Genomic DNA, 72,089 nt, shown 5'->3' with positions numbered 1-72,089 from the left:
AAATCTATTATTTTGTAATAAGCAATGGAACTTGCAGGCAAATGAGAACACGTGGCTCTACTGATCCTCACATTCTCTTCCCTGTGGGAGAGGCTTCCTAGGAAGCCAAAATATAGTCACAGGCTTCTGGGGAGTGAATGATGAATGCCCTCAAAGCAAAGGAAATGGGGCCAACTTTGGAGGGGTAGGGTCAGCAAGGAACAGTCCTTGGGGTCCTCTGTCAGCCTGCAGGAGCTGAGTTCCTAATTTTGATTCTGCAGTGTCCTTTAAGTTTCTCCTTTTAAAATGTAAATATATTTGGAAGAGATCATACATTAATTATGTAAGTAAACAAACTTGATAAATTAATTTACTTCGTCAACTTTTCCCCCAAATTTCAGTCATTTGTATACTGTCCTCACAATTTTTCCATATTCCCCTTCTACCTATTCTTTTAAAGTTCTTTTTTATACCTCAATGCCTCTAATACCTTTGTTCTAAATAATATAAATGTGGAAGCTTGCTGTGCTACATATTTTTTAATACTCATGGAAATAAATCCATAGTATTAAAATGATTATATATCATCATCTTGCATTCCAGGGCAAGTTTAAGTGAGCTGTGATTTTGTTCTTATTTAAAACATTGTGCATAAATTTTTGGAGTCTTTACTAGTTAAAAAAAAAAAAAGATGTGTACATCCTATTTTAAGCTTTGAATTAGGGTTTTGCTAGAGTTTTGTTGTTGTGCCGGATTCTAAAGCTTCCATCGACGTTTTGTGTCTTTTGAGCACTGATTCCACTTTTTGATATTTTTTCCCTTCAAATTCCTATGCTATGTCTGAAACACCTTAGTTAAATATAACACTTGCAAGACTGGATCTCAGTGTTTGGAACCTGTGTCAGTCAGAGCCAGTCAGTAAGACAAAAGCCTTTCCATGTTTCCCAGCACTGAAGGTCTGGAAGAGTGCAGTTTCTTGAACTGTTACTGCCTGGCTCAGTCCGCCAACCCTAATGTGCATGATTCTCTAGATGCTCAACTTGAAGCTGCTTGAAACCTCACCTCTGATCTTTGCCCATGCATCTGCCTATATTTCCCTCTGGAGAACAGTGGCCTCTTTTCCTCTTCTTTCCTAGTCACTGATCCTTGCTCCAGGCTGTAATCTGGAACTATATGGAGATGGCTGGAAATCAAGTTCCTGCTTCTCAGCAATGTGGAGCCTTAGAAGGGTTTGGAGATGCCAAGTGACAGAGACAAACCAGTACAGAGCCATATAGACTTTGTGCACCAATCTTTCCCATACTAGGCTTGTGACTTTCTTAATTTCTTAATGCCTCAATTTCTCTAGCTGTAAAGAGGGAATAGTATTGTTAGCTACCTTGCTAGCTACCTTGCTAGCTACCTTGCTTGCTACCTTGTTACCTTATCTTCCTAGCTGGGAAGGTTGCTGGGAAGACTGAGTGAAACAGTGCACGCTGGGCTTGTAAATCAGTGTTTGGCGCATATGTAAGTGCTTTTAGTATATATTGGCTATTCTAATTTTATTATTACTACTAAATTATCTTTTTTCATGTTTTCACCCATGTTATTTTTCTTTAAATTTTGAAAAACTTATTGAACATTCTTTCCTAGTCTGCCTATTGATTTTTTTATAACATAATTTTAATTATTTAAATAATTTTAAGATTCTTCTTTTTATTTAGTGGTTTCATTGTTTTACAAATGCAATTCTTCTTGCTCAGTGTTTTTTTTAACTTTCCAGCAACTTGTTGATATCTGCTTTCCTCTTTCTTTTCTATTATAAGCATATTCTTTTTTTACCTTAAAACTTTAATTTCAATAAGATCTTGGGAGGATCACACGGTGAAGCCATAAGGTTAGTTTGCTACCCTGTGAAGAAGCCAACGGAGCTATTTTTATCCTAATTTCCTTCATTTAGCAGTACTGAATTAATAAACTCCTACTAACAATAGTTCACAGTTTCTCTACCTTATTGTGTGTCAGGTAGCATGCTAAGGGCTTTATAAATTCATCTCAGTCCAAGGAAATAAGTACCAGTATTATCACCAATTCTTTAAAATGAGATTCCTGAGGCTTTCAGAGGTCAGGGGACTTACCGAATTTCACACAGTTGATAAATGGCAGAGCTGAAATGTAAGCCCAGATCTGTTCACTCCACAGTTCAAGCTCTGAACTATCACTGCTGCATGGATCTTATCATTTTATGTGGCTGCATAGTATCTGTATGTGTGTTCATATCCACTCCCTCTCTGATGAATTCTTAGATTTGTCAAAAATTTTTTTTAGTATAAATAAACCTCACTTAAATATCTGTGTATTATGGAAAACACTTTATGCACTGCACTCTTAATATTTTCTAAAAATATGTTCTAGGTGTGAGTTTACTAAATCAAGAGTTACCTACAGTAAAACATTTTTATATATTTTGATAAACTGCCCATAATAACAAAGCCTTGGCAAGTGGCACTCCACCAGTGGCAATGTGTCAAAATGCCTGTTGCCCACATCTTACCAATGGCCTCTAGTCCCCGATTTTTGCCAGTCTCATAAAAAGAAAATATTGCCTTATTGTTTAAATCTGCCTTTATCTCACTGTTAATATGGCTGAACATCTGTTTGTATGTTGTAGGTCACATCCTTTCTTCTTTGTGAACTGTCATTTCATTTTCTGCCCAACTTTCTACTGGGATTTTTGCTCTAGCTGGCATAGATTCATAAATACTTTAGGGAGAGTAACCTTTTACCAGTTATTTATGTTGCAAATGTAGTTTTCCAGTTCACTTTCTATTTTTATCTGTTTATAGAATTTGTAAAAGGAGTTTTAAAGATTTATGCAGTCAAATCTACCCTAATAATTTGCATATATTCTTTCTTTCAGTGGATAGAAGAAAGAAACACATAAAAGTTGATCCACTAGGAGTCTGATTTATGATCTGAGTCTCTAAAGGAATCATACAATTCAACAATCTGTTTGGACCCTACCTTAGGAAACATCAAAATTGTTAAAGATGATGAAAATTCCACTTACATTCTAAATGTTTACCTAAGTCAACCTAAGAAGGATTTCTAGGCAGGATAGGTTGAAAGCTACAAGCTTACCCTTCTGATTTATATTCTGCTTTAAATGTGCAGCATTAAAGTCCAGGTTGGGTTTGGATGTTAAATGCTGACGCTTTGGGTGCTGGGTGTGTTGTCCCTGTTATTTAATCTACAATTTCCCACCTGGTCAGCTACTGACATCCAAAGACTTGGCTGTCACTTCTCCAGTTTTGTACTTTGTTCATCTTTTGTGTTTAAAGTTGCTCAAAAATCAATTTAATTTAAGTCATAACTGATTAGAGATCAGATTTGTAATAGGACTGTTCACCAGACAAAGGTCCCTATGGTATGGGGATAGTAGAGGTAGCATGTGAGGCCTGGGCCACAGAACATGTTTCTAAATCAAGTCTCCAGGTTCAAGGGATGGGAATTAGGAATGGACTAATTCAGGGCAAAGTTCATCTTTTGCCTACATATTAATTAGAAAGAACTTTTTGTATTCTCCTCTTTTCTTTCTCCTTCCAAGGATCAAAATTTTCTTACCCATGACTACTACAACTCTTGTAATTTCTCTTCCTTAGGATATTTGGTAAATCCCTAAAAGAAAGCAGCTTTTTCTTCAAAGTCTGAATTATTAAAAAGGAAGAATGCAAATCCTAATCTCTTTCTTCTTTAGAATACTACTTGGACTTCAGTTCTCCTGGTAGTCTTCCTGAGCTTCTATTTGGAACTTCACCATGTTGTGTTCAATTATTGCTGCTCCTATGGCTTCCCATGATGCTGTGCTGCCTCTTCATTGGTTCATCTGCTTGGTGAGATAGTTATCTCCCTTTTGGGCAGAACTGTAAACTACTCATCTCTAAATCTAGAGCACTTCATATTGAATCTGTGTTAGAACAAAGGAAAATATTTGATTCCAACATGCTGTTATGACCTTGGCTTAGGGGAAGTGGGAGTTAATAGCTTTTGATATAAATGCATGTGAAGAATAGTATCACAGCTGGAGGTTTATCAGATAGTGCTTACAAGAGGAAATATGGTGACCCTCCGATAATCTCTTTAGGGGAACAGCCAAAGAGTAAGAAAAACCAGACATGGTTAGTATGTGTGTCTGCAGAACAAAAGAAAAAATATGTTTGGAGGGTAGGCTATGCACACAATTCTAACAAGTGATGCTCAGGTCACTGTATTCATTGGCCAGTTTACCTGAATTCCATTAGTTAATCTTTCTTATAATATCACCTAAAACAAGATGGATAGTAATGGGATATACAACCCAACATGCCAAGAGTTACTTGGAGACATCTGAAGTTCATATAATTAACCAATCCCGAGATTTATTTGGACATTACAAAAGAATTTTTTACATGCCGAAGGTTCTTGTATTGTGCCTTTTCTAAAAATGATCAAAATATGTTGTAGGGTAGGCTATCAATAGAAATCTTTAAGGCCAGTCTTTTAAACAAACACTTGCTAATTAATTCCAGAAATTATAGAAGTATTTAGAGTTTATGTAACCCACATCCAGGAATAGTCCAGACAAGATTTTTCTTATTGCAAAATTCATCTAATGCCCTTGTCACACTAGGATTCTTTCCATGGAGTACACACACACTACTTGTAAATTATTTTAGTTCCACCTCAATCACAGCCAGACACTTGGAGTCCCCATGTACTTGAAGATTTAGAACATGAAACCCTCCTCTGGTTAAAATGCTGCCTTCCTCCACTTTGGCCCAGTGGGCTGTGAAAAACTGGACTATTGGGGAATAGTCCTGCATCTTCTGGAAAGCCTCTCCTGGATAAGCTGCCTTTTCCTTAACTGTCAGGCAGACAAGGGCTCAGATGGGAGATCCATGGAGTCTGACTTCCTTGACCATCAAGGGGCTGAGGGAAGGTTATAAATAACCATAGGAGCAGTCAGATAGTATTTTTAAAAGTAGGAAAATAGAGTTCAACTTTACTTCATGTGCTTGCCTAGCACATGTGAGGCACTGGGTTCAACCTCCAGCACCACATAAAAAAACAAATAAGTAAATAAACAAAATAAAGGTATTAATAATAATAAAAAAAAAGAAGCAATGTGCTCGCTGATACTGCACAAGAAGTTACAAGAAGACCAACTGATAGTTACCAGCCAAGAGAATGAATGGAATTGTCCCATATTTCAGCGCCTTGCTTATTTTTGTTGTTGTTTTTATGGGTGTATGTTTTGAATGCATGGTGTACTCTCCCCTAAAGTTCTTGTGTTAATGCAGGAGTGTTTGGAGGTGAAATACTGGATTATGAGAGCTGTAATCTATTCAGTCCACCCAAGTTTGAATGGACTAATGGGTGCTAGCTGGGGGCTAGTGGGGCTTGCCTGGAGGAAGTGGGTCCCTGGGTCTATGTCCTGGAAGAGCTCATCTTCCCTGCGGCCCCTTCCATCCTTCCCCTTTCTCTCTCTGCTTCCTGGCTGCCATGAGCAGCTTCCCTCTGCTGAGTTTTCCCATGTTGTGCTGCTTCACCTTGGGCCAGAGGAATGGAGTCAGCCCATCACGGACTGAATCTCTGAAGCTGTGTGCCAAAATAAACTTTCCATCCTCTAAGTTGTTCTTGTCCAGGTATTTGGGGCACAGTGATGCAGACCTGGTTAACACAATGGTAATACATGGAAGCGCAGTAGTCTGCATTTGAGCTCATTTGACATCGATGATGATTGTTGGAATTATGAGCCATTCTGATTCTCTGGCCTCATTAAGAGATAGTACATGGTTAAATCTCAAGCCTATCCTCCTCCTATCCAGCTTTAATTGGCTGTATATGGGTAACTTTTGATGATCACTTGTCGATTTTGTGGTTCTAAAATGTGACTATAATCAACATGGTTATGGACTGTGTCAACTGAGCATTCCCTCCCCCAAAAGAGACCTAAGAAGAAGCCAATTAGATATGAGGAGTAGAATGAAAGCTGAAGAGTGGGAAGATTTGGTAAGATTGTTGGTGAGCACCACAGAAACTCACTTGAGGAAACCAGTCAATTCTTACTGAATTCACATTATGTCCCTTCCGCAGAAAATTATCAGATATCTCCCAATGCCAACAATTAATGTTCTTCTTGTTTTCTTCTTCAAAAAGGGACCAAAATAAACTGTGAGGTAAATAACCTGGAAATGAGACAAAAGACCACTCATGCCTGGTTTCTTTCAGTGCTTTCTTGAATGGAGGTCCTTTGCCATCACTTGGGAGTGTGGATCTTCAGCATCTTACAGCTCCCTGGTCACAGGTTTGAGGTGAAAAAGTGAACCAGTGTGGGCCTGGATGCTAATTCATTGTCTTCATCAAAGTTTCTAGCCTGCTTTGGTGTTCAGTGCAATTAACAGTTTTCTTTGAACAGTACTGCCCTGGGCTGCCTTCTTCTACACAACGTCACAGTGAGCCAGCATAATTCTTTCTTTTTTATGTGGGGAAGTAGAGCAGAGAGGAGTGAACTAGCCCTAGAGGTAAAAATAAAAATAAAAATAAAAAAAGTATCAGTGCTTGGAATGGAATGTTATAATTCTGCCCATCATTCTGATGACCATTAATTTCTGCAGATTGTAAAAGAGAATGCAGTCTTTCCAAAGAAAACTGCCCTTTCAGTTCAGGGCCTCAGGGAAGATCTTTGATGCTGTCTCACTTCCTTGATGTGTCTTTGTGTCATTATAAATAGTCTTTCAAGGAGCTTACAAGAAAAGGCAAGAGCGCAGGCACCCAGTTAACAACAGCCCAGTGAGTAACCCTGGGCAGGGCAGCTGGCTCAGGGAGGGGCAGGTGGGCAGGGATGGCCTCAGGATCCAGAGCTGACTTAAAGCTCCTCCACAGTGCTTGTCCACTGTTTTGTACTTAGAGAAAGCATGGATCTGTCTCTCATTCATCCGCCTTCTGCTTATAATGTCATCTGTTCTCCCTTCCCCAAACACACACAGTTCCATCTGACTCACTGCCATGTTTCTATAACCTTGAGCAAGCCACATCACCTCTAAGAGCTTCTGTTTATTTATAAAAGCAGGATAACACTCATGACTGCCTGCTTGCTGCAGCTCTTGTTAGTGGCACACACGTGTGGCAAAGCTGAGTACTGATGCCAGGTTGCAGCTGGACAAAGGAAGCCAGATGTGGTCCTGCATTTTCCTGGCTCAGTGGCTCCTTCTCTACAAAGATAGATGTTTCCTAGCCTCTCCAACGTAGGACATCTCAAGGTTAAATACCTGGGATTTCTTGAGTTATTTTTCATTTCCCTCTGCCCTTAACTAGAAGATAGGGTTAATTGTCTAAGCATATTAAAAAGCACTTTCTGACCTCCGTTTCCCTAGTTTTTCATGGAGTACCAAATATCAAAACTGGAGGAGACCTTATAGATGGCAAACTCCCAACTTCCTGCCTCAGTATTGAAAATGAGAAAAATAGAGGTTGATAGAACAGAATTGACTTGCTGGGTGTTGTGTGATTAACCTGCATAGTGGCAGAATCAAACAAAAACAAAAACAAAAAAACAAACAAAAAAATCCAGGGTCTCCTACCTATGGAGCTATTCTGTTCCAGGACAGCAGAAGAGCAGGCAGACTCTTAATGTTCCCTCCACATCTCTGGCTAATACATCCAGTCCAAAGTCTTTTATAAAAATCCTTTTTTTTTTTTTTGCTAAATTCACATTACTACCTATAAATATTTACCGGGACTCCATAATATCCAGGGTACTGTATTCATGGTTATAAGCTCACACACATACCCTCTTGCACACACACAAGACTTAAGATTGGGGTTTGACCTGCTTTGTAAGTGAAAAATGTTATTTCTGATGAATGGATATATTATTTAGTACTGTTTTCACAGTGTCTCTCACACATCTGTAGGATCTATATAGGAGATTGTTGCCAAATTGAGAATGACCCTTCCATAAAGTGTGATTATTCACTTTGAGGATGCAGACGAGTACACAACTGAAATTCAGCCGATGGCATAAAGCCTAAACATTGGCACAAACCCACAGAGAAAGACAATTGTAGAGTTGGCATGAAGATGCCTCTGTTGAGCTGCTTTATATTCTTTTGGTTGGACAGCAAGTTACCAACACAAGCATATTTTATAACAATAGACTCTCATGGAGAAGGAAGATAAGATGAATTTTGGTAGAGAAAGGTTAGATTCTGGAAAGCGTGGGGACTGGTCTGCCTATGTTCAGAATTCCTAGCTAGGAAGTAGAGTTAAATTTTGTTAAATACATATTTGAAATTGAGGATACTTCTCCTTGGAATTGGTATTATCAGAGTGGGGTGCTGGTTGTCCTTGGGCCATAAAGAAACCTGCCATGTACTTATTTATTGCAAAATTTTCTCGTTGGCCTCTGAGTTTTCTCTCCTACAGCCTGCTTATGTACTGATCACAAGTTTTCAGCAGCTTACCTTGGGAATCCTAATGAGATCACCATAGAAATGGGCTGTCACCCACAGAAGTACACATGAGCCCTGGCCAAATGCACACTACAAGGTTTATCTTAGAGAAATGCATCCTTGAAAACATCAGCCTGGTGATGACAAAAAAGAATTCTGCCTCGTTAGAGTTCTCTGCAGGAAATATATTTGATAATGTTTTGGCTTTGCAAGGGGAAAAAAATGGACTATGTGGGGGTTACCTCAGTGCACAGTGAAACTGTAATTCAAAAGATTTGAGTCCTATTCTCCAAATACAGAGGTCTAATGTGAAAACAATCTCATTTTCATTTTCCTTTCTGGGAACCCCTCCAAAGCATGGTGAATTGCCAGCTTTCTGTGACCTCCAGTCCCCTTTACTGCTCCCATAGGAAAATTGACCTTGGGACTGTGGAGAGGAGGAAACCCTGTTCTTGTGGATGTAGGGCAGAAGTTTCATTCTCTGTTTGTTCATTCCCCCCAAATCTGGGTTCTCCTGTACCACAATCTATAGAACCACCAAGTCCCAGAAATGAGGGCAAAATATATAATAAAGATACACATTAATCCCAAGCAAGGGCATGGACAAGAAAACACAGGATGGAGACTCAGGCAGACAGTCAGGAACAATTCCTCATGAAGTTTTAGGAATAAGGAAACACTTGATCTCCAGATGCACAGGGGACATAGGACTCCCAAGAGCTTCAGAACATCTGGACCTAAATAGGGCACAGGAATCCCTCCTTAACTATAGCTGGTTCTCCACCTCATAACAGATTCTTACTTGGTGCAAGACTTTCTTAGGTTCCCAACCGTTTGACCCATGAGACATTCATCTGATTATTGTGTTAACCAAACGGAGCATGTATGTGCATGGGGAGGCTCTGACCCTTTCCCATGAATACTGTCCTATATGCACACAACAGACCAGAGGACAGTGGCTTCTTACCTTTCTCTTAACATGAACTCCTTTGATATTTTTGCCCATGGGCACATGGGCTTCAAGGATTTTGGCCTTTAAGGCAGATTTTATTAAGTAACAATTAACGTCTTCATTTTTATTACTCTGAGAAAATCTAATTGAGAGTAACAGCATTACCATCCTGACCTGATAGAATTCTAGCCAAAAGCAAAGAAATTGCTGTTTGAGTAGTCTCTAAAGCCTGAGAACAGGCTGTGTAGTCATTTGGTATTTTTAATTTCTGAAAATAGCTTCAGGGCTCCGTTCTTGCCATTTGTAGGCCTTAAGAATCCAGAGAACTTCTTATGTATTAGAAAAAAAAGAGCAAAGAATTACAAGTGCCCTAGACCTACAGAATTTGTAAGCTGAGTGAAACGGAGAGGCTTTCAGAGCTGTTGTCTCAGGTTTCTTATCTGAAAGGATATCACTTAGAAATGTACTCATCCCACAGCGCTGTCAAGAAGATTAAATAAAGCAATGAATGTACTAGAAAGTTTCGAAAGATTTGGCTTTCTCCCAGGCAAATTTCGCTACTGGAATCAACTTTTAAAAATATTGTGAAATAAATGAAAAAAATTGTTTCCTTTATATTACAATCAATCAAACAATGTTTGTGAAACAGGAGATAAGAACAATTATCTCTAGAGCTTCAGAAAGGGATGAAAACGTGGCAATTGTTATGGGGTGCAGGGGTGTGCACATGTGTGGGTGTTTTGTGGTTACTTTCCTAGAGGAGAGGAAAACACCATGGTACTAAGTTTTATAACTGTACAGGGTCAGGAACATCTGATGGAGATGGAAAGGAGAAGGAAATGTCTAAATGTCTGAGTGTCTAAGCAAATACTTTAGGAAGGACTCTTTATGTTTTATACTCAGAATGCAGACAGTGTAAACACTGGATTGAGCAAATTTCCCAGAGCAGAGCCCTAAAGAACATGGGCTGTCTCATCAGCCAGATACCAACTCAGATTTCACCTTACCTTACTAACTCTGTGACCTGGATAAATAATATAGTTTTTATAAAATGGGAATCAAATAAAAATGTGTAGATACACAGGCAGCAGATCAGTTCCGTGTTATAATAAGCCCACGATCAAGGCAGAATGTTGATATGGGTCCTTAAGTTCCAGCTTCAGCACTTTCTCTTCTCCTGGGGGTTTAGTGATAGAATGATGGCACATGAGTACAGTTCATGTGGGGTCAGTTGATTAGGAAGGGTACTGGTGAATGTGGTGATGCAATTCCCATTTGGAAGGCCTTTGCTATCACATTGCTGAGGTATGTATGAAGCAGGTCAGTAAAAAGAAAAAACTCTGTTCAAAGATGTTCAGCCGACCATATCTCACTGTGGCATTTCTTTATCTTGCTCTTGTAAATGCCTAGGGATTGTAGCTACTTTGGAATTTCTACCAGGTGGCTATTGAAATTTTTAGGCTAAATCTGAACACAAGGGAGCCTGAGAATGGGGGTGGGGAGGGCCTGTTGCTGCAGATTACCCATTTACAGCTTAAATGATACCGACACACTGAACTCCCAAACAATGTGGGTCTGTTTGTGTTGCAGATACCTAGAGCCTTGATATGATGGACTATTGATGGCTCCTCTTGCTTTTAAGTCAAATCTGTTGTATTTAGATTAGTGGATCTTAGTTGAGGTGCATGAGATAGTAAATTCTTGAGTTACCAGAGAAGGACTGGGATGGGTTCATTTATTTCTCTGAAAATGTTTCTGGTGTTGTACTTCAGTTGGGGAGTATGGGTTTGAGTCCATGCAATAGAAAGGAACAGAGGTCTAGCCTGAATATTCGCTGGCTTTATTTAGGAAATATCCAGGATCGGGAAGACTATAGTGACTGCAGCTGTTAGAAACACTTCCTTTTTCTCTCTACCTATACCTCCTGGTACCTCCCCTCATGGAAGGTCCAGTCTAGTTTAACCCTGGCCTTTTGGTTATAGTGGCAGCAAACTGGCCTCAGGCATGGTATCCTCAGGCAAGGCCCAGTGCAGAACCTGTTAATCAGCTTTGTTTACCTTAGTGACCCTCCCATTTTTGCTCCTCCATGTGTTAAATTCTATGACCCTATGGGACAGGCAATCTGTTGGAAACAAGGCAGAGCTGAGTAGAGTTCTGGTTAAGCCTCTAACTGCACAATGTTTGTTTATTTATTTATTTATTTATTTATTTATTTATTTATTTATTTATTTATTGTTGTACCAGTGATTGAACCTAAGGGCGCTTAACCACTGAACCACCTCCCCAGATTTTTTTATTTTTTATTTTGAGACCGGGTCTCAATGGGTTGCTTTACAGCCTGGCTAAGTAGCTGAGGCTGATGTCAAACATTTGATCCATCTGCCTCAGCCTCCCAAGCTGCTTGGATTACAAGTGTGCACCACTGTGCCCAGCTAATTGCACGATCTTGAGCAAATTAATTGACTTCTGTGTTCTAACTTCCCAACATATAAAAGGAATAACAATGTCTATCAGATCCAGTCAGTCTCAAGAATAATTTCCCTCTTTCTAATATCCAACACATATTAAATGGAAAGAAAAGTTGGATATACTCTCAGGGTCTTCCAAGGTATTTTTGGCTATGAGCCAGATGCTGCATAGAAAGGAGAGGTCAGTACTGTGTGTCTGTCCCTGAGGCAACCTACAGCACCAGGAGAAAATCTGCCCAAAGCATTCAAATGTTCTGAGACCCTTCACCTTCTTTAAATCTGCCTCCATCAATTCTGTTATCGTGGAGCACGTGCTAGGTAACACCCACCCACACATTTAACATTTTACAGGGCTTAATATTTTCATGGAATTCACAGTTTTCCAAAATTCTCTACAACATTCCTGGGAGATAGTCTGGATGTACCCCAAATCGCATGTGAGGTTTGTGTCTCCAATGGCTTCAATTCCTGAATCTAATGTAACTGCTACAGCCACTAAAATTTCCAGCCAGGAACATCTCCCAAGTGGATTCACTTCAGTTCCATAAATGATTGACCAAACTGCTGTCAAAGGATACCTTGTCTCATTCATGGCCCACCCCATTCCCTAAAAGGAGTTTAGAAAAATAGGGCCTCCTATCACTGGGCTCCTAAGTAATAAGAACCAGAAAACCATTCCATGGACCTGACAAGTCAATGTGGTGACAATATGACCACATTTCTGCAATTAGAGGAGTTATATTCAGACTTGAAGAATATTATTTTTGTGTTTATTAAAAACAGTATTTCGAGAATGTATAGGGTTGAAAGGGAAATTTCCATTTTTTTTATGATTACTTCATAACCTTCTCCCTCAAGAACCACTTACTACTTTGTTCCATGTAGTACAGACCTCCAGTAATGGGGGGATGCTCTCTCCAAAGCCACAAGCTCTTGTGCTTGAGGTGATATCAGGTATCAGATTTGTGCATGAACCTTGCTCATGTTTATTAATCATTGAGTTGGGAGGGTCCTTACAGTGCTTACTACTCTAGGTAGGATAAAAACTTACCTGGTTAGAAGAGAATATGGATCACATGTTTGAAGAAAGCTGTCTTCTGCTACATATGTCTAGTCGGTTTAGGGACCTCAGTGGTCCTCCACTAAAGGTAGGAAATAGCTTTGTGTCAGTAAATCATTGACGTGGCTGCCTGCATGTGATAAGCTTAGGTAAACAGGCTTGATTCTGCTCCAGTAATTTCAGGACTTTTAACTCCCTAGGTTCCAAAGCAGAAAAATGCACATGGCTTTCCTGGAGATTCTATCTCTTGAGCTCAACAGACTTCTGAACAGATAGTATGTTCCTCAGAAATACATGCACACTGTCCTCACTGGTATATCTTGAAAGTAGAAAGAATTCATGCAATCAGAATTCTGGAAGAGAGCCATTTCTCTGGACCCACCATCCATGGAAAAATTTCAATATATCCCAAATATGATTTCGTGTATCGAAAGATAAAAAGAAACCTCCCAACTTTTTGAAATTTGTAGAACACCAACCACATTCAGGGGAGAGAGAAGATGGAAAGAAACATAGCCTAATTTCCAGAATCTGCTGACAGACAAATGATTGAATTCTCCTGATACACAAGCTCAGCCAGCCTATCTCCTTCAGTAGATCATTGCCAGAGACCCTCCAGTTAGTTACAAGGCTAAACAAGGTACTTCTTTTGTAAATGAGCAGACAAATCACCTACCTTGGTTGCTGCTTTTCAATCCAGATTCTCCTCTAGCTTTCCTCTTGACTCAGCAGTGGTGATCCACAGCTATTTCAACCTGGAGAGTATGGGACTCTTCCCCAAGCAAGGCGCTCACCACACTTACTTCTCGCTCTGTCTGGCTCCTGCAGGCAGTGGCCACAGGCAGCAGCTTGCTTGCAGTCAGGTATGTTGACAGATGTGAAGGAGGGAGTCTGCGCTGGTTTCAGCTGCAGGCCCAGCCAATCATTACACACCAGCCAAGTTCCTAGTCCTGCTCAAATCTGACCAGAAAGCTGAGAGTCACAATCAGAGAGCAGGACTAATCAGGGCAGGAAGCAGAGACTGATAGCTACTGACTGACTATCCAGCAAAGTAGTTGCCTTGAAACTGGATCTGTCAACTGGACAAGAAGCCCTAACACTAATTTACATAAGAGATGAAAATTTTATTCCCTCATATTTTAGCAGTCTCAGAAGGGAATTTGGAGGTCACTGTATCAAGTCTCCGATTTAATAATAAAGTTTCTTTGGTTTAATTCATGTCTGATGAGAACCACCTAGCAGTTCTTTGACTAAATACGGTTGCATTTATTACATATTTCATATATAGGACCACAAATCCTCAGGTTAACCTTGGGGTTTTATTCTTATTTTTTGATTGAGGGAACAGGGACTCAAAGGGGTGATGGTCATACAACTACTATATACTGACACTGGGCTAAAACTCAGGGCTGCTTTAACACCAGTGCCTGCAACAGTGAACTTTCGAGCATGTTCAGTGGTAGGTTGAATAATAGCTACCCAAAGATGAGCATGATCAAGATGACTTCCAGAACCTGTGAATATGTTACTTTACATGGTAGAAGTGACTTTGTAGATGTAATTAAGTTAAGGATCTTGAGATGGGAAATTATCCTGCATTATTCAGTTTTGTCCTTATAAGAGGGTAAGAATCAGAGACAATGTGGTGACAAACGCTGAGTCAGAGATTGAAAATGCTTCAGTGCTAGCTTGGGAGATGGAAGAAGGGACCACAAGACCACAAGACAAAGAATGCCAATAGACTCTAGACGCTGAAAAATCAAGGAAATGGATTGTCTAGGACTTTCAGAAGGAGCAAGCTCTAATGACTCATTTTAGATTTCTGACTCCAGACTGCAAGGTAATGGATTTGTGCTGTTGTGAGTTATCAAGTTTGCAGTGGTTTGTTTCAGCAACAATAGGTAACTAATACACACTCCCTCAGAAATAGTTTTCATGGTGGTGAACACACTATCTCACTTAGCATTCATTCCACATAAAGCCAAGCTCCACATTACTGAAATGGCAACTTGTTACCCTACTTCTTCACTGCACATAATGCACGTAGGGAGGCAGTTGGAAATGGTGGGGAATGACACTGAAAAGGAACTCAGAGTCTAGATTTTAGATTCTAGTCTCAGCTCTGCCTTAGTGTAGGATGGCCTTATGCCTTAGCCTAAGCAACTCCATTTTAAAACTCTAGTTTGAGACCTGAAGTCTCACCAGGCACACCTACAGAGCCCTCTAGTATGGCCCTCAGGCACAAACAAGTCACTTCTCCCCATCCTGACGAGCTCACAGTAAAGTCTCTGTCATGTTGACCTTGCCCAATAAGGGGGAAAGGCAAGGAAATCAGGTTAGGGACCATCAGACCAGATGTTTTAACCCTAGGGCAAATGACGTCACTGAGAAATCCAGTGGCAGCTGATAGTGATTGAAAAGGTGGTCAGAAGCCCCCAAATTTAGTATAAATGTTGGAGTAAATGAACAGATATTCAGCCAGCCAACACTGATGCACACAAGCCTGAGAGCCTGATGAGGATCCAGAATGACATCCCAACTCTTCTCATCTGCCCAATCCTCTGTGTTGTTCTCAGGGCTCTCAAACTCTACAGCAGCCTCTTGACTCTGGTGAGAAAAGGACTTCTCCCTATGACCCTGTCTTCAGTCAGCTGTCAGCTCCACCCCAGGAGAAGCCTGCCTTGGTTCCTGACCTGATCCCCATGGTCTGAGTGAGTGTCCATCTGCTACATTTAGAGCCTAAGGCTTGAGAATTTTGATCTGACCTTTGAGCTTATCATGCAGAGGAAATGTCTGTCACGAACCTGTCGTGATTAAGTGTGTTTACAGTGTTCAGAATTGTTTGCTGTGAATTGATTATGTCTATTGCAGTGCCTAGCATTAAAGATTGTCATTTTCTTGATTAAGAACCTATAGAGTGAACTTGTATTGAGTGATCTGAGTGAATAAAGCATTGAAAAGGGCAGAAGCGTGTGGACATTTTTATTTCTCCCCCCTCAACTGCATAAGTGGCACCTTTTGCCCATCGAGACACTTAGCCAGTCAGTTCTTCATGAGCTTTCAGATTTTTCTCCTGTAATGGTAGTGCCTAGCACAAATGTTCTTTGATCCTTTCTACATCTAAAGTCATAAAACTTTAAAATCATAGTCATGTAACATTTGAATATATTCAAAGATATTCTTGTCACTTTTCTCCCACATTTTCCTGTTCCAACACCCCCCATTTCTCATGTAACATGACCTCTGGGCCCTTCCCTCCCTCAGTTGCCTTCCTCTGGGAAAGCTCCATTTCACTTCAAAATTTGGTGCTCAGATCTGCTTTTGATATTATTCCTGAGCCATTCTTTCTTCCCTTGCTCTTTGAACACACTCTCTTATAAGATTCCACCTAACTATTCCTTGGAAGCGTTTGGATTTGGCTTAGTCTTTTCTTCTTATCTTGTCTTGCCTGGCCTTGCCTCTTAAAAGAGAGCACCTATAGTGAACAAATCCATATGTCTTAATTTTTTTTAAGTCAGAAGGACCAAGTCTATCCAGCATACCTTAAATTAACCATTGTTTCTTTCTTAAATGATAATTCATAGACACGTGAAAGAGAGTGGTTTATAACAATTTAGGATCACAAATTTCTCTAAGAAATTCAATGAAAGCTATAGAAAGCTATACACACATTTTTTTGAGTGTACACTATATAAGATTTTCTGCGTCATTTCAAGGCATGCTAGCTGACCTGAAGCACCACCTTGTGCATTCTACACCCACAAGGTCCTTGTTTAGTGGAAGCTTTTCAAAAATCAGTCTAACACTTTCTTCTTACACTTCATGGAGGTCTTAAAAAGGAGACCCACTGGGCCTGGATTGAGTGAACTTCCAGTAAGAATCAGGGCAGGAACGTCTTTAGGCTAAAAAGCAGCTAAGTTCTTAGGTTAAACAAAGAACAGCTTTCAGTGGCCTCCTTCTACACTAAGAGCTTTGCTTCTTAGGACCTTTCTCTGCAGGATAAATCCTGTTCTTTAGATGCTTGGCCCCTTAGATTAAAGCCATCTGACTGCCTAAGACTTCTCTCAATCACATGATGCTACTGGACAGAGGCTGACACTTCTGTGTCCTCCCAACCACCCCATGCTATCCCCAAACACTGCCCAGCTGTGAAAACACCCTGGTCTGACTTGTGCTTTTGTTTTTTGACACTTGTCCAAGCCTTCCTGGGTGAGGCACATGAGCTTTGTCCACTGTCCCTCCCTTGCAACCTCCCACCCTCTCTGAAAATGAAAGGCTTCATGTCTTAAAAATAATAACACTCCTTTGGTCATAGTGAGCAGATTTGCAGAGGGGTAAACAAAAACATACTGCTGATCAGGAAGAATTCCTTTGGAGGAAAAACAAAAAACCACAACAAGATCTAGGACATTCAGGCATCCTAACATCAGGGATTCACAGAAAAGGAATCACTTTCTAAGCTGAAGAACTGGAGTTTGCTCTCTGGTATTCCATGTTTACCCAGAACAGCCGTCTGTGGATAGTCTCCAAGAACTTGATTTCTCTAGTTTAAATTCCTCCATAGGACATGGAGATTATCTGAGCATAGACTTCTGCCAAAAACATGAAGAAAGTTCCCTTATGAAAGAGAGAGATGACTTTCTATCTCAAGTAGTACCTATTTATATATTTAGTGAGCACAGATGTTTACAAAGACAACAACCAAACCCAGTTGTAGGCAAAAATGTGTGGCTGAACCAAGGGTACCCTTCCCCGAAAAATGAGAAGGATCACAAATTTAGGCCATTCCTATAGCTTCTTCATAGTGCACTCATTAAAAATCTTAAATTCATTTTGAAAGGGAATTTTATATCACTACTGAAAACCCAGGACCACTTGCTACAAAGAGAAGATAACCACAAAATAAATACAATATAAACAAATAATACTAAATGATAGATATTATTACCTTTCTCTGTGGAATGATAAATAGGATAGACAAGTTTCATCACTAAATTAAGACTTCCTTCCTAACTAATCAGGATTGATTAAGTGATTAGTGGTCTTGATGCCTAATGTTAAAGATGTGGCCATTTCCACCTCATAAATATCATAAATATCACCAGTGGCATGAATTCCACTTTCTGAGCAATGCATATTTAGTCCGGAAATGTCCTGCCTAACTGAAAACCAAAGTATATTTTTTCATTGACTCCTCCTGAGATAATATCCTAAGAAATTAGAACTCCAGGGATTGGGTCTAGACTTGTCTATTATGAGCATTTCAGATTAGGAAGCTTCCAGAAGTGGTAACCCCCAATAGATACATCATAAGACATTGTCTCCAGAGACTTCCTTATATAAGGTCCAGCTCTTTGCCCCTGACTACCACCCTTTCTCACCTATTGAGAGATAAAGAGAGAGAGAGAGAGAGAGAGAGAGAGAGAGAGAGAGAGAGAGAGAGAGAAAGATAATATGACCCAGTCTAAGCATTCAGTATCTTCTAGTTGCTTTGACCTTCTGCTACACAGCCCCTGTAAATATGCCACACAAAGAATTTTCAATACATTTCTCTTCCACCATCCAAATCTAGCTACTTTATCTCTCATTGATTAGTTCCTGCTAAATCATTCAATGAACACAAATGTTAGCAGCCAATCATGTTTAAAAGATTTTGTTTAGTACTATTTGGAGAAGGTAAGTATAAAATTCCTTCCCTTAATACTAATAGCTACTCTTGAAAATTTACTATGTACCATGATTTGTGCTAAAATGCTTTCCACACATTTCCTTATTTAGTTTTGTAGCTCTCTTATTTGGCTTAACACCTTCATAGCAGACATTTAATAACCCTATGTTCTATAAACATAGAGATACAGAGATAATTTGCTTTAAGGTCACATGGCCAGAATATGATGCAGTTGGAATAGAAATCTGGGTCTGTGCATGTTTATAACTTTGTAGTAATCTGATAAATCAATCTGTGATTAGATATTGAAGACTTCCTACATAATGCAAGAGCTCCATTATCATAGCAGCAATATATTAACCACAGTGTATGTTGAGAAATTGAGGCAGGACAGCAATATCTCTGCAATTAAATCACACAGGTTATACCTACTCTGCTTATGTTTGGACCCAACCAGTTTTTAGTAGTAAGTCACTAAAATATATACTATTTTAGTGACTTACTACTAAAAACTAAATTGGAATCACTGAACGTGGTGCTTATTAAAACCAACCAGAGGAATTAGAGTTACTAAACAATAAATACAGGCAGAAAATTCTGACTGTGACTATGTTCTAAATTGCTATGAACTTAAACACATGTATCATTACTCCTAATCACCTGTTCCAACATTCAACCATATCAAATAAATGATTACTTAGAATTAATTGAATCTCTGTTAAATCCATAGAAAGGACATTCACAATAATCCATTATTTTGTAACAGATAAGGCAAAATAAAAAAAAAACCTGAAAGTGCATTTAGATATTCTGTAAAAAATAATTAGGAATGAGAAAAATGTGGGACATTGCAACATAAATTGAAGGTCCACTTTTATTTACTCATCGTGTGCACAAATCATCTCTTGAATTGCTCTACTTCTGGGCATCCAGGAATCACTCAGTTTAATGTGCATCAGAGAAGGCAGTAGCATGAGAATATGGATGTCAATAAGAACTGGTCTAAAACTAGTACAAGTAACTGAAGTGCTCTAAGGATAAAGCTTGAAGAAAGCATGGATGATGTGGTTATGTACATGTTTCACACACTGCTCATCTTGGGAACTGTGGGCATATTTAGCTAAACCCAACATGTTCTAGGCAGAGCTGAAAGGATGTTCATCTAATATTTGCATAATGAGCTATTTTACTGACACTGAGTCTGTAGCTCTTTAAAATAAAATTTGGAGTGAATCCAATAATACAATGTTCATTAAAACAAAGGAAACATGCCTGTCAAAATTTTGATGTTTAATATTTATTATTAGTTATAAGCCTATTTATGTCATTCAAATCAAGTACAAGGAAACACATCATGTCATCATATCCCTTGACATTTTTTTTTCACAGTTAAAATGAGGTATTTTGGCTTTACAATGTTCTAGGTTGAATTACACAGTTTAATCAAGGTAACAAGAAGAGATATATTTGAACAATTATTTCCTAGAGGGGAAAAAAGCCAAGTGAATGTGTACAAATAAGATAATTAAGCCATAAAACACATTTCAGAGTATCAAGGAGCATATATGCAAAATTTTAATCCTAAAGCCTTAAAATTGGTACAATTTATTATTATTTTAACTTAACAAACATGCACTGTAGTGTAAAACAAGTAATAGAGGAGAAAATATAATATCTATTAGAGCATTTATCAGATCCATAAATTATCTGAATTGATCAAGACTTATTTTCACTATGACAATTTCGGTATTTTTTTAATTGCTGATCAGTGAGGTTAAGTATTATAGTTGGCATATACACAATACAAATAATGCATACACAATCTGTGTTTAACACTTACTAATACTGGGTTGTAAATTAGTAAGTATAATAGCAGCAAGGTAATATTTCTAGAATAGGTTCTAAGATTTATCATGTCGGTACTACAGATTCATAACTGAAGTGTTATTAGTGCTATAAACTAATAACAATGTAAAATTTCAAATGTACAGAACTACCAAAGATCTATATTTGCCTTTTCAAAGTGCTGTGCTTTTTATTAAGCTTAAAGCTTGTGAGCAAGCCTGTGCTATTTGAACAAAGTGTTGGTCCCAAGTTCTGGACTAAAATCAAGTATCATTCTAATGATTGGGTAGGGCTGGGGGACAGAATTATGCACTGAAAACAATTAAGAAGAAAAACCTCACTGTGATAGAGTGTGCTGGTCATCACTGTATATATGTATGTGCTTTTGCCAGCATCCTGTAATGAAGAGTGATTGGCAGGTGATGGAGGATGCCCAGAAGACAAGAGGACAAAGTGGTATTCTATGAAGAAGAGAGGAAAGTATCACACAGAAAAGTACCTCTAGCCTGCTGATGAAATTGCCTCAACAGACTGTGGAATTGAACTACCAGAAAAGGGAAGGGAAATATTTTATCTAAATCATTTGATTTAGAAATGAGTTTGAAAAGTCCTAAGTAGAACAAGTTTTGTTGAAGATGCTAAAACACTATATCTAAAGCAGGATAGCATTATCTCAGAGTATTTTTTACAGTATCTAACACTGTGCTATTTTAAGAAAATCAATAGCATTTTGTAGTGTGTATTTCCAAGCTAGGGCTAGTTCAGAAATACAGTGCTGTTGGTATGCTGTTTCTAGCAGGAAGCTGGGAATCCAAAGGTTAAGGAGATAAGGTGTCTCTTGGGGGCAGTAAAGAGCTGATCAGAATCTTCTGGTATTAAGGGTAAAGTTTCCAGGTAAACCTCTTATCATTTAATCATTGCACTCCTGTGTTTCCCAGGGCAATATTTTTGAATGACAAGCTATGGTGGCAAACATCAGGATCCAGCCTGCAACAGAGGATCAAAATATACTGGAAAGTGAGTGGAATTTCAATGGGCAACCATATTCTTCTGTGCCATACCAAATTTCCTCTTGGCCTAACAAGACTATTTAGCATATATGGAGAAAGCCCACCTCTCAGAAACCCATAAGCATGTTGGAAGGTTTTTTGAGCCCTACATATTTCATTACACATAATACAGAAGGTGCCATTCCCAGTCAAGTTCTGTCAACCTACACCACACTTTTTTAGGAAGTGAGCCCACGTTGGATTCTCTATACACATACATAGAAAGAAGAATTACCACAACTGTACATCCCCTGAGTAAAAGGCATTTAATCTAAACATAGGGATCTTATATTTTCAGGAACCAGTCACCAAGGTTTTCCAAACACTCATCACTAGGTAGCAGACTGCATCTTTATTACAGATGAAAGAACTAGGGACAATTTTGCACAGGGTTGCTTGCTCAGCTAAGGGAGTGGAGTCTTATGGCAGTGTCTCATTCATTAGCCAATTCTGTTTCCCAGAACCTAACAGGCAATGAAGAACACTGCAAAACTTCTCCTCTGGCAGGAATGCAATCTGCAATATCCTGATTTTGTGTAAGCCCTTTTTCTTCCTAAGAAAGGTGCTCTATTACATTGTCCTCTTGGACAGAAACATAATTTTTTATGTAAATATGAGGTCATGCAAGAAGAAACTATAAAATAGTTAAGATATAGCATCACCTGGGCTCAGATCTTGTGCTTTTCTTTGCATTTATTTAAAACTTGGATTTTGAACTGTGGCTTAACTTCAAAAATTCAGGACTCTGGACTCAGCACTAAGGAAAATGACTAAACAGTTATTATTGAGTCAAATGCAGCAGATATAAAAAAAATCTTGCATGACCCTCTTTCATCTGCCATTAATAAAAAACTTTAATCCTCAATAACTTATCATTTTATTCCATCAATCCTATCTTGACCTCTCTCTCCAGTCTTCAGAATATCTTCTCTTTCCATGACACCACATGGTACCTCTAATAAGCTAAAAGTCCAAGCCTTTAAAACACTATTTTCACTGATTTGAAATCTGTGATGGTCCCTTTGCCACAAAATCATGGAAATGTGATGGTGTTGGAATGGTCGATGGAGCTCATGAAAAAAAAAACAGTTATATTTCGGAGTAAATAGGACTCCAAATTCTGTGAGATTAATTCCTCATTGGCTTAATCAAGTAGCTGTTTAGCTGATCTTGAAGTTAAGTCTGAGCAAGTGTGAGAGTCTTTGTTTGATCTTGTTTTGATCACTCAGAACTTGTTGGAACAAGTGATGGGGATGGATCACCATTTTTATGGTTGCAGAATAAGTCATTGACCTAAAGTCTACTTTCTCTCTGTGTCATGTGCCGGAGTTCTCCTGTGTAACCTCATGATCAAGGAACAGAATGCACACATTTTTTTTTTTTTTTTGCAATAAAGTGTGCCTTTTTCTGGGGGCAGAGATTTGAGTATTTACTAAGAAAAAATCCTCCTTCCTCCCAGAACTCTAGTGCAGATTTGCAAAATTCAAGCAAGGCTGGCAACCCAGAGCAGCATGGAGGAGCAAAAGCCAGCATGGGCTCATGCAGAGCTAGGCTTTGTACAAGAAATCTTAGGATTTTTCTGTTCTTCTGTGTCGTGCTCCAAGATTTTTCTCTTAGCATGCAAATACCAAGATGCATTTAAATGTCATAATTCAAGAGAAGTGCAACTATATATTTAAAAATGAAGAAAGAACATCAAGTAAACATTTTACTGGACAGTCAGCAGCCATTGGGTGTTGCTCACCTCCTGTGCAGATACCTGTCAAAACACCTGGACTCATAGCACCAAGCACCTGGACAAAGCTGAGGCTCAAATAAAACAGAGCAGAATAATTCTCCTCTTGCCTCCTTATCTCTTTGTCAAGTACCACAGGGTTAGGAGAGGAAAAATGATCTGGTCCTTAGCAAATGACCAAGAATTAAAAACCAAACCAAAATGGAGCAATAAAAACAAAAATAAACCCCGGAGGTTAAGCTAGGGATTTCAGAGCCAGTCATTAGACTTCAACAGCAGAACTGAGGGAAAATTTAGAAAGTGAGGACACCCACCTTCTTAGGCCCTACAGAATTTGACAATATTATCCTAGAAACCTCTTCAGGGAAGAGTTCAAATACAAGAACAGGGAAAGTTAAACCAGATTTTCCCATAGGCATTCCTGTTGTGATCTTCTTGAGCTGAGGATGCAAAAGGTCAGGGCTTAAGCTGCTTTACAGAAAGTGAAGGCTGGAAGACCAGTAGATGGGGGGACGTAGGTGCTGTTGGTAGCTCACCTAAGATATCCCCCAATACAGGCAATGTGCAAAAAATCTGTGAAATCAAAGGACAGAAATGGGAAACTGCTGGAAGAAGAGTCCAGCAATCTTTATAAATGCCCACATCCATTCCGGATTCCAGGTTTATATTTTCTCTTTAAAAATCCCAAAACTGACACTTCCTTAGGGAGCCCATCAATATAACAGGGCTGAGGGACATCAAAATGAGTGCATCCTGAGGCCCAGTTTTATTTCTGGCTTCTTTCTTTCCAGCTTTCTGCTGGAGGGTCTACTCAAGGATTGAGAGTTCTTCATGACCCATTCCATCTTCTGTCCCTGTGTGTGGTTCGACAGTTGTTCTTGGATCTGGATCACATCTACACATCCACATTGTCCTCAGCAGGTTTAGGGGAGCCAGGACACCTGCCGCAGAATCCAAGTTCACTCACAGACCTGAGATGCACAGTCCTGGTAAGGGGAGGAAGGCTGTGGCAGCGTCTGTTCTGGGCAAGGAAAGGTCAGTTATCTCCTGTGTGAGTGCTCTTGAGGTCAGAAGCACAGCAGATACTTACTCTATAAATAAATAATGAATGAATAAATAAATAAATAAACCAAAACACAAGAGGGCTCTTTATAGATAAGCACCTCTTATCAGTTAAAAAAATTCCCCTCTTGAGTTTCAAAGCCCTCATGCAGTAGTGATAAGTAGGCTCAGAACAACCTGCAGAAAGTAGAGCAATCAGACAAGCACTGGAAAAGTCCCAACACTGGGTATTTCTCACTCGATGACACACAAGTCATCCTAAAGGTCCTCGAGGTAGTCTTGTTTTCCAGGAGTTTTAGAATGGCTCCAAACCCACTTGGAGCTTCCTCCTTTAATGCCAGTGTACTCTCCCATGCATCCTGCGTCAGCCTCCATGGTGTCATGGACAAAGTGCCTTCTACTTGGCACTGTATGCCAATGTGCAGGTCTCAGTCATAAGCAGACAACAATGAAATGCAATTCCAAGGTCTGGCTTGAAGACCCCAATCCAAAGAGGACTTTGCCAAAATGATGCAGGTGTTCACTCGGCAGTTATTTTAGAAAACTACTAGAGAATTAAATCAAAGAAAGATGGCATGCAGCAAACATGCATGTCTATCTCTTGGTGGGCCCTGTACCAAAAAGATCTCCCATCGTTGTTCCTTCCCTTTTAAGAAGGGCCCCCCCATATACTAGAAAGGAATTAATGCTTTAAAACTAGAAAACATTTCTGATATCAAGGGCAGTATGCACTGTTTAACTGAAGAATTCAGGTGACCAGTTACCAACACAAGGTATGCATAAACAGCATGTAGATGAGACACCTTGGTGACAAACAGGTCTTATTCCCTCAGGGAAGTAGTAGAGACATTCGACAACCCTGGAGAGAACTGATGCTTGGCTTCCTGTCCTCCCAGAACAGAACCTCAAGTTGAAGTTAGAGCCAGCCACAGGGCAGTCCAAACCTGCAATAATGAGTCATCCTTTGGACCAGGAATACCTTTCTGGCTTAGCCTTCTCACTGGCTCAAACACAAGACCCTGGAAACCAATAGAGAACTGGATCAATTGAGGGATACTCCATATTCCAATGGACTGGAGACCCTATTTCCATATTCCATTCACTACCTCAAGTCACTGTGGAGTTTCTGACCTTGAGCACATGAAACATGCTTTCTTCCCTTAGACTTAAGCTTTTTAAAAGTCTCATTTGGGAAAAATGCAACTGAAGGCCCTGTAATGTTATCCCAATGGCCCTGTGAGGAAGGAAAAGAAAAAAAGAAGCACTCCTCCTCTTTTCACTACCACTGCCCAGGGGCCACCCCAACAGGAAATTCTTCAAAGAATTCTACCCTGGATCAACAACTTCAACCCTAGGTTAAATAAACAAATCAGCATTTAGCCAAAGCTCTGTCCTCCTGCAGAAGGTCATTCAACTCAATGACGGTTGTGGCAAAGTCCACCAGGTCCACGAAGTCAGACGTGATGATGTTGACACCCATGGCACCAGGCTTCTGAGTTTTCACCCAATCCAGGATGGCGGGAAGATTCCTACACAGAGGAAAGTGTTGGGAGAAGAGAGGAAAGACCGGAGAGTTTAGAAGGACTTCTCCAAAAAAGGAAACACAACATTACCATCAATATAACAAAAGTTATGTTAATAAAGCACAAGCCCCCAGGGCTAAGTCCATTTAAGCTTATATCTCCAGCAAGGATGAAGTTGTCTCTAATCCATCAGAAAATTAAATTTTCCAGGATTTCTTTAATAGAAGAGGAGATTATTTGTCCCAAGCATCAAAGGGATACCCATGTCAACAGGACCTTGAAACATTAAGCTCAAGAGTCTAATTATTGCTGGGTTCTTTGATTTTTTTAATTATAACAAAAACTTCAAACATATGCAACATTGAAAGAATTTTACAGTAAGTAAATATATCCACCACCCATAATTTACCACTAAAATTTTTCTATACTTGCCTGCCACCTATCTATTCATCAACCAACACTATCCTTCCATCAATCCAGCTGTTTTTCACATAGTTGAATGCAAACATTTATACACATCCCCTAAATGCTTCAGCAAAAATATGATTAAATAGGAGTCTCCATGTATTTCCAGTTTTCTTGAAATAAAGATTACATTCAATAAAATGTGCACATCTTAAGTGTGCACTTACTGAGTTTTGACAACCATATATAAATGACCCAAACTCATAACTATATAGAGCATTACCAACACTCCAGAAAGTTCTCACATGCCCTTTCCCAGTCAATTCCTGCTCCATTCCCTCAGAGGCAACAACTTGTATTGATTTTTTTCCATGATAGATGATATTTACCTATTCTAAACTTCATGTTGACCATACAATGTGTATTCTTTTGTATGAGCCTTCTTTTATTCAGCATAATGGTATTCAAACTCATCCATGGCATTGCATGGACCTGTATTTTTTTATTTTGTGGGTTTTTTTTTTTTTTTTTTTTTGCACCAGGGATTGAACTCAGGGCACTCAACCACTGAGCCACATCCACATCCCCAGCCCTATTCTGTATTTTATTCAGAGACAGGGTCTCACTAAGTTGCTTAGCACCTCACTGTTGCTGAGGCTAACTTTGAACTCACGATCCTCCTGCCTCAGCCTCCTGAGCTGCTGGGATTACAGGCATTCGCCACCATGAGTGGAGGAATCTGTATTTTTTATTTCTTAAATACTGCATACTATTTCACAGAATGAACATAACACAGTTTGTCCATTTTTCTATTGATGAATATACGAGCGGTTTCCAATTTTTAGTTGTTATGAATAAAACTGTTATAGGAATTCTTCTACAAGGCTTTTTATGGACATTTGTTTTCATTTTCTCAGCTAAATACCAAGGCATGGGATTACTGTATTATAAGGCTGGTTTACATTTAGCATTATGAGAAACTATAAGACTTGTTCCTAAGAGATTGTGCATGTGGATGCTGCCTCATATCCTTCCTCAAATTTGGTGCTATCTTTTAATTTTAGTCATTCTAGTGAATATGTAGTGACATCTCACAGTGTTATAATTCGCATCTTTCTGATGAATAATGGTGTTGAGCAGTTTGTCATGTGCTTATTGACCATTCATGAAGTAGCTATTCAATTCTTTTACTAACATTTTTCACTTCTTGAACATGTTCAGCTACTGATATTACTTATATGTCCTAGGTTCTAGTCTGTTAGATTTTTTTTTATTATCAACAAAGTATCTTTACTTAAAATGCTTTCAACCAATCTTTATTATATTTCATTCTTTTTTTTGCTTTTTAAAAAAATTTATATATGACAGCGGAATGCATTATAATTCTTATTACACATATAGAGCACAACTTTTCATATCTCTAGTTGTATACACAGTATATTCACACCAATTCGTGTCTTCATACATGTACTTTGGATAATAATGTAAATCACATTCCACCATCATTTATAACCCCATACCCCCCACCTTCTCCTCCAACCCCTCTGCCCTATCTAGAGTTTGTCTATTCCTTCCATGCTCTCTCTCCCTATCAGCCTCCTTGTATCAAAGAAAACATTCGGCATTTGTTTTGGAGGCATTGGCTAATTTCACTTAGCATTATCTTCTCTAACTCCATCCATTTGCCTGCACATGCCATGACTTTATTCTCTTTTATTGTTGAGTAATATTCCATTGACACTTTTTTTTTTATCCATTCGTCTATTGAAGGGCATCTAGGTTGGTTCCACAGTTTAGCTATTGTGAATTGTGCTGCTATAAATAGGAGTCTCCATGTGTTTCCAGTTTTCAGAGGAAAGTGCTGGGAGAAGAGAGGATGCGACTGTGTCTCTGTAGTATGCTGTTTTTAAGCCTTTTGGGTATAGATTGAGGAGAGGGATAGCTGGGTCAAATGGTGATTCCATTTCCAATTTTCCAAGAAATCTCCATGCTTTCCATATTGGCTGCACCAATTTTCAGTCTTACCAGCAACGTATGAGTGTACCTTTTTCCCCACATCCTCATCAACATAATAAAAAATGTTGATAATAAAAAATGTTGCTTGTCTTCATAATAACTGCCATTCTGACTGGAGTGAGATGAAATCTTAGAGTAGTTTTTATTTGCATTTCTCTAATTGCTAGTGATGATAAACATTATTTCATATATTTGTTTATTTTCTCCCATCCTGTAGCTTGCTTTTGTCTCAATGACACATTCAGATGAGTGGAATTCCTTAATTTTGATAGAATCAAACTTACCAATTTGTTCCTTTATAATTTCTGAGATCTAAGAAATCTTCACTTACTCCTCATTCAAAAAGATATCCTATGTTTTCTTCTAAAAGCTTTATGAGTTCAGGTCTAAGGTCCATCTCAGGTTAATTTTTGTGTATAGCATAAAGTAGGAGTCAAAGTTCACTTTTTCCACACAGATAGACAGTTATCCTGTCACTACATGTGGCTTCCTGATAGACTGATATCTAATCAGTTGCCTCATGAACAGTCTGCTGGTGCCATTTTCGAGACCAAAGGCTTCCTATATTTTTGCCCAGAGCTCAGTTTAGTGACATTTAAAACAAAATTCAGTGTGATGGTTTCTACATTAGTAGTAAATGTGAACTACCATGGGCGCTATAGAGGAGAAAGCCGTAAAGTGCACTCATAATTTTTCATCATGATAAAAACAGCTCACTAAATCTTCAATGGGTTGAAAATGACTAGAGGGAGATAGAAACTGGTGCGTACCTTTGGTGAAGGGACCGGAAATTTTTTAGGAAGATTTGCTTTAGGTCAAAAATTGAGAATAAGTGAAGTATTATATTAACTCATCTCTTTCTCTTCTTTTGGTCACACTCTTTGGTTGTCAATTTTTCCCTTCTGTTTCTTTCAGAATACATCTAAAGCCACCCTCTCTCCTTTAGGAATACATCTAACTTCTCAGTCTTCTAGAAAGACAATGTTATTACAGCCTTGGTAGATTTTTTTTTCCCCTTCCCCTCTTGCTTTTCCTCTTACCATGATGCCTATAATCAGTCCTGGATCTCTTCTCTTAATCAGTGGACTCTACTATCAACTCAAATCAATTTACATTTTATATTTTATAGCAGATTATGACTTAATAGACTACCCTCCCAAGAATGCTCCCAGTTTTAGCTGGGATTCTTGAGAATTTAATAATCTCAATATGACCTTAACTTGTTGAATTTTGCTGTCCCTCAGTTTCTTCCTTGTAAAGCAGTGGTAATAATGCTCTCAGACAGATTTGGGGGTAGAGATTAAGTAAGATAATATATATAAAGTGTTTAGTGCAGTACCTGGGATACATTAAGTAGCATGTAAGCAACTGGCAAAAGAAAAAGAATCATGAATAAAAGAGTATAAGGTAGAGATATTTGGGAGCTGGAAATTTTTTAAAAAAGCCTTCAAAAAGTCATCTTTTGTTTTTTAGGCAACAAAATGTTATGATCTGAGTGTTAGGGCTACAAATACTGACCTATTTTGGAACAGAGTTCACAAATATCTAGTGGCCCACGTGAAAAACCTGCTAGTACTCATGATAAGAGGCATTCAGACTTCTTTTCAAAACAAAAGAACAAAACAAAACAAAACAAAACAAAAAAATCCCTAGTCTGTTAAAGTATGAGGTGCAAGTGCCATCTGCTGGCTGTCTTGGGAATGAATAGAATTGAAGGCCTGGATGCAACCCCAGCCAATAGCAGCCAGAGCCAAACCTTGAGGGATCCCTGTTAGTCTGAGCAGAGAAATGTGGGGAGGGTGTGAATCTGGTCTCCAGGAAAAAAGAGCTCTGCGTCCATTGCGGGTCAGTCTTCCCTAAGGCACCGATAAAATAACTGGGATTATGTGTAGAGAAAAGAACATGTAGAATCCACTGGAAAGAGGAGCCACTTTATTTTCTTAACTCCTGGCACTTCCCAGGATGAGAGGCCCATGAACAAGGCTGACAGATATTGCTGACAGCCCCTCAGGCTACAATCCCCTCAGGGTGCAAAACAGTAAGCTAAAAACTTCCCCTTGGCTTTGGGGCTCACTCTAGGACAAGGCTGGTTCCCACTGCCTTCCTGGGTTTCTTTACAACCAGGGATGGCATACCTATTCTATGCCAGGCACTGTGGTAGGCATTTCCAGGTTAGGATAATAATCTTGTGGGGTTCTATTAATCCCTTTTAAATGGTGAGGAAAAACCACAGCCCAGAGAACTTGTCCAAGGCCACACTATTGCCAAGGGACGGCATGAGTTTGCTAAGGTTTCCCTAATAAAATCTATGCTAGGTGGCTTCAACAACTAGAGCATATTTTCTTTTATTCCAGAAGCTGGAAGTCCAAGATCAAGGTGCCAGCAGGTCTGGTCTCTTCTGAGGCCTTTCTGCTTGGTTTGTAGATGACCACCTTCTCACATTTCCTATGCCTGAACACATGCCTGGTGTCTACATTTTCTCTTCCTTTAATGACAACAGTGAGATTGGATTAGGGCCCGTCCTAATTATCTCTATAAAAGGCCCTTCTCCCAATATAGTCACATTCTAAGGAAGCATGGTGACAGCTTCAATATATAAATTTAGGGGTTAAGGGCATAATTCAGACCACAACAGGGACCAATGTAGGCTCCAGTCTCAGGCCCTCTGATTTTAGTCCATGTCACCTTCTTGAGTTCCATGGTTGCTCTATCTTCAAGCTTAGGCAAAACTCATTTTTTTTTTTTTAATTTCAGGGGGAGTGCTAGGAATCTGAATTTTAGATTTCTATGAGTCTGGTGGAAAGTACCATAAAAATTCAGTTTTTGTGGATTCCTTCTAGGGTGATGAACCAAGGTGTATAAGATCTCATGTCCAAAGCTTGCTGAAGGCTTTATTGGGGTCCCATGGGTGGGGGTTATCTACCTGCAGAAAAAACCACCTCTGCATGTGTAGAATAATGCAGCTTGTCTTCTTCTCCTTGGTTTGAGATGATAACCCGTGCCTAGGGTCAGCTGAAGCACCCCTATTCTTTTATATCTTAGGACAGACACTCTGAGTGCTGATGCTCAGGGGAGGGACAGATGTTTGCCCAGTAATTCAGAGGAGATGACAACCACATGCTGTGCTGGCATCTGGGAACACATTCCTGACCAGACCTGCATTTCCTCCTTTGGTTGATGAGCAGGCATAGGAATGCATGATCACACCCATGATATTCTTGTGATGAACAGGGATTAAGATGCCAAAGTATCTTTCCAAGATCAGGGACCTCAGCCTACTACCAGTTGGACAAGAGCTCTGGCACACTGAAAGATCTTGGCCTTAGGCACATGCTACTATCATTACCACCAAACAAGGAGCTTGGGATTCATTTGCAGGCATATTAAAGTGCTAAGAATTAACAAATATAAAAATCATGGTGAAATTGAGGGTTAACAGTTGTAAACAAGGAGATCTGACCAGATTCAGGGACTAAGAAGACAAAAAGCCTGTGGAGCAGAAAAGAACAGGGCAATAAAATGTGCTATATCCATGGCAGTGTGGCACGCTGGAGAGGGTGGTGGTGCAATGACCAGAGTACAAGATGTGTGGGTCACCTAGAGCCACTGGATTCCACCTTAAGTGGGGATGATGAAGTGCTTTAGAGAATGTGTCCTCTGGAGCCTGGCTTGGGTTTAAAAACCAAATGAAGTCACATGCAAAAAAGGCATTTCATACTCAGGAAACAGTAAAAAGATCTAACTTATGCTGATTTTTAAATAGTCCTTCCTCTCTTACTAGTACAGCTTTCTGTACAGATTTTTATTATAGTGATTTTTCACATTTCTAAGTAGAAATGTTCATTCTAGTGTTTTCTGTGAGACTGAGAATTAATTCCACGAGGCAGACACTGTTATTCATCTTGTACATTCACACCTACTTCCTCTTAGGTACTTAGTTTGTTGTATGAATAAGTAAATAATGTTAATCTACAAGTTTACTAAAGATATGAGGAAAATGGTGCAAGTTCATGAATATACGTTATTTTTTAAAATTTATAATTCTGAATCCTCCAAAGAGATATCACACTGGATTGTTTGGTTCGAGCCAAGTACATAAATTCTAAGTTAAGAGTTACAGGCACACCGAAAGGGGTTTCTGGTTCTGTCCATAGTCTACAAAATCAGGAGCTTTCACCAAGAAAGAAAACTGCAGGTACTTCTTACTCTCTAAATTCCTGATTTACTGTTATCTGAACTCATGCTCTCCAAGCTCAGAAACAAACAAATAGGGACAAGTGTTGAATGAATATTTCACTATTTGAAATCTGAACTCACCATACGGAACTCAGGAACCAAACTGATTCTTGTGAATATCTTTTGTTACTCAAACATATTAGCTGGAATTGTGAGGGATACCCTATTGTTCAAATGTATTATTTACATATATATATATGTAAATAATACATCCATCTAAACCATCCTTTTCTTGCAACACCTGTCATTCATTGTATTCATTGGTGTCCAGGATAAAGAACATCATCTCCTACGAAATGATTGAGTGCTTCCTGCTTAATTGTACAGTCAGGCTTAATTCTTCCTTGAGGAAGTATTTGAAGCTATGTCATAGAACTTAGGACTCATGGTCCCCATGGAAGGGAGAAGAACAAATTCTTGATGGGCCACATCTGAATTCCTAGCACTCAGCAGAGTAGTTTGTGATTCATACCACTTCAATGAGTGAGTACCTGGGCTAACAGGACAGGGGCAGGGACATGATGAGGCCAGATGTCAGAAGTGATCAGACAGTGGCTTTGACGCAAAGTGGGTTGCCTTAGTATCAAAATGTAGAGAGTATTTGTGGAATAATGTATACATTTTAACGAAATGTTTAGGGTTCTTTTGGGCACTATTAATGCAATCCCCTTCAAATTCACATCTTATTTCCAACACTTGGTGTTTTTTAAATTTTTTTTTTAATCTCTAAAGTTTTACTTCGATGTATTCAGAAGAGAATCAAGGTAAATATGCTTTAAAAACCTAACACATGGGGTAGAAGCAAACTCTTACCTATGAACCAGGGTGTTCTTGAGGCCCCCCACAAGGCCTCGGGCGATGGTCTTCACTCTGGGGGTAAGAATTGCCTGGGAGACATGGAAGGAGCCCTGGGGGGCCCGCTCACTCAGGGTGGTCTCCAAGAAGAGGATTAGTTTTCTCACATTTGTGGTATTTGCCCAAGGTGCTGGAATCTTCTTTCCTGGCCACAAGAAGGAGTACTGCTTGTAGAAGGGACAGTGGTAGAAGATAAGAACCTGAAATGTTCAAAACCAAGAAAGGCAACTCATGAAAAAGCTGAATGCTAACTAACCCCTGGGATTTACACTGATTACTGGGAGGAAAGACAAATATATGTGGGAATGAAAAAAATTGTTATGTACATACTTTAAAAAATCAACGAGCAAAGATTTACTAAGCACTTCTATATGACTGACTCAAAGATTCTTTTATTTTTTTGTCATGAACAACTTTGGAAGTCTGGTAAAAATCACTGCCACCTTCTCAGAATTATAAATGAATATAAAATAAAATAAACAAGATCACAAAGGAAAATAAAATAGACAAGATGACAAAGGAAACCAATGATAAGAAAACAGATCTATGAATACATTAAGTACATTTGTAATAAATAAATGCATACCCCTCCTGATAAATTCATTGAATAAAATATTTTATTGTGAGTCTAGTAAGTCTCACAATTTGAGTTAGTGATGAGCACAAGTGAGGTTTTAAGATAGCTGCAATAACTGAAATGTGAGATGGACATCTATGGGGATAAAGTAATAAAGCCAACACCGTTGTGGGCCACTGCCTGTACTTATAAATGAATTTTCAGTTAAAGTTTAGTAAGAACAAATGTGTAATATTTTATCATCCAAATTCAGTCTTCTTAAATTATATCCATCCATACCCCCTTGGGAAATCTATGGACTTCAAGCGTGAAAACTCTCAGGTTGGGTTAGCTCATGTGGTTTAGAAGTTATGTTTCCTGTGTTCATGAAATTGACACCGAGCTCTTGGAGTTTCGATAAACACATTGAACTGATTTGTGAGTCTTTAGATTTTTAACTATGTGCCCTGACTCTGAATGAAATCATGCCTCCCAGTGGAGGAAGGGAATGTGCCACTCGAGACAGGGATGACTTCACAGAGGCAATGGGCCTCCAGTGGGACCACTCACAATGATGGTAATTTTGAAAATAATTAGCCAGTCATATCCACAGCATTAATTAGTGTCTGGGAGGCAGCTGTGGGACAGGGAATTGCTATTTCAATTGTCCCAATTCGGATCTCTGTGTAGGTTTCTAGAAGTAATATATTTCTTGCCATTTTGAGCTCCCATGATCTGCTAAAGGAAAGTTCTGGGGATGCAGGGTCCCTGGACTACAGTCCTCAGATAGCTGGCCTGGAGCCCAATCCTCCAGGCACCCAAGAACAAGGGCTTTGCAGTCCATCATGTTTCCAGTGTACATTTAGCTGGTGACTAAGGTGTTGACTGACTGTCCCAGAGGCCCAGAGCCAGCGAGTGCCAGGCTGCATGCACTAAGCAGGGTCATGGCTTGCTGTTTTTAATGGTTTTGAATAATGCTGACTGGCTGCAAATGATGTCTGTGGTAAACACGCCTTAATGAGGTTAATCACAGGCTCACAGTAAGCAGATTGCCTGGGAGATCTTGGAGGATTTCCTCCTGGCAATGGTATAATTGGCAAGTTTGGAAGGCTGGGGACTCCCAGAAGAGCTGCCCTGGGCAGTGGGCTGTGAGAGGGGGAGGAAGCTGTGCAGGCTTGTGTCAGGCCTGCCACAGGTCTCCCTTGACACCTGGCCCCTAGGCAAAGCATCCCAAAAGGACAGTGCTATCCTTTGTTCTGCTTTGAAAAGGTGCAAACAGTACAAATTTTGCAAGGGGGCTTCATGCTTTTCCTCAAGTGCCCTGTTGAGCAATGTGACCCTGAAGGTTTCAGGGGAATTTCTGCCCACAGTGGAGGCCAGCCTAAGCAAATCAGCTCTCATTCTACAAGATTTCAGGGGTGGAGTCTCTCGTCTGTGCTTTGCATCCTCTTCCCCACCTCATTCTGCTGCAGTTTTCTCTGAAACACTTTACCCTATAGCTCAGCAGCTCATGTTCGGTTTTCCTCTTGAGACAGTTTTAAAAATCTCATTTCCTTTAAGAACTATTCCTTGATTGACCGCCTCTTACTCTGAGTATTTCTTTACTGGGGGCCTTGGGAGGCAGATTTATGCTATATTCTACTTTTCATCTGATTTATTTAAAAAAATCCCTTCCTATGCTACAGAGCATTCAAGGTAGTCTTATCTTGTGTTTGCATATTAATTGTTTTGTATTTACTAGAGTTGTCTATTCCTACCTTCTCCATGAGATCATAAATACTTTGGAGATGTACATTCAATCTTCTGATTCATTGTACCCTCCGACCCCATATGCATGCCTGTGAGCTGTGACATACCTGCATGTTGAATGTATGAAATTTGACTAGATCATAGTACACTTTTTGATATTAAATTGCATAATAAAATATTCAGGGTTAAACACAAGGCAGGTCATTACATAGTGAATATTTAGAGTCTGACCATATTTAAAGTGGGAGCCCAATCCAGCACAGCAAAAAGACTGGTAATCCTCCTTGAGACTTCTTGTTTTAACTTTTAAAGACTCGGCACCAGTCACATGGGGAAGGAAGGAGCATAGGGGGATCCTGGGATTTAGACTGCCCTTTCTGATATGTCATCATAGACTCTGCGTAACTTTAGAGGTATTTGAGGTTGGATGACACAGTTAATTTATCCCATTCTTAAAAACCACAATGGACTTTCCTTCTGCTGCTAGAAATTCACTGTCCACACTATTTGTTATTCCTGAAGATACTTCTAACTCCTGCAGGTTTGTAGTCAATTTAGTTTGCAATACATCAGCCATTCAGAATATGAGCAGGGTACAAAATCCTGAACTTTTATTTGAACTCAAATTAACCTTACCTGAAACCCCATATCAAAACCTTTCCTTTTTTCTATTCTACTCTGGGACCCTCTGAAATTAGGGGCTTATTGATAAAAAAAAGCATTTTATTAGCAAAACAGATGAGAGCAGTTGTGAAATGATCAGGGAGCATGAGCAGCCCTCAGAGAGCAGCAGAAGCCATGGGAAGTCTGGAGCAGAAAGAACCTGTGATGGAATCCTGGCTCTTCACTCACCCACAATGTTTTCCTCCAGCAAGTTGCTCAATAAACCTATGCCTAGTTTCAGAATACTAATAAAGTACCTATCTCATAGTGTTGTTAGGAGGATCATGTGAGTTAATCCATATGCCTAGCACATAATAAAGGCTTAGGTGTTACTGCTATTATTACTATTATCTAGTGAAGTGAAAGAGAAACTCTCCGGGGATCAAAATCTCTCCAGGTTGGTTGGACCTGTGACTTTGAATATATATAAACTTGGGTTTGGGGGAGAGATGTGATAAATATTTGGCAAAATATCACAAAAGTTTTAGTGAGGAAAAAATGACTTAGACATATTTTAACAAATACTAAGATTTACCTCAATCAGCCTCTGTGGAGTCAAAACATTTAGCACTTGCCGTCAAGTCTTCTCATTGGTTTCCCCACTTCTGCCCTCTCCCCCCTGCCCCTGATGTTGTCCTAGCACAAGAATTGGAGGGATCCCATTAAGACCTGCATCAGGGCAAAGCTGTGCTCAGAACTCTCCCCTGTGTGACCACCGACTATCTCTCTGTCCTCTTCCTGCTCTTCATTACCTGCTTATTAGCTTCTGTCCCTGTTTTTCCTCAAAGATATCAGGGACACTCCTGCTTCAAGGCCTCTGTGCTGGCTGCTTCCTCTGCCTCCAAAGACCCTCATGTTTCACTCCTTTGAATGCAACCTTTTCCATAAATCTTCACATAGATTGCCCTGCTCATCCTATGCAAAACTCAACCAACCCACCCACACAGTCCTGGTTCCCAGATACCATGCTGAGCTTCTCCTTTTCCACAGTTCTTACCACTTTTCACCAACACATATTTATTACCTTTGTTCTATGACCTATCTCTACCCACTTGAATGAAAGCTCCACTAGGGCAAGGATCATTGTCTGCTTACTCACTGATAAGAATGGTACCTGGTACATACTGGTATTCAGTAAATATTTACAAATACAGGGGCTGGAGATGTGGCTCAAGTGGTGGCGTGCTTGCCTGGCATGCGCGGGGCGCTGGGTTCGATCCTCAGCACCACATAAAAGTAAAATAAAGATGTTGTGTCCACCGAAAACTAAAAAATAAAAATATTAAAAATTCTCTCTCTTTCTCTCTCTCTCTCTCTTTAAAAAAATTTACAAATACATAATCTTAATTTATTTTTTTTTAGTTCTCAGCGGACACAACATCTTTGTTTGTATGTGGTGCTGAGGATCGAACCCGGGCCGCACGCATGCCAGGCGAGCGCGCTACCGCTTGAGCCACATCCCCAGCCCAAATACATAATCTTTAACTTATTTTTAACTAAGTCTCTCCCTGAGTTCAAAAACATCTGTCTCTCTTAAGGATGTTTTGCTTTTTGCATTTATTAGGCAAATAAGCAACTTTGCTTTAAGGTACTTGCTTTTTTTTTTTAAGAGACTAAATTATTGGTTGCTTGATGTGATTTAGATATGAGGTGCTCCCCGCAAAATTCATGTGTGAGACCATTTGAGACCATTCCATTCTAAGGTGGAATGGTTGTATGGTGAGAGTTGTAACCTAACCAATGGATAAAAACATTGATAGGGATTACCTGGGTGGTAACTGTAGACAGGTAGGGTGTGGCTGGAGGCAGGTTTCTGGGGATGTACCCTTGGAGTTTTTGTCCCTGGTGAATGGAGCTCTCTCTGCTTCCCATTGCCATATTCTAAGCTGCTTTTCTCCTACCACTCCTTTTTCCCATGATTCTCTGTTTCATCTTGGGCCCAGCGGTATAGAGTGCACCGTAATCTCTGAAACTGGGAGCCCCCAATAAACTTTTCCTTCTCTTTAACTATCAGGCCTTGGTCACAGTGATGAAAAAGCTGATCAAAACACTGTTCTTTCCCTGAAGCTCTTCCCTGCTGCTACCATCCGTGAAACCAGAGTGGAATGTTTTTGAGTCCCACTTCCTTTGTCTGATTGTGTCCCTCATGGTCTAGGTTTGGAGGCTCTTCTGGAAACACACTCTCAGCAGGTGTGTTCAACAGGTCTTCCTTTCTTAACTCTGTCTGTGACCCAAATTCTATGAGGAGGGCCTGTAAAATAGTCATATTCCTGTGATGAATGACTTCATACAACTTTGTCAGCTAATACTGCTCCTTTTCACTCAATACCTTGGCAAGGGTGAGCTGCAGAGACCTGAGAGTGTGGGTTTAAAGCAGACCTCTGGGAAGATAGAATGGTAAGGACCTACTGGCCCATTTCACAATTTTGCCTCCGGCTAGTTCTGAGCAGGCGTTTCTGTCAATTTACGTGCCAAGCAGATTGCCAAACTTTAAATATTGGGCAGGGGTTAACCCAGTGAAATAGAGCTCAGGGAAGCTTTGCAACTATCCTAGAGCTCAGGAATCAATGTACCAAACAATTCCACACTTTCCAGCCTTTGAGCCCAGGGTTGAGCTGTTTTACAGATGAATACACAGGAAAAGCAGAAAGAGCTGCCTTCGTGCCCTGGACCGCTCGTCCCTCCTGTCCCTCCTTCCCGCCTACCTGGTACTTCTTCTCCCACAGGGTTTGCAGCGTCATGCTTTCCACACTGCAGGCTGGACACAACTTGTTTTCAAAGGCCTCTTGGATCCGGAGAACCAGGCATTTGTGATGCGCCTCATCCATAGCATAGAAGTGGTTAAAATCCAGGAAGACAATCTCTTTGGGGTGTTGTGTAAGGAAGGAGTCAATCTCCATCAGCCCATCCCAGACCTTGATGCCAAAAAGCCCATGGATAAAGTAGATCTCCTGGTCTGTGTCCCCTGGCTTGGAAGACACACGCAGGTCAAAGTAGCGGATCCCAGCTTCCAGCTGTTCCCGGAAGGTCAGGTTCTGAGTCACAGACCATTTCTTCATGAGCTTCTTCACCAAGGAGATCCTGGCAAGGCGTTTGATAGCCTGAGTTTGGTCAGGCCCCACGGGGGACTTTTCATCCACCCAGTAGCTGAATGAATCATGGGAACCTGGACAAGGCAATAAAAGGGAAGAAGACATGAGGTGGGAGCTGGGAGCATGGAGCCAACCCATAAGAAAACGACCGCAACAAAAATGAAGAACGCAATGTATGAAAACATTGTAAATGGATACTTGCAAGATTCTCCAAGCCTGCTGAGGATGAAATAAATGCAAATAAAAGCAATGCAGTCTTATTAGCAGCTTGTTAAGCCCAGGGTAACACTATAATTCTCACATATTGCTAGTGTGAGGTAAATTAATAAATACTCTACTGGAAAGCCATTTAGAAATATGTTGAGAAACAGTAGCTTTAAAATATTCATTTCCCTAATCCAGTAATTTCATTTCAGGAAGGCTGTGTGGAGGGAAGAAACTCAAATATTAGGAAATACAAAGATGGTTGCTGAAGAATATCCAAACACAGAAACTGGAGGTTGCTTAAGTGCCCCTCAGAGAAAAATGCTTCATGGTGGCACATACACTTTATTTACGCTGTCACTGAAACAAAGGGCAGGAAAACACTGTGTCTAGGTAATGCTGGGATAGGCATTTTAATTTTAGGAAATGTAGAATTTAAAGAATTGGTCCCCTTTTTGTGCTTTTAGAATATAAAAGATAAATAAAATTTAAATATTATGTACATGTGCCATTTTACTATTGTAAAAATCTGAGTCAGTAGGGATGATTTCTTGACAGATCAAATAATCTGATGCACTGAACACAAATTAGTGATCTTGTACTCTTTTTTAAAAACGGATATCTTGATAGTTGAAATTGCTATTCAATGGTTCCACTACATATTCTATTCCTCTGCCTTAAGAACAAGAGGGTAGGAATCCTCTTAAACACTGAAATTATTTTGGTATAAAGTATAAGTGACTGTGATCTGTGTACTTCTGACTATGGTAAGAAATTATTTTACTAGTAAATATTTCAGGTGAAATTTTAACAATTATTTTTAATTTGTCATTCCTTTCTGTCCATTGTCAGTCTTTATCCTGTTTATTATCTATTAACTCATGTGGCAGGATAATTTGTTTAGGGCTGTTCCTGGCTTTGAGGCTGGGGACAACACAGAAGTTGACAAATCTAGGAGGAAAACGTCCTCGTTCTGACACTACTAACCACGTCCCTACCAAAAACACCCACATGAGAACCGAAATTCTTGTATTTGTACTAGTTCATTGTCACATGCTTTCTATTTTACTAAATTTTAGAGTAGGAACTTCATATATAATATTAATTTTTTTATAAAACTCCACTGTTTTATATTATTTTGCATTCTCTTGAAAAGAAATCATCTTGCATTGGCTTTACTATTTTATCATCTCAGAGATAAAGTGAACAAAAGAAAATCAGGTGACAGATGATGCTCTATTTTTATGCAGCATCTAGAACATGGAGGGGATTCAATAAGTATTAAGAAAAATCATATTTATTAATCCTTAAGCAAATTGAATTTTGCAAGTGAGAAAATTACCAGCATATTTCAGATAAAAAAAATTACCCATTACTGATAGAAATGTGGAGCAAGTCCCTTCGGATCTTCCGCATTGGTTATCATTGTTAATAAGACTCACTGGATACTTGCCTAATGCTCTGCTTCCTTTGGCTATACAGAAACAAGAAATTTTTATATCTCCTCATCGAGAGATTTATTACAAATACCTTATATACGGGTGGTGAACAGCCAGTTCTCTTCTTTCTAAATTGTATTAAAAGCCCAGCTGTTCAGGATGCAGTGTGTAATACAGCACAAGGCACATATTGAACTTAATTCTTCCCTGGGCATCTGGGAATAGCCATTATCCAAGCACAGAGGAGAGACACATCCCCGCTGGGGTTCATTTGTTGATGCTGAGCCCAGTTTCAACTCCAGAGGGAGATGTGCTAACAACCTCCAACACTCTTCTCCATGTCTGAGGACTGTGCAGAAATGTGACAACCAAGGGACCCTAGGGGCCGTTTCTGAACATGCAGGGTACCCAGCTCATCCCATAGAAGAGAGAACAGGCATAGTCCCCTTGAACACTGAGTCTCTCTTAACTCTGCTCCTTTATCATTTCTCTGGTTCATCTCATCCTTTCTGACATCCTGTGCTTGGTACCTACTCCCCAACCTGACAGGATAAGATGATGGACAGGTTGTTTGCTGAATGTTTTATAGTGGCTGTCCTGCCTAGGCTGACAACAGTCAAAAGCAACCATCACTCAATAGCTACCATCAATATTTTTGTCTATTTATTTTTTTTTCTAGACAGCTTTTGCCTATTACAGAGTGAGTTACATAACTCATGCACTTAACTACTTTGTGAAAAAACAGGCTCAAAATGACCTCCCCCGTGTTGTGCAGACAGTATTTACAATGTAAAGCAATCTGCAAATAGTACTTATAAAAATCCTTACATTTTACAGTGTAAATTCATTACATTCCAAATTCATTATCAAAATTTCTTGCCTTCTTCTCTTTCCAGGGAAGTTATTTTACTCTTTAAAAACAGTCTACAACAAGAGCGATTCCCCCACTTGCTCTGGGATACATGAATTAAATTCATGTATTCCCCAGAAAAGAAGAAATATGACTCTGCTCATTAGTCCTTGACTTCTTCTTTAAGAGAATGGCTGCATGGGCTTTGCTAAGGACAGCAGTTCCATGCATTCTGGTTTGTTTAATGACAAGGCCAGAAAACAGTTTAGGGGCTCATCCTCTGTGAATTCCTGCCGATGAAAGCTTTTTCACTGCTACTACCCAGCACTGACTGTCATCTTTACTGGACTCTCTATGTCTGCTTGTCTAAAATGGACTTAAATGGTGCTCTTCTAGTTAACACAAAGCACTTTCCCTCTTCTGGCTTGCCCTCAACACTGCTGTCTTGTCTTCCCTTTCCCTCTTGTGGTCAAATTAACCCTGCCAACCAGGCTTGCTGCCTTTTCCTGCTCTGATCTGTTATTCACTCCTCACCATCTAAGTCTTCCTTCCACCCTTTTATTGTTGATCCTGACAACTTCTAATCAACCAAATAGTTTTATTCTTCTTGGCTTCTTTGAGGTCTTGCCAACCTAGCTCTTTTCTGGAGCCTTCCATTGCCTTGAACTCAGTGATAGGGCTGAACATTCCTGGGCTTCTTATTCTTCCTTCATCTCTGTCCTATTTCTTTTGCTTGCTCCTCTTCCTCTCTTATTTCCAAATTTAAATGTTTTCCAAGGATATGTTCTCTATTTTCTCCCTTTTCCCACTTCAGAGATTACACACCTCCCAGTTGACCACAGCACTTGTTACGTAGGTGACACCAGAAACTTCCTTTCTAGCTCAGACTCCTCTAAGTGTGGTCCTCCATCTGGCAGCTTGCACACAAGACAAATTACATATTTCCTAAGTCAGCAATTCACACTGTTCCTGTCACCCCTGCAAAGTGCCTTTCCTGAATTCTGGCCAATAAATCACCCAGTCACACTTGAGATCTTGGATTCTATTTGAATTCTTCCCACACCCCAGTTCCCTTCTTCCAACTAGTTATCGAAATTTTACACTTGACCTTTGCAACAAATATCAAACGTGTCTCTTCCCTCGACCTTTGACTGCTGCTCTTCATTAATAGACTCATTCCTTGTCAAATAATCAGGACTAAAAGGACCCTTAATCCTTTCACTCCAGCCGCTCTCTAATTTGTTCATATCAAAAGGTAGTGATTTTAAGGCACAGCTATGATTATGACACTTTCCTCCTGTCTCCCAAATCAGGTTCAAAAATCTGAAACTGGGAGTTAGGACTTTCTCCAATATGGCTCCAGTGCCTCATGGCCTCATCCTTCCCCAGACCTCGCTATGCAGCCTGGCATCCTTGGAGTGCAGTACACCTAGAAAGACAGATCTCTTTCTGGACTCTGTTTATTCTCATTTTCTGCCACCCTTTGTAAAATATTCTCTCATCCCAAATCTGTCCATATCTCCTCCCCAGAATTTACAGCCCATATTAAATTGCTCACTTCATATCTCTTTTCTTATCTGTAAAATGGGCACAAAAGTACCTGTTGTCATAGAATTGTGAATATTCTAATACATGCCAAGTTCTTAGGTACACGCTGACACACAGGAAGTGCTGGACTATCATGATGTGCATTATTAACCAGTCTATTTGTTAGAAACCAGAGGGCAAAGGACTTATCAACTGAAGCTCCTTATCCTCAATACTGAGGTTCTGGAAGGTGTTCTTTTTTTCTGTACTTGACTCATTGTTCCTCACAGTCTTATTGGTTGACATACAGAGGACAGATTAGCCTGCATTTTATTGAACACAGCTAACATTCTCTAGTCACAGACTAAGCTGTCACAACCACTTCTAAAATCTTATCATTTCATTTTGCTACTTTCTGATCACAATTACTTTTCCTCTGCCTCATTTCAACTGCAATTTTACATTTCCCACCAATCCCAAAGTCCAGTACTGGATTTTCTTAATCCTTCAGCTTTTTTCTAAGGCCATTCAGTTACCATTGTCACCTGCAGGGTTAGTAATTATAACTATCTGAAAGCTGTTAGGATCACTGCTAAATCATATTACTGTCTTCACATAAATCATGTGCACAGCCCCAAGATGCACATGGAAATATTAACATGACATTTTCTAACAACATTTTTTTTTAAAGAAGGAAAGGAAAGAAGAAGGGTCATTTAAAAAAAAAACTTTATTTTTATTTGTTTATTTTTATGTGGTGCTGAGGATCGAACCCGGTGCCTCACGCGTGTAAGGCAAGCGCTCTACCACTGAGCTACAGCCCCAGCCCATAACAAATTTTTTGATTAACAGCAAATGTTTTTCTCCTCTTCTGTAAGTTTTAGGAAACAGTAAGCATCAAATATTATTAGATCACTATTTTTCAGACTTTTCTCCTCAGGGATTTTTGCTGTCATCTGAAGACTAATTGTATAAGTAGTAAGATATATGAACATAAGTCCTTCCTTAATACTCTATAATCCTAGGACCACTTTTAGCTATAGAAAAGTAAAGGTTTCTTTTTCTCCCCTCCATTTTCTGGAAATTTAGTTTTCTTTTTATTTACACAGTTATTATTCTTTTTTCTTTCTATTTTCTTGGACCATCAATAGCCTATTCAATACAATTTCTTCTTCCTCTCTATGCATACCAACCTCTGGATAATGTGTGTAAAGACACTTTGTAATAGAAAGCAGTGATCCATAACCTTAGATGTTAGAATCATTCAGAGGGAGTTTTCAAAAAAACACAACCCCACCATGATCCCATCTGGAATCTCTCTGGAGTGGGAGCTCCCCAGATGATTCTCTTGCATTCCCAGGCTTGACATCCATGGCCATAATACAAGCTTATCTTTCCTAACAAGTTCATTGGTTTCTGTATGTGGCTTTCTTAGGTTGCTCATCTAGTGATTTCAATTCTCCAAATAACAAGATTGCTTTTCCTGTATTGAGATAGATGCTCTCTTTGCCATCCCTTTGTCTAGGAATGCCACATTCAATGAATAATCACAGCTTTTAAATGGAGAAAAAAGATATTGGGAGACCTGGCTTTCCTTACTGTATCTTCTAGGCAGTGATTAGAAGAGGTTGCTTGAGATTAATAGGGACCTTTGGGATGTGTGTTTGGTTGGAGAGTTCAGAAGAAAGTCACTGGGGCAGCAAAGCCCTGAGGAAAGAGAGTTATTGTGGAAAGAGGCTCCAGGATCTTTGTTTGGAGCTACAATTATTTCTTCCTGGACACCACTGGGGCACAAGAAAATCTAAGAGGCCAACAGCAAGAAAGAAGGTGACCCTGTGAGTTGCAGGGACAATCAGTTTGCTCTTTATCTGGAGCGCACATTGCTGCTTAATTCTTTCGCAGGTTTGTTACTTGGGGATTAGAAATCTCAAGTGAGCATATGGCAGTTTTTAGTTAAAACACTTTCATTACCCATTTCTCGAAAATTGGAATAGTAGCCATTTTCTGAACGCAATTAGAAAGAACTTAAGGTGAGCTTCTTGGGAACCTGATTTCTAAATAAAATGAAAAGAATTCAAATCACACACTCTGTATCTAAAATGATCCACTGCGTTACAACACAGTGGCCCATCAGAACATGTGGTAATCATACTCAAAGCCATGAAGGGAGGAATGGGGCGGGAGTTCAGGGAAACTTCTTTACCAAATCTCTGGAAGGCATACAGGGAGGTAGGGGTGGTGATCCCATGTCAAAGAACTCATCACATGACATGTTTAAGAATCTCTCTGTCTCCACCTTCCTCTAGTACTGCTCTGCTTTGCTGAGCCTTCAACTTTGAAGTCCATTCACCTTTCCAGGCTGGCTCATGGACCCCTTCCTTGACTGGGTGCCTCTCACCATTCAGAGTAACTGGCCTATTAGCATTGACATCACAAAAATTAGTTCTTGGGGAGAAAATTTTTACTCTGATGCACAGATATGCATAAGGTACATAAATAGATACATAGTACATCTGCAGTATTAAAATTTCACATGGGGGTTGCCATCAGGATAGGGATGTTTAAAAAGAATGCTGAGCAGAGTGATAATAAACAAAAGGCTGAGAAACAGTGCCCTAGACTGAGCCCCTGGCTTGTCTGGCCTCACCTCTGAGACTATGCCTCTTTTTGTCCTTATTGGCATGTTTCTCAAATCCCTCCAGCAATTGTTTCCCACTGGACCTCCATCCATAGGTGACCAATTACCAAGAAGTTCTATTCTCATTTTCTGCCCCAGAACACTAGAAGGCTGGGAACCTTTCAGTTCTTCTCTTCTAGTTATCTCTAAGGTATTCCCAGTTGTCATCTCTGGGACCAAGAAGTCATTTCTCAGCCCCAAAGGATCCAGACTAGCAGTCTAAATATATCAGCTTAGGAAGCAGAAATTTACAAATGATGAGCCCTGAGACTAATTTAGTGAACTACCTCAGCTCGGAAGAAGCTAAGTGGAGAGTTCTCACAGTGGTTAAGAGCATAGGGTCTGGTACCAGGCTGCTTGAATTCCTAACCTACTGACTAGCTACATAACTGAAATACTGTGTTTTGTTTCCTCATCTGCAAAATGGGGATAACATCAGTACTAACTTCACTGGTTTATTGTGAAGACTAAATGAATCAAGTCAGGAAAGAACTTGGAAGATTCCCAGGCCAACAGAATGGGCTCAAACATAACCTATTATTAAAGAATTTGTCATCTTCTACTTGGATGATACTATCAGAGAAATAAATAATTGAAATTTCAGTAAATATTTATATTTAGGTACTGTCATGACAATTAACATTTAGAGCTGGGAAAAAGAAGTCTGAAGTTTAAGTGATTTATTTTAGGTTAAAATCAATATTGAAGGAAGCAACTTCAAATCACAGTATTATACAATTAAAGTTTCTATTAGCACTAAAACAAAACTTATAAATGATGTCCAGTCTATTTCTAGGTCCATAATTGGAAATAATCATGATTTGAGAGTGTAGGAAAAAAAGTTCCAAGAATGTTCTTGAACCTTTTTTTAAAAATGATAGAATCAGACATCTGCAAGGGATTTAAATATAAAAAATAGAAAAACAAATCTAACCTATTGAAAAAAAAACATGTTGGATAGAAGATTTTTGGAGAGTAAAAGTCTATATAATACATTATTTAAAATGGAAACAAACAAACAAAAAAACCCAGTAATGTCTTTCCAGCTTATGGGTTGAAAAAAGCACCCTAACAGTTTTCACAAGTATCATTAAAACACTCAAAACATCTCTTCTGGATTTATTTTGAAGAACAACTTTTCTGTATTTTCTCAACATGCTTTATCACTTCCTGTTTTTCTTTGCAAGTATGGATTTTTGAGGCTTCTTGACTTTGCCCATTTTATTCACAGTCTTTTTGCTTTTTTTGGAAGACATTTTCACTTAATAATGTGATAAGTTGAGAGCACTAATGCAGAACTCCAGTCTACTGGGAAAACAGCAGAATAAGGATGCAACACATTCTCCACCTTCTGGCCTGGATGCACCTGCAACTTAAATGTTTTAGTTAGCTCATGCAAGTAAACCGACTGAAATGAGGTTTTTTAAAAAAATTCAGACAGTGAATTCCCAGTAAAACATAAGTGTTATAGCAAATGTATAGATAGGTAGAGTTTGGATAGTGAGGGGTATCTATACAGCTGTTTAGAACTAATGTTCTTTCAATGAAAGTATTTGTGTGCATGTCTATATGTATATGTATAAAACTGGCCCATTTGAAATGAAATCCAAAAAAAAAAACCCCTATTATTTACGGGAAAAATACCACTTTTTATTTATTTGAAAAAGTATCTTTAAGAGAATTGAACAAATCTATTTCTCTAAAATATTTGATAGAACTTCTAATAGATATTATTAATTTTTCTCTAAAAACATTTTAGAGGCAAATATTACTCTAGGACCATTTTTGATAGGGTCACCTAAGCACTACATAAACCCCATATTTTTATCAGGACTTAATCATATTATTTTTGTAGAAATTAAGATGGTGTGTTCCATTACAAGTTTGGGCTAAAAACATGTACTTGACATGCATATATTTTCTATTATAAATAGAGAGTTCCATTAGAGTTTCTCTATTTTATCAGTCTGAATTTTAGGTTTCTTAATTTGTACTTTGCATATTCTTTTCCTGGCTGTTAGCCTACACCATATGTGTTGTGGGAGGCCAGAGTAATACAGGCAGTTTGGGGAAAAAAAAATCACCTGGTACAGTAGATTTTTCAGTTACCCACTGAAGCTGATGCTGCACAAAACTGGACTGAATGTTAAATTTATTTCTTCTAAATTAATGTAAAATACACACAGTAAGTACAAATTCTATATTGTGAGCAAATTAAGATTTTAGTTGCAAAGACCCTGCCCAGTGCAAAAACAACAACAACAAAAACAGGCCAAAGACCAAAAACTTGCTCACACTTTAGTAAAGCTAGGTCATTCATATGATGCTGGCTACCAGGAGGTGTCTGGGCAATAGCAAAGGCTCAAGTGGCCTGGAAGATGATCAATGCAGACAGCAGAAGAGAAGGCTACACTGTGCTATAGAAAAGACATTAAGTGTGTAAGTCCAAGAAAGAGAGTAATTTGCTCCTATCTCTTAAGAAGGTAAAGAAAGGAGAACACATCCCAAATGGAATTGGAATCAGAAACTGAGAGGCTCAGTAGGACAATGGCTCTACCTCATACTGTCAGTCCAACTTTGAGTTTCAGAGATGATGGCCTGGTTGCTTATTAAGCAATTTTAAAGGTTTTTTTTTTTTTCCCTCTGAGAGAATAAAAGGAATTCATGCTTTGATTTACACAGAGAACAGAAGATTCTGTCTTCACAGACTTTCTATTAAAATAATCTCTCAACAATATTTTTTAGAAAATGGACTGGAAAATGAGATTTAGTCTTCAATGTTATCTCGCTAAAAGTGCTTCATTTTAGTGACTTATGATTTTTTTAGAAGTTGAAAAACAAAAATCAAATGTACTAAAATGAAGGCAGTCAAACATTCCCACTCAAAATCATTTGATTAAAAAATCTGGCAATTTTCCCAAGGTTTGGAGAGATTATTGTTGACAAATGACTAAATTTACAAATGACTCCAAATGTCTCATTATGTGTCAGTCAGCAAGTGCAATTAAGGCATTTCTCACTCATTTGGGCACAGCTCACTCTCTCTGCATGAGTGTGCACTCAGATTAGGTGGTGACAAGAACTACGTGGGCCACATCTGAGGCCCTTCAGAGAGCACTAGTCCAGCTGGGCTCCAGGTTGCTGGTGGTCAGGCCCTGACCCCAGGTGGAGGCCCTCCCTTCCAGTGTTTTCCTGACTCAGGACAGGGGCCAGCTCTGTTGGACTGGGGGCTTTCAATTATGTCCTTGTGAAGGGGCACACAAGCAGAGCAGGAACAGAGAGAATCGGTCTAGCAGGGATGTAAAAAAACTGCAGGAACAAACCACAAATCTGGGGCCAGTTAATGCAGATTTTTACCCATGACTTCTTACAAAATGGGCATGTTAAAAAACAAAAATGCTCTCTTGAATGTGCATAGTAAATGCCTTATCTGGAAAAGAACATGTGATAAGAGAAAACAAGCCATTTCTAATCCCCATTCTCCTCTAAACAGAGTGAATCCTGGTAACTGCAGTATCTTCTGTTTGCTAAGCACAAGCAAAATATTCGTCTGTGGCATTAAGAGCTTTTGACACACTTGAACCGGTATTAATAACTGGGTAGTTCACACAAGTTTGGATTCAGAAGCTTGGAAACACCTAAGCAGCTCTGGGGAGGAAGGGGAGAGAAGCCCACCCACTAGGAGTAAAGGATGAGGAAACTGAGACTGGAAGTGGGGCAAAGAAAGGGGATCTGATAGGGGGATGCAGGACGAAGGAAGCAGAGTCCCAAGAAGAGACAAACCGAATGCAGAGTTCTCATAGATGCAGTGCAATTTCACTTCTGTGTTTCTCACTAAAAGATGAATGAATATTTTTAAAGTGACAATTTAAAAGGGTGCCCTGTTATTAAGCTGTCTGAAGAACACAGGTGTCTCAATCCAACTCTGTTTTGAGGCCCCATCCCACCAGAAGCTCTGCTTTCTCAGATCTTCCCTCCTGGCATTGTCTCACCTGGTACCTGGACAAAATTCTACAGGCAGAGGCCAATCTAGCTGGGGAAGAGGGTTGTACTACCCAAAGGGGAGAAGAAGGTAGAAAAGTGTAAGGGGAAGCCCTTGTTTGTTTATTTATTTGGGTGTACTGGTATTAGAACCCTCTCACAGGGTCCAGAAGTATAAACACAGGTAAGCAAGATGTACAGAGTTGGGGGCATTCTAAGGAGAAATCAGATGTACAAAATAGAGGAACAAAAGAGCACAGTAGAAAATGAGATGAACAGCAGGAATAGCATTTCACGAATACTACAGCAATAGCCAAAAAATGCATTATTCAGTTAATCTGCACAAATAGGAGATCTTCAAAAATGAGGCAGGGAATGTCTTTTCATTAGTTGACTCAACATTCATAACCACAAAAGGAGCCCAGCTGGAGCTTTACTCTGCCCAGAGGAGCACTCTGGTGGCTTAGAATGAGGCAGGTCTGCACCACCAAGACCAGGGGCTCCAGCTCTGTGGCTCCACAGCTATAAATGACTCTGATGAGGAGCTTTTTATAAATAATGCATGCCTCGTCTCATGTACTGTGTGTGCCTTATTTCAAGGTAACAGATTACCAGAAAGGGAGATCGAGCTACTGGGACTCAGAAGTGAGGCCTGCAAACTCTGAGCAGTCTTTTAAAATCTGCTCTGGAAGGACAATAATCTACATAAACCTTTCTGGGACTGCTGTACCTGAACATGTATTTGGATAACAGAAGCCAGCCCATTTCTTCCTTTACTTTTCCCGGTTGTGTAACAAAAAGATGGTGGCCCCTTTGTTGTGTTTCTCTCACCCCTCCCTCCATACCATTTATACACCATCGAACTATTTCCTGCAATTCTCCAATAAGGGGGTGGAAGATACAGATGGAATGGCCAGACTCTACACTTGCACTGACATTTAAAGGTCAAGTCTCCTTGTATCATAAATAATGATATTTTCCTCCCACATGTACAAAAGGGATAGCTCTGAGAGCTACTGGGGCGGGGGTGGTGGTGGGGAAACCTTTGAAAGTTCCCTGGGCTAAAAAGATTCGATTTACTGCAATTTTGCCGAATGCTTTACCTGTGATAGCTTATGTCATAAAGAGTTGAAGAAAATTAAAGGATGAATCCATCCAGCTATTGTTTTGTACCTCTATTTTTATCGATTATAATACGGTTTGCTTCACAATAAATTAAGATTCCTAAAAGAACTGGAACAATGACATAAATAGGACCTAGTTTTCAAAAATTTTCCTTCATATATGGTGTTTTATTCTTTTTTTAACTGCTAGACCTTTTGTGCTAGAGATCAGGTGTTATCTCTGAGTTTCTATCTGTGGGAATACCATATGGCCAAGTACCACTGAAACTTCCCTGTTTGAAAGAGAAATTGTTTTGGAGGAACCACATATTCAGCATGCATTTCTTCAAAAATGGTCTCTTCTTTTCTTTGCCTCCAGTGCCCATGGAAGCTTTTCCACCTAAGAACTAAAAGACACTCGGTTTCCCTCCCCAATGTTTGTACCTCATATTTCTACATTAACATGCTGGTGACCCCTGGCAGGGGCTCTTGTCTGAAACTAACTAAAACAACTTCAGTTTGTTGAATGTTTTTAATCACATGCCAGGCTGGGCATTTTATTTACATCATCTCATCTGATCTCTCCCACAATCCTGCAAGGCAGTGGTCACATGCCTGCATTTTATAGATGAGGAAACAGAGTCTGGGATTAGCTCAGGGTTGCAAAGATTCCAAGTGGCCACCTAGGATAGATATCTGGGTCTGTCAGACTCAAATCCACATAAAGATTCTCTAGGGATAACATAATTTCTTCTATATCCTTGCTGATTAAGTAAGTCAAATACATGCTCATTTACTTTTGATAACACCCAAGGTTTTTCTTTAGAGCTAAATGCCTGGCCCTCATCCCAGTACAGAGAAAATTGACTAAAGCTATTTAAATTTTGTAAAGACTGGAAGAATTTCTATATAGGGACACAGGAGGGCACTCTAACCTTCTTTCAGCTGAGTAAACATTTCCTTTGTAATTCCACTGCTCAGAACCTTGGTCCCAGTGCTGGTTCTGCTTTGGTACTTATTTAAACTTGGGTTTGCAAATTCATACTCGGAGCTCAGTTTCTCCATTTCTAAACTTAGGAAGGTAGATAAAATAAGCCTTAGGGTCTCTTCTATCCTGAATTGGATGCTTCCAGTTTATTAACTACTCATTAAAGGGATTTATGACCCTATTTATCAAGGACTATTAACGATTGCAAAGAAATGTCTCTTTCATACTTACCACACTTAAACTGAAAATGTGCTTTAGATTTAACTCATCGTATATACAAAAAAAAAAAACCCCTCAAATCATTTCCAAAACAGGTTGTTATTTCTTTTTTGATCATCCAGAATTTCATTAAATTGCTGGAAAAATTCTTTCCTCTCCTCCAGATTCACAGTGACATTTTCCTGTCCACTGACGCTGGGTCTTCCCTACATTGCATTGGCTGGAAGCTCGTTGCTTGTTTAGTTTCTATGTCACAATTTCCTTTACTCTAAAGGCTGGGGCTCACTACTTTGTGGGCATTTTTAATAAGATTTATCATGGGGGCTTTGAGAAGATAATTCACCTTTGTTATCATGAAGATTGGCTGAAATATTTCACAGTGCAGGGTTATTTTAAGATTCATTTGACAAACTGAAGAATAACCAAGATAGAAAGATGCTTTTCAGCAGATCCCCTCAAGGACAAGAAGGGTCTTTCTTCCTTCCTATAAATGAACGGCTAAGCCCAGTGCTCTGACAGAGGAAAGGGAAAAGGGAGGAGGGAAAATACAATAAGTCACAGTCTAAATTACATGGAATGATAGGTTTAAAGGAAATTTGTACATTACACTCAGCAGGGACAGTGAGTAGAAACACACCCACTCTCAAAGACCAGTATTCTGAGGAGCTTGCCCACCTGCTAATGCCTCATGCTGATTTTTTTGTACAGAGGCAAAAGATTTTTCCTCTGCTAGAGCCTTGCTGGATGATTACTATACAGACCACTTAAACCAGTAGGCTGCTTTTGTTGCAAGTCAATAAAAAGCCTCCTAGATGTCTGGTCTTAAAAAAAAAAAAAAAAAAAAGAGAACACTTGTTCAGCCAGACCAGGTCAGCAGGAAGTCCTTCAAACATAACCATCCTCATGGGTGCTTCAGCAGAAGAGCCCTGGCATGGAAACAAAGCCCTCCGATTAAAAGAATACTGCCTTTTATTATAACCAACTAAAAGTGCTGAAGTTATAGCTGAATACTAGGTCAATTTCCAACTCAAAAAATGTCCTTTATTTAAATGCAATTAAATAAATTTGGTAAGGCTAATCTTCAGAATTCTAGAATTATTATCAGGACTTTTTCATCTGTCTAACTTCTCTGTGCCTCAATTTCTTCATCTGTAAAATGGGGTTAACAAGAATACCTACATCACTGGGTTATTATAGGATTAACAGGGTTTACATACATCAAGTAAAGCAATCTTGGACACCTATACAAGTGTGATTAAGAAGACTATTCTTTAACTTTTGTTATTACTATTATTGTAGTTTTCTTATTTTAAAAGCCTTAGGACACCTTAAGATTTTTCAATGCTGTTACAAGATTGTGTCTCATCCTAGGCATTATTACTTGCTTTCTTAACTTACCTGAAAATATCTGTTTTTTATGCATAAGTCCTTTGTAGACATTTCAAGATTCCATGTCTCTCTCTTCCTTGCCTCTCAGACTACCTCCATTTTTTCCATAAGGTACTCACTCTGAGCCAGACACCAATTGTACAGAGAAGACAAAACACTGCTGTGCCTAGCAGAGAGACTGAACAGTCCTGGTGGGTGACACTATCCCACCTGTAAAGGAGACATGCATAGAAGTCCATTCTGAGCTGTTTCTTACAGGATGAATTATAAGTGGCCAAGTGAAATGGGGGTGGGTATTAGAAGAGAGGGCATTATGGTAGAGAAAAGAGAAGTTCAAAGACTGAAGTAATAAAAAGGACTTTATATTTCCTTCTGGGGTTTTCTTTGGGTCCTACATTGCCTCTGGCTCCCTAGAGGTTATAAAACAAAGATCAAGTACTCAGTGCAGTGTTGGAAACAATCCAGTATAGGTGTGTTTTGCCAGATCTTTTCCATTTCTTTCACCTGCCATTTCTACAGTTAGCTATGGAGGCTGTTATGGTTTCAATATAAGGTGTTCCCTCAGTGCCTTAATCCACTAGAGTGGTTTAACTGGGTGGGAGCTGTAGGCAGGTAGGGTGTCACTGGAAGAGTTAGGTCTCTGGGGGTTTCTTTGGGGCATATACTTTGTCTCTGGTGAACAGAGTTCTCTCTCTGCCTCTGGATTGCTCTGTCCTGTTATCCTCTGCCAAGCCCTTCCACCATGATTTGCTGCCTCATTTCAGGGTCAGATCAGTGATGTTGGCCATTTTTGAACTGAAACCTCTAAAACCATGATAAGCAAATAAGCTTTTTCTCCTCTAGGTTCTTCTTGTCAGATTTGTTTAAAAAAACAAAGAAGCCTTACTATCCTTGGGAACTATCCTATTGTTCCTAGGCTTCTTCACATTTTGATTACCTATATGTGACCAGCTCACAATCATTAGTTTGAGTCACCTGGCTCCAGTATGCCAATTTAACTGCTCTTTGCTTTGTGCTTCCAGGGCATTTAGTTCCTACCTGATGAACTTTGGACCACCTGACTGTAAGTCTTTAAGGGCAGGATAATGTCTAATTCATGCCCATATCTCCAGGTTTGGTAAGTTTCTGGCATATAGAAGGTATTTAATACATAAATATCGAATAAGTAAAGTCACGAATATCTGAATGAACAGATGCACAGGGGGCTGCCTAAAGCTGGTAAGTATAGATGTCCTGATCCTTTTCCAAACTTCTCTGTTCCATTCATCTCCTTTACACAGGTAGAGTTCACTCTCTCTACCTTTTCACTCCCAGCACCTGTTTACCCCTAGATCCATTTATCTCCATTTGTCCTTCTAGCTTGAGTTATCTGGGTCAATGAAAAGGAAAAGTGTCAGAAAACACAGAGTACAAAAATAAATCAGAAGGGATGACTAAAAAGAGGGCTATAATAAAATATTGCACTGAACAATTTAAAAAATCCCAGAGAGTAGATTCCCTGAAATTTATACCTGCGTAATTTATTTTCTAATAACCTCTCCTTGGGACCTCTCATCTCACACATTTGAATTAGGTCCTTGGGAAAAAAACTGCAGCATTTGTAGGGGTTTTGACTCCCTATTAACAAGTGCAGAAAGGCTGAGGCCTATTTAGCATATTCAAAATGAGCCAGCCTGGAGTCCCAGAACCAGACTGAGGACCATTTAGTAGTCTTCCATCCGAAGAACAACATCTTTAAACCTTCTTGTCAATCCATAGGGACAAACTTCACCTCTCAGCCTTCTTTTCCATGAGGCATGTGGGAGAGTGTTAATAATAACCACCAAACTGCCAGTGAAATCTAAGAGAGCCATGTGGCCAATTTAATTTTTAATCAGTTGCCCATTGAATTTGTAATTACCCACAATACAACAAAGCAATGTGGAAGGCAGGACTCCTGGAAGCAGAGGATATTGATCAACTTGTTCATTTTTATGTGTGGAGAAGCTAGTGAGCAATCCACTGCCTGAGGACAGATATCAGTCTTGGGTCCTGCTTTTACCCCCACCTGGCTGGACAGGTTAAGTGGAGTACATGGGAAGTTTCCAGGGTGCTTTTCAGACTGATGATATTTTCAAATGAAATATTTATGCATGAAACAAATGCAAGCAGAGCTTCTCTGGTTGAAGGCCTCTCTCCAAAGTCCTCACTCCTGCCCTGAGGTGTCCTGGGAGGTACCAAGAGGGCGGCAAACTCCTCCAGGATTCTGAAGGGCATAAGAATTATTCAGTCACCATAGACAGCCCCCAAATCAAACCCCACAGCCTATGATTCATTCAAGTCAAAGGGTTTTCAATGCCAGTAATGGGAGGTACTTGAAATCCCTCCACACATGGGTGGTCTCTATTCTCTTTTCAAAAGATTCACTTCTTCATCAAGTGTTCTATGGACCCCGAACCCCATGCCCTAAAAGATATTGTGGAGATGATTCATTAATAAGAAATTCTTCCTCTATTCTGCTAATGTTCATTCTGCCATCTCCAAAACAGATGGCATCGTCTTTTGTCAAGTAGCCCCTCAGGAGGGACACTTGGGCATTCCCTGAGGAAATGTCTCAGTTCTAGATGACAATATCTATTTAACCACATTTCATTGTTTAACCTATAAGAATGATGCTGAGGTTTAGGGTGGGAGAAAAAATTAAATTAAATGTTCTACTACAAAATTCTCTTGCTTTTATTGAGTCTTTTGGTACAATTCTGTACATCAATGTGTGAAATCAACAGTATTGATGACTGAGGTAAGAGTAACAAAAGGTTCCCATTTCAGAACTGACTGGCACACATAGCTAACTCCCATGCTCACTTCCAAGCTTCCAATATGACTGGAGAAATAAACAAGAAATAACAGAACTCATGCAGAAGAGACAGACTGAAAATTCTCCTCTCTGGGACTTGAAATTTAGGATAGATTTTCTGAAAGAAGTAAAATTTTAGTTGAAATCTAAAATAAAATAAAATAAATAAGGATACAAGCTTTAAAGTCAACCCATCTGATCTTAGATGTAATAGTAGCGATATGTGAGGGCAGGGAACATACAAATTGTGAAATATAAGATTCAGTCCTGAATCACCCCCCGCCCCGGATCTACCTGTGTCCTCTTAATTCTGAAATGTCCCACAGGTACCTCAAACTCAGCATGGCCCAGACTAAGTGTATCTGTTCCTTCCACCACCGCAAACCTGCTGCTTCTCCTGTGCTAGTGTCCTTGGGAATGCCACTTCCTTCCACTTACCACTTATCCAAGTGTTAACCCTCCAATTAATCACCATGGCCTGTTGATACTTCCTTCTAAATGTCTCCAGAGTCTGTCCCTTTTCTTAGCCTATGGTTTTACTCTCTTTTTCAGGTCACCTCCCACTTGAATGACCTCAACAGCAGCCCAATTCGTCCCCTTGGTCACAGTTCTTCCTGGTTCCACACATTCTGTGCTGCAGCCAGAGAGATCTTTCTAAAACACAAAGTTGACCTTATTATTCACCTGCTTAAATTTCCTCACATTCCTGTTAAGATAAAACTAAATCCCTTTAACATGTTTTATTGTACCTCTAAGTACCTTTATTTCCAGCCACTCTCTTCCTTATAAACTTTGGTACAACTATGATAAATTATTTTGGTTCATTAATGGCCACTGTCTCTCTTGAAGGTCATCACCCATATTGTAATCTGCTGCCCAACCCAGAATATTGTTATCTGGAGGGCTAGTTCCTGTGTATCCTCCAGAGTTTGGCTTCTCATGACTTCCTCCAGGAAGCCTCCAAAGACTTACTAAGGAGCCTATATCTTCTTCCAGCTGTAACCTATACTCCCACAGTTCTCCTACATGGCATGTTATAACTAATTGGTGAAATATCCATTTCTCCAACTAGACCGTAAGCTCTTTGAAGGTAAGGACTATGTCTGTATCACTCATCATCGAATTACCAGTATTTGGTAGTGAGCCTGGCGTATGGAAGGAAATTAACACACTCATGTTGTATAGAGTGAAAGAAACAATGATTTTCTCACCTTAACCCTCACTCTGTCTAATAACTGATGGGTCATTATATTTCATTTCACTTTTATACAGTTATCTTACAGGTTTCCACCTGACCAAGTCTTTCAGTGTCTGCTTTTTGCTTTCAGGATAATGTTCAATCTTAGTATGGCATACGAAGTACATTAAGATCTAGTTCCTGTCACTTTTCCAAGCTCAATGCAAAGGTCACCTGTTCTTCGAAGCCCAGTTTATCAAGCTTTTCTCTTACTACTAGTAATAAAATTGGGCATTGGTTTCCTGAGTGTTATACTATGCATTCTTTTCTTTCATGTTTGAATTTTAGCTTTCTTCTAAGATCATAATCTCATGAAAATCAGAAAGAAGAGTCTTATTCATATCTATAATCATTTTATCTAACACAAATGCTGGCACAAAAGGATACTCAATAAATATTTTGTGACTTAATTTTCTTTTAAACAAATGCAGTTTTCTACATGGGTAATGGAAACTGGAAAAAGCAAAAGGAGTACACAGGCACTAATTTTTTTTTTTTTAGTCAAATTAATACAACATGCTCACAAAATTTTCATGAGGATCCATATGGACACTTCCTGCCAGGATCTAAACTCAAACCTAGGGAGGATGGGTACAAACCCTGTTTTCACCTTTTGCTGTTTGACTTTTTTTTTTAAATCTAGTTTCAATTGCAATTTTAAGAATACTGCTTTCAGTACATAGCCTTCAAATCATACATGTTCATAAAATATTCATCCCAGTCTGACAGAGTCTAGGAATTTTTCAGTTCTATCATTACTGCAGACTATTGCTGCATTCCAAAACATTTCAATTACTGGGCACAAATGAGTCCTATTTTCTCCTTTATTTTGATGCTGTTAGATCGGTACAGAAAAAAAAAAACTGATAAAATATCCTTTGAGAAGAAAGGATATTTTATAGCCAACAGTTATAGAGTAACTGAAAAAAAAAAAAAACTATTATTCTCTTAGCCTGCCTAGTAGACAATGAATTCATGAAAAGACTACCTGTGTCTCCCAGAAAACACAGCCTAGATGTCTCCCTTAACAGCAACACAGGGCTCCACAGCCCAACCCACTTTCTCTTGGAAATGCCATCCTCCTGTATAATGTTTGATTCTAATGGTCTGGCAATACAATCCAAAGCTCTTCTAATATTTAACCAAACAAGTGAGAAAGTAGCAAGATTCCTGCTTAACCAAACACATGAAGTACAGAAATTTGATCACAGGTTTTCCCCACCTAGATTTGTTTCTTGATGTGTGCTCAAAGTCTTTTCACACACACAAACACACCCACCTATTACAATATCTATACGCAATCCTTCCTCTGCAGGCAGGCCTGGTTCAAAACTCTAATTGGGGTTAGTCAGCATTTGCAAAGCGGTTTGCAATTTTCCCAAAGGCAGTTACAGGATGCTGAAACATTTGCTGACATTACTTTGAGTGTGCTGTACCCATAAGCTCCTGCTATCCCTAGAGAGATATGCCAGATGTTGCTACCTGTCACATCTAGGGGAGGTCAAGTCAGATCGCGTGTTAGGGACCAAGCAGCAGGCTTCCACCATATGAACTGACAGCAAGCGTGGTCCAGGGCATTTATGAAGGGTGAAAATAACAGGCATAAGAACCCAGGCCTCTGAGGGCAAAGTCAAGCTCACAGCCAAGTATGTGTATGGGTGTGCGTATGTGTGAAGATGAGGGAGGATGCTCGCATGATCGTATGGGGATGACGCTTGTGCTGGGAGATAAGTGATAGAACATGTACGCAGGTTCATTTATAGGAAAGCATTCTGCAGTACTCTCACTCTAGAGCTGGAGACACAGGACTGGGCTAGGACTCAGGTAAATGACGAGGAGATGGGAATAGAAGCAGAATGAACAATGTGGTCCCGTCACGTCACAGAGAACTGAATTTTTCCCAAAGGCTTCCCATGTGCATAGATGACAAAGTCTGACATTTTTTGGCTCTCTTCATCAGTCACCCTCACACTGCATTTAAGACTCCTTGGGCAGCCCTCTGAGTATCCTTCCCTTAACTCTAAAGCCCCCTGGAGGGGTGGCCTGTCAAGTTGCCCTAATCTGATCAAATAGAGTGCCATGGCTTAATTGGATAGTCACCTCCTTAATGAGATTGTGAATTACCTGAGGGTATGGACTGCATCTTACACCTCTTCTTTGTTATCTGGTCTAGGCACAGGTTTTCAATAAATAAATATTATGATGTGATAACAATAGGAATTATTATTATATGATGCTTATTTTGTATCAAGAAAGCACACTGTCTGAATTAAATTCTTACACTCAGGCAAATGAGGTGGTACTATGATCATCTGTTTCAAAGAGAAGGAGGACACTAAGGTACAGAGAGGTTAAGTAATCTGCTTCAGATCACACAACTTGAGGGCGGGTAAATCCAACCAGTCTGGCTCTAGCATTCATACTATTAACCGATCCATGATCTTGCTTCTTATAGATATGTGTAATTTCTGAATTCTTGGTGGCTTTTGTGTGATTTGTAAGGAAGGTGCTTGGGTAGTGATGAACTGTCTCAGAAGAAGAACCTATTAATGGGAACATCAAAGTTATAACCTCTTTTTGTTTTTCACAATGATCACCCAAAGGAAAAATGAGAAGCAAAACAAAACACTATCTCCATTTAAGAAACCATTTTGGTCTCCTCTAATTTTTTTGTTTCTTGACTGAGTCAGAAATGGTAGCTTCAGCTTGGTCCTTGGTTTTCCAGTCTCACATCTGTGAAAGAATGGATTTGTTCTAGGCCCAAATCGCAGCTTATGCAATCCTTCAAGTAGAGCCAACCAAATCTTTGTGTTAGACAAGCTATTCTGCAGTCTTTGGGGATAGTTCCCAACTCTCTTTTAGCTAAAATAGACCTGGTCTGACTTCTCACAGTGGGACTTGAGTTATGGCTCCATCATTCTTGTCCCCTTAGTGATGATGTCTCCTTGTGGGAAGAGAGCAGGAGCCCACAGGGAGAAGAGCAATAGAAATTACCAAGTGGTCATCAGCATGACTGCAACCCTGAAAGGTAGAATTCCAGAAAAGTAGGAAAGAAGAGAAGGAGGTGAACACCAGCAACTTGAGAAGACAGAGCCATCTGGGAACTGGAGAACATGAGGAGCACCTGAGGAAGGGCAGGCATGGAAAGGGAGGGTGAAGCCGGGAAGAAGAAATAGGAGCAGGGAGAGGCAGCAGTCAGGCAGGAAAATGAGACGCTGTAAGGAAAGAAGGCAGAAAGCATGCTAGGTGAAAGAATTGTTTCTAGAACAGAAGTTACACCAAGTTCTGCCTCTGACTCTCTGGCCATATTTTCTGTCTCAATTCTTTTTGTTTTTAAAGGGGGCCTTCTATAGTAGGGCTTTAGAATGAGACACAGCAAGGAACGGATTGGAAAAATCTTCCTGTGGCTTCAGGTGGCTATTTATGAAAGGTGAGCCTAACTAATCTGCCCATTTAGTTCTGATCCCAGTGGAAAATGAGGTTGGCTACAAGACACTCCTGCAGCCTTATTTACTCAACAGGTCTATGCATTGAATTATTTGCATTACAGTCACCAGTGATTGAGCTGCTGCCTTCTACAAGAATTTAGGGTTAAAAACAGAAGTAAGCCATATTCTTTATCTGCAAGTTGTTCACAGACCATGGGAAAGACAGACACCTAAAAATAACACTGTCAGGAAGTGTTATGATAAAGGTACCAGCAAGGGATATGGAGGGGCAGGAGAGGGATCTTCCAGCCAGTTCCTGATTGATCCTCAATATTTAACTTTATTTTACTTGGAAAGTCCTCTTCCTAACCCTGAACACCCTCCAAGCCACATCTTTTGAAATCCTGGACATTCTTCAAATCTGGGTCAAATGCCATTTTCTCAACAAAGTAGTTCGTCATCTTAAAAGCTGTAATTATTCTTTCTCTTCTGTGTTCTTATGTAACACATTATTTATATCTGTTCTGACATTTACCCCAATTTGTTTCTTTCTTTAAAACTATGTTTGGTGTGTGGGGGGATGGATAGATGTATGGATAGACAGATTTACTGATTTCATTACATTGTAAGGTTTTTTTGACTATAGGGTTTGGTTCATCTTTTGGTCTCCCACAGGCCTGAGCGTAGAAGTTTCATAAAATATACTCGGATGGAAGTTCATTTCAGTCAATGAACCTACACATCCCCTTTTAGGATGCTGAATGGACTGGATCCTGCTTCATTTTGGGAAGTTGTGAATCCTTGTTTTTGTTTTAAGGAGACATAAAATAAATGGCCTTCAGACCTAAAAAAGACCAAACCATTCTTTCCATCTCTTTCTAAATTTGGACAAGAAATAGGTAACAAAACAAAACCCTCAAATTAATCAAGTGATTTTTAATCTGGAAAGGACTCTGTCTTTCATTTGATACCATATCTTAACTATGAATGAAGAAACTAAGTCCTGAGAAATTCAGATACTTCTTCAATATCACACAACCAGAATCAACAAGATTTCCCAACAGATAAAATAGTTTACCTTTAATAACAGAGAAAGAGCATGCTTAAAAGGAAAAGAAAAAGAAATAGCACTAAAATATACAAAGAAAAATAATTCATTGAAAGGCAGTACACATTATAGAAAAATATTTCCCCTCTCAGTCTACCTATCCACAGAAAATATCATGTTTTAAATAATATCAATAAATACATTATGAATACACTTGTAGAGTTTAGAGTTTTAATTTTAAAACCCAACTTTTGCAATTTCCAGATCCTTCAACCATTTGGACATCAAATGGTTCTATGAATTTGTCAATAAGAAGTCTTCTGAGGTTCTTCTCTAAGATATTTCAATATGTTTGAGTGGCACTGGTGATTAACAGGTGTTCTTAACAGTTGCAGAAGTAAAATAGTACATGAGGCTCAGTTGAGAGGTGCACATTCACACATGTTCTCTCCCGTCATGACTTAGGAAAACACAGCAGGTGCACTCAGATCTGACACAGTTCACTCCATTCCAGTTCTGCTATTATTGCCAGAACCCCTGCCTGATCCCTGACCTTTTCTATGTCACTGCTACCCTCTCCCTCTCCTGACAGAGCTGACCTAGTCTTACAGATGCCCTGGAGCACGTGCACACAAACATACACACACACACACACACACACAAAAAGTCAAAGCACTAAATTTGAATTTGAAATTGACTGGGCTCCAGTTCTAAATAAAGATCTATCTATCTATCTTTCATCAGATATATAAAATGAATACATCTATCTAGTTAGCTCTACCAATCTGCCTAATCTTCACAGTGATGCATAATCACTCAGATAAAGACCACCTGGTTTTAAAAAGTCTTTTACTCCCTGCAGAGTATGGTCTGTGAACACTGGTTTTCAGTTAGAGACTAGCTACATTACTCTGCACTTCCCAAAGCCCCCTCAAGGGCAAAGGGACAGTGTATTGGTTTTGCAGCTACATACAGGCTTAAATACTAGCTCTGCCACTTAGCAGTTGTGTGATCTTGAGAAAATTACTTAAAATTTCTGGATAATCATTTCCAAACTGATGATGTTAATACCTACTTCATGGAGGTGTAAGGACTTTAGGTTATGTCTGCCTAAAGTTGCTGCATGGCAGAGTTCAGTAGGGAATAGTTATTATGAAGAAGGTGACAACAGGGGGAAGAGCAAGAGAGGAAGAAGAAAGATGATGACCCCACTTTCTGAAAGTCTTCCATATTTCAGAATTTCTCAGCAAGGCTTGGCAGAACTTGAATGCCACCATCTATCTGAGCTTACAAATACAGACACTTATGTTCCATCCATTCTTGGGTGAAAAAGACATTTCACAGTAGTGAATTCAGCATGTTTTTCGAAAACAGATCCTCCTGCCCACCCACTTTTGTTTTTTGCTTAGCAGAACTGGACTTCACAAAACAGGGTGAAAAAATTCCTGAGCCCCACATAGCAGCTAATCATAGAATTTCCAGGTACCGCAACAGACCCTAGCTGTTTGCTTCCCCAGCAATTCTAGTAACTGCAAGATATCTTATAGATCACAGAAAAAAGACGCCCAACTCCTTTCTGGAGTTCTGGAGACAGAATTCACAGCTAATCCACTAGCAGAGCTGCTGCTACAGTTTGAGCTATCCAAAGTACAACAAGAAAGGAGGAAGCTTCTACCTAACCCGGACATGCCTGGAATGACAGGGCCATTTATGACCTGCCTCAGATGCCATTCTGCTTGCAAACACACACTGCCCTCCATATCATTCGACAAAATAATTGCACTGGAAAGCCTGAAGGCAAATGACTAATGTTAAAAGTGGCCCATACATCATTTCAGTGATGACTCCACAGGCGTCAATTAAACATGGAAAAGACGTGTTCTGAGGCATGACCATCTGACATTTTCTAATGAGCTGTGTGTAGTCAAATGTTAGTAAATCAGAAGTGATCCTAAGTATAAAGAAAGACAGCAGCCCTCTCCTTGCTCAAAAGCAGGAAGGACCCATGAAGACATCGAACCTGGAAGACCTCCAGAAAACGAGGTGTGCAACGAGCCTGGATGTGAAGTTAGCACTGTTTTTCCTCATGCATAGAAAGCACAAATTGGGGTTGCCTGAGGTCATGTTTTCAGCCACCAAAAAGGCAGACTGCTCCAGAGAATGCTTGATAGTCTGCCTGGTAGTCTAGAGGTGAACTTTAATTGTTATGACTCCAGGTGGGAGAAAAAAATGGCAGTAGTCCACCCTTTGCTCCTTGAATGTTTTCCAAGTTATCAGCACTGTTGGACTTTGCTCACACACTAGGCCAAGTTCACTGTGGTCTAAACATCTGTCCCTAGAAACCATGTTTAATATCCTCTTCAGTGGAAGGAAAAGAACACATTTAACAAGTCTAATGAGACTAATGTCAAGGTATAAAACCCCCAGCGAGGCACAGTGGCTGGAGCAGAAGTGCTTTTCAAGACTGCAGTTCTTGATCAGTCAGGCAGACACCTGTGTATATATAGACAAAGCTTCAAACACCACCACCTCATCACACCTAATGACTACCTGTGATGATAGCTTGCAGTCCCTATTTCTGGCCTTTCCAAAAACAACAAGAACACAAATATGTGTCTTTATACTCAGTCCTGATTCTAAACCTATTCTGTAATGTTTATCTGTTTTTTTTTTGTTTTTGTTGTTGTTGTTATTTGCTTCTCTAATATGAGAAAGGAAATATTTTTCAGTTTTAATTTTGATCCAGTTCTAAAATTGTTGATGACTTTTTAATCATTACCCTTGATTTCTCCTTTTTTTTTTTTAGTGATTCAAGTAAGTGCACCCCACACATCCCCTGGCCCCAACATTAAGGTTAATATTCATAGAATGAGGCTATCAAAAACAAAACCAACAAAACCAACAGTGCCTCCTTTCTCATGAGTCCTCTTTGCCAATGATGCAGTGTTCTTAAATCTCTTTACAGCAGCTGCTTCAGTGTTAAGTTTTGGGTTTGGAATAAAAGGGGTCACTGACAATTATTTTCTCAGCACAATGGAAAAGCAACCCAACCCATTAACACTAAAATGGCAGAATTCAACACAGTGTGAACAAGTAGGAATAGAAGAATACCTGGGATTGCCAGATTGGAAAGGGGGACGTTGTGGAGGTGAGGGGGGAGCGAGGCCATCCAGTCGGCATTGCAGACGTCTGAAGCGGTCTTTGTCCCGCTGGGGTTGGGGGAACAGATGGTCCCCATCCTGAGTTTCCTCCTTGCCTTTCTAACTGCTAGCATCCCTTTGGATCACAAATTGGCCAGGTTCAGCCCAGTGACACTTACTGTTCCAGCTCTCTAGACATTTCAGGGCCACTTTTGTCACGCCAGTCTTTCCAAAATGCCTTTCAGGCTGGGAGAGGGGTCAAAGAACCGGTTCTTTACCCCCAGCGCCCACAGTCCCCACCCTTTCGGCTCTTTCTCTGTTCCACTCCTTTAATCTTCTCAGTCCCAGCTCCGTTAAACTTCTTACGTTCCCCTCTGGAGAGAGGGGTGGTAGGCCCCTAGAAATAAATCTTATAGAAAAGGAAGGTCCCAGGAGCAGCCACGCCCAGAGCTACTCACACGACAGGTGCCCACACGGCATGCTGACTTGCCTAGGGGTCTGCACACATGGGCGCCCCCGGGCGCTCCATCTCTAGCCGGATTTATGCTTCTGTGTATGTCACTGGGCTGTGCATAAACGGGGCCTGCCTGCTACTCGCTCCCCGGTCCTCAGGCCGGACGCCGCCCGCCCTGTGGCTTCCTGAAAGGCACTCACAAGAGTAACCGGCGGCACCCGGACTCCCGGCGGCCCCGCCCGCACTGCCGGGCAGATTTGCCAAGCTACGCGGCCCGTGATTGGCCGCTGGCGCAGCGCGCTCCGATTGGCCGGCGCCCTCTGGGCTGCCCCTCCCTCCGGCTTCCACACCTCCCTTGCTCCCAGGTCTCCGCCCTCCGCTACTCCGGCTTTCCTGAGTGTAGACCGCTGCCTCCGCAGCTACTGCGGACGTGGAGATTTGCAGGCTTTGGGCAGTGGGTCCTCAGGTCTTCTTCAGCCTTTCACACCGCCAGCACTCAGGTGTTCAGCGAGACCACAAATGTTTCTCTACATCCTGCCCCCCCCCACCCCGCACACATTCGAGTTGGTGACAATTACCCACAAAGTATTACATTTCTGTAAATCACAGTAGCAGCAGAAATAGGAGAGGCTCAGAGGCCCAAGAAGCCGAAAAAGATGCTGTATCTCGTATTTAGATGAAAATATCAAGGATGGTTTGTGTTTCAAGCATTACATTATTAAGATTCTCCTACACAATACTTAGCAGCCGATCTGCACTAGGAAGAAATAAATGATATTTCACATTTGTATTGCTCGGTTGTTTGAACCTTCTTTTAAATTATTTGTCCCATTTTCTCCTCACAGTACCCGAAGGCAAGGAGGATTGCTGGTATGCTTCCCTTAACAGATTAAATAGTCCGGGAGCAGGTCATGCACTAGAACTATTTGCAAATTTCATTTTGGAATGGGGCCCTGTAGCCGGGAGGTCTGTAGACATACAGATGTGTTCCCCTGCTTTCTGCAGTGTCCCTATTACTTCAAACTTATTTATGATGGGGTCTTTAGAGTCTCTACCGATATGAGAACTTTGCATACCGAAAGTCACAGAGACATTTTGGCAAACAAGCAAATTAAGAAAAGCATCCTGGTCTTGATAGTAGGGCTTTGGAGAGCCTTGGTCAGGCAGATTCTCAGTGACTCAGGAGAACCTTGAGGGAAGAGAAAACAAAGGCCTGAAATCACCCAAAGGGAAGACTGCAGGCTCTTGTACAGATCTGTAGATATATTATATCTGACTCTCTCTCTCTCTCTCTCTCTCTCTCTCTCTCTATATATATATATATATATATATATATATATATATATATATTTCTGATATATGTAAATACGTATTTTTATATAGATACAAAATTCCCAAACACAAAATATATGGAAGCCGCATAAGGCAAACAAATGTGTTATTTAACCTCAACTGTGAAATGCTTATCTTAAAGCCTTTTTTCCCTTGCATTTTTCAGCTGTTAACGGAAGGAGGGAGCATATAAGATAGCATCAAACTTTGGAGACTTAAAAGGCATTACTGAGTGAAAACTAGAAACGAAGAGAAGTGGAACTCCCTCAGAATGAGCTGGTTTGCACCTCTCTGAAATTAGAAGCTAACCTATTTGATTTGACCAAGAAACAGTTCAAAAGGAGGCCAACACTCTTCCTGAGTCAGTCCTGGAAAGAATCTTGAAGATGAAAAGAGCATCTAGTATAATAGTTGGCATATAGAGGTGCTCAAAAAATATTTATTGGAAGGAGAGAGGTGCTCTTGAGACATGCTCTGCTGGGCTTTAGGTATTACCTAAAAGCAGTGTTTTTCAAAATTAAAGGTCCAAATTAATCACATTTTTCTTAAATAGGCATGAAATGCCCTGGGTAGTCTGCATTTCTAACAAGATTCCAGCTGATGCTGATGTGGCTGGATCAGACTATACTTTGAGAATGAGCTCAATTTGATAGATGAGGGTATCCACAGCTTCTTCTCCCTTTTCCAAGGTTTCAAAAAAAAATATATATATATAACTTTTGTAATTAAAAATAAATGTACATTAAAAATTCAGACTAATGAGCAGAGGCTGGGGCTCAGCGGTAGGCACTTGCCTGGCATGTGTGAGGCACTGGGTTCAATTCTCAGCACTGCATGCAAATAAATAAGTAAATAAATGTCTACCAACAACAAATAATATATATTAAAAAATCCAGACTAACAATCTCTAAGAGAATAATTTATCTGTCACATTATATAATGAAAATTAACATATTAATGGGATTTTACTACTGTACCACAGATGTTCAAGAAAATATTTTAAAATAAAATTAGTATTTAGAATTTGAATAGTTAATATTTTTGTATACTATACCATAAACATTGTCAATGAGAAAAGAAATATATTAATAAGAGGAGTGAAATTTTAAAGCAATTTGATGTTAATGAATAATTGCAACAAAATGGAGTGTTTGGCATGTACATATTATGCTAGTTGGTGCTAAGAATGGAAGGAAAGTTAAATTATCCTCAGATCTATAAGCCAATAGAAATGGGAGTCAAATATGTGAATTTCCAATTGCAATGTACAGCAAAATAAATAGAGAACAAGACATATGAAGATAATGTAGAGGTGTACATTTTGATGGGGGAAGAGCTAGAGGAGAAGTCATTCAAGCTAGATCTTGAATTCTGATCATGGAAAAATAGGTGGTGCACTATGCTGTGGGAAAGGGAGATGGAGCTGAGAAAACCGAGGCAAAGCTAGGACAATCAGCAGCAGATGCAAGAAACAGAGAGCATGCTAGAGCGGCACATGGGATAACACTTCTACTCTCATTTCCCCTTCACAAGAGCCTTGGGAGTTAAGCACTGGTGCTATTCCAGGGCTTACAGGCCACATAACCCTGCCCAAGATCTCACAGCTAATTCGTGGGAGAGCCATGACTCCAAGTGTCTCCCCTGCTGTGCCAAGGACTTGTGAGTGTATGTTACCTGTTATTACTATAAACCACACAGAGGGTGTTTATGACCAAATTGATTAAAGAGTTTGGCCTTTTTCCTTTTCTATGATAAAAGGGACCATTGTAAAGGAGAGTAAAGGGATTCACATTTTACTTTAGGTGGGATTGTCCTATAGAATGGGAAATGGTCAAGGAGACAAGAGTCTTTCAGGTAAATCATTGAAATCAATTATCTGTGAAAAAGATGTGAGAAAGCATGTGAAGGGCCTGACACCAGCTGAGTGGTCTTCTTTCACTCTGGTGCTTCCCTCTCTCTTCACTTCCAAGGGCCCACAATTCTAGGACCTGAGTGCAGCCTGAAATGAAGTTTCATCATTTGAAACCTTCATCAAACTGTTCATCCACTTTTTAAAATTAATTTTTAAAATTTTTTTAAAATTTTAATTTGTTATATATGACAGCAGAATGCATTACAATTCATATTATACATATAGAGCACAATTTTTCATATCTCTGGTTGTACGCAAAATAGAGTCACATCCTTCATGTCTTCTTACATGTACTTAGGGTAATGATGGCCATCGCATTCCACCATCTTTCCTACCCCTATGGCCCTTCTCTTCCTCTCCTTCCCCCTTTCCCCTTTGCCCTATCTAGAGTTCATTTAATCCCCACCCCCCAGCATATTATGAATCAGCATCCTTAAATCAGACAAATCATTTGGCATTTGGTTTGGGGGGGTTGGCTCATTTCACTTAGCGTTATATTCTCCAGCTCCATCTATTTACTTGATTTCCATGATTTTATTCTCTTTTAATGCTAAGTAATATTCCATTATGTATATATACCACATTTTCTTTATCCATTCATCTACTTAAGAGCATCTAGGTTGGTTCCACAGTTTATTGTGTGGATTGTGAATTGTGCTCTGTAAACATCGATGTGGCTGTGTCCCTGTAGTATGCTGTTTCAAAGTCCTTTGGGTATAGATTGAGGAGAGGGATAGCTGAGTCAAATGGTGGTTCCATTCCCAGTTTTCCAAAGATTCTCCATACTGCTTTCCATATTGACTGCACCAATTTGCAGTCCCACCAATAATGTATGAGTGGACCTTTTCCCCACATCCTTGCCAACACTTATTGTTGTTTGTATACTTAATAGCTGCCATTCTGACTGTAGTGAGATAAAATCTTAGAGTAGTTTTTATTTGCATTTCTCTAATTACTAAAGATGTTGAACATTTTTTCATATATTTGTCACTCATCCGCTTGTATTATATACAATCAAATTCATTTCTATAAATGCATTCAAATATTTTTTTTCTGGTTTGTTACCTCTATTGGTTGATGACCTTACTGGATTCCCAAAGAGTTGATTGGAGCATTAGCATTTACCAACTCCTTAGAGGCTACATTATTCATTGAAGAGTCTATGTTTTAAAACTGGCTTGTTTTGTTTGAATTCATGCCATAAATGAATAATGAGGGTCCTAAAGCAAGTACCCAAACAGCTTACCATTCAGGCAAGTCTGGTTGGCAGGATAAGCTGGCCTGGATTTTACTTGATTGAAGGTCTCAAAGGTCCTCAAAGGAAGTATATTAAGTTAGTGATGCTGAAGTTGGGGCTGTCTTTGACCCTAGAGCAGAGACCCTATATAAGTCTTATCTCCTGATTGTGTTCTAGATGGGCCGGAACAGACCCCAAACAGAATCAGGACCCAGGCACATTCGGTCCAGGGACATTGGCTGGAACTGAGTGAAGCTTTATGATGCTTTCAATTCCACAGTGATGTCTCATCCACACTATTTTATTCCTGGCTGTGGGGTGGGGTGAGGGTAAGGGATTGAAATGAGGTGCCAGGTTATGAAAGATGAGATGGAATTTTAACTGATTTATTTTGTGGCTTCATCTCATCAGAGTCTATTCTTAGTTAACCCCAGTTTCCTTCTCCTAGTTCAAATTAAAAAATGGTGATAGGGTAGAATGAAGAAATGGCTCCAACATGGGTGGTGCTTGGGGACATGACAGCAGTAGTAATTACCCCCAGGAAGAGTGACATCATTGCATCACCAGGGGACCTTCAGGAACCTCCAAGGTAAAGGCGGTACTAAGGCACACTGTCTTGTGAACACGTGATACACTGGAGACCCTGCACACATTCCCATCCAGGAAGCATTTGGGATGCTGGGATCCAGTAATTTTGTTGCTCAGGGCTAGAGCCAGAGACTGTTGTTTTGTCATTGTTACTGTGACACATTCCCTGATTTTATCCAGGTGGTGTGTCCCTGAGAATCTGGGTAAGAGCAGTAGTAGCTTAACAGAAAGTAGTGATGTGGATATTATCTCATGCCCACCTGGTGTTTATGGCTCATAACTGAGATTGCCTAATGACGCAAGGGTGAATGGTGCAGAGGCTGGTCAGAAGATCGTTTCTACCATATTTGAAAGCACAGTGCTCAGGAAGACCCTAAAAACGATTGTGTCTTTTAAATGATTTGTACATGAAGTTTTTCTGCTATACTTTAAAGAAAATTTCCATTAGCAATACCATCACATTGGTATAACATTTTTGAGAGGAGCTACTAACAAGTGATGATTATAGAGTTTGTTTTAATGCCCATTTATTCCTTCTCCCACTGCACGCTGCAACTCTTCCTACCCTACTTTCCACCCCTAGAAAATATCATTGAGCAGCAAAGTCCCTGATTTAAGATGTTATGGAGCCACCTGCTGGTACTAAGGGCACACTTCAGACACTGAAGATTTTCCTTCAGTTTCAATTACCCCAAAGATGTCAAAATCACCAGCACCAGCAACTGTGGGGAGCTTATGCAAAGTAGGGATTCCCAGGGTCAAGTGCCAACTTCTGAATCAGATCTTCTGAGCGTGACATCCTTTCCCCCTGTCTTTTAAATAGGCTCCCCAGGGGATTATTATGTCCCAAGTACTTGAGATCAAGGCTTGGAAATGTCAAACAATTTCCCATTTTAAAAAAAAAAAAAGTTAAAATAGGTAGAATGACAGAGTAAGCGATTCTTATCCGTGTTATATATGGATGTATGCCATTTGAGAAGAATATATTTGGCAGACATAGTTGATCTCAACTTCACGGGCAGGAAGGCCAACTGCTCTGCCTCCCTTACCTTTCTAATGTTATCTTGCCCCCAGCACCTCCTACCACAAGGTTCCTGGAATATGATAATTATATCA

The 72,089-nt window shown here is 39.8% G+C and overlaps 1 protein-coding gene across 1 annotated transcript; it reads right to left on the bottom strand.

Moving 5' to 3' along the window:
• Window positions 1-21,470: 21,470 nt before the first annotated feature.
• Window positions 21,471-65,998, bottom strand: Plcxd2 (phosphatidylinositol specific phospholipase C X domain containing 2). Its single transcript, XM_026396466.2, has 4 exons — window positions 65,422-65,998; window positions 38,998-39,458; window positions 33,283-33,524; window positions 21,471-25,818 (listed from the first exon to the last, which is right to left on the bottom strand). The coding sequence occupies exons 1-4, from the start codon at window positions 65,582-65,584 to the stop codon at window positions 25,659-25,661; spliced, it is 1,026 nt and encodes a 341-aa protein (XP_026252251.1). The 5' UTR covers window positions 65,585-65,998; the 3' UTR covers window positions 21,471-25,658.
• Between the last annotated feature and the right edge of the window lie 6,091 nt (window positions 65,999-72,089).

Source organism: Urocitellus parryii, chromosome 2, assembly GCF_045843805.1.
Source record: "Urocitellus parryii isolate mUroPar1 chromosome 2, mUroPar1.hap1, whole genome shotgun sequence".
In the NCBI taxonomy this organism is placed as follows: domain Eukaryota; kingdom Metazoa; phylum Chordata; class Mammalia; order Rodentia; family Sciuridae; genus Urocitellus; species Urocitellus parryii.
Note: the sequence above shows the minus strand (reverse complement) of the source record. Positions and strands in the feature narration are given on the sequence as shown.

Bases quoted from the DNA above. Each gene is read 5' to 3' on its own strand.
- Plcxd2 (XM_026396466.2), bottom strand. From the start codon at position 65,584: ATGCTAGCAGTTAGAAAGGCAAGGAGGAAACTCAGGATGGGGACCATC. The intron at 39,459-65,421 runs GTATTCTTCTAT...TGCCTTGTCCAG, and splicing joins TTCCAATCTGGCAATCCCAG to GTTCCCATGATTCATTCAGC. The intron at 25,819-33,282 runs GTAAGAGTTTGC...TCCTCTGTGTAG, and splicing joins AAGAACACCCTGGTTCATAG to GAATCTTCCCGCCATCCTGG.